Consider the following 63,943-nt stretch of genomic DNA (forward strand, 5'->3'; position numbering starts at 1 on the left):
TGAAGCTGAAAACTGAATTTATACCAGGCCTCCTCCTCCTCCCTACTTCGTCGTACAAGAGTGTCGTGCAAAAGTCATTTCCTGGAGAGTAACGGTTTTGGACATACAAGGTTTCCACCCGACAGTGACTATATACCTGTGTATACTGTACCGATGGTGCATACCAGGCACTGGGGTTCCTAGATCCGTATACGAGTCCATTTTTACAATCAGAGTCAAATGGACACTCAGGATTTTGCAGTGTGCTCAAAGCAGTGGTTCTCAAATGGTTTTGTTCCAAGGACCCCCCATCTGAAACTATTTTGTGCCAGGGACCCCCAGAAGAAAAGAGTTATGTTAAATCTTTTTCCAATCATTTCAAATATTTGTTTAATGTTTTAAAAAATAGATGTACAAGCTCGGAGCGTGGCGCGAATTATTGCCATGCTGGGAGCTTGTATATCTACTATTTTTGAATAGCCAACGCATAAAGTGGTTAAAATGATTGTGATGCTGTACTAACTATTTTTGCTGGGGACCCCCTGGAACCCCCCCAAGGACCCCCGATGGTCTTTGAGAACCACTGGCTAAAGAAAACTGGCTGTATGTCATCACGGAACCGGACCCATTATTTTGACTACTGGCCTTATTAAAATGTTTCACTAATTCATACTGTACAACATAATATGTTTGGCCACCGATGAACTTTTACAAAAGCCGCAAGTATTTTTCATTAAAATATCAGTGTCCGTTTGCTGAAAGAAAAGGCGGTGACATTTTGATAAAATAGTTTAATTTTCTCGACGGTTTCAACTTTGTGTCTGGAGTTGATCTGGTTTAGCAGATAAGGACCGCTTATCTGAAACCGCTCCCAGATGTTCCTTTTATTAAACAGACGTTCGTTGAATAAAACCCCTGAAATGGAGAAGAGAGTTATCAACATTTATACAATCATCATTCATCATGTAGTATAATTGATCCCTCAGAAGGAGAGCCATTCATTGCAGTGCATTGTACTGTGTCTATTTACCCCAGAGTCCCTCTCCTGGGGTGTTCATTCGGCCAAAATAGACTATCGTCTCTGTCGGGGTGGAAACCTCATTATGTCCAATTGTCCATACTTTTCAGGATCAGAATCGCGCCGCGTTTCAAGCTTATAGATCTGCTACTTTTGATGCTTTTGTGTGACGCTGTAGTATCAAGTAGGGGGGTTAATAGGCTCTATGCACAGCAACCATATTGGACGGAAATTGGGCCTTCCTTCCTTACTTCCTTCACAGGTGTTACCAATGATTCTAATGAAGGCTCTGTTCCATTTGGTGTAGCACAGTGGTTCTCAAACCTTTTAATTTCTAGGACCCCCATAACTCTGAGAGTGTACAAATGGAACCAAATGGACCCTTACGGGTCAATTTGGTTCCATTTGTACACTCTCAGAGTTACACACCCGCAAGGGGCCATTTGGAACCCCCTCAAGTGTTTCCAGTGAGCCAACATGCAACAATATCAGCACCCTGACTCTGTTTGACCAGAATGGAACAGAGCCTTAATTAGTATCATTGGCAACACCTGTGAAGGAAGTAAGAAGAGGCCCAATTTCTTTCCAATTATGGCTGCTGTGCATGGAGCCTGTTTACGAAAAAAACACAAAATGTTAGAATGTGGAGATAAGAGGTTTCTGCCCGACAGCAACGATATCTGCAAGCTTGAGATTGTAGATATTTTCAGCAAAGGGTTGACTGGAGCTCCCCAGGGGGCCCTATGCTAGACCCACCTCCCGTTTTCGCTCTATACACTTAAAGGGATAGTTCACCCAAAAGATGTATTTTAGTTCATATCCTCCTATTGCTCCTATATTGAGGGGAAAAAAAGGGGTCCGTTTTCCGTTCCAGGAAGGACACCTCTGACCCCAGTGAAGCATTTTTTAGTAGTTTGTCCCCCCAATATTTGAGGACCGTCCTGCGATGGGGCCTGTCTGTCCTCAACGGACAGCCAGGCCCACTCTTGGGTCTATTGTTATCACAGGCCACTTATAAACAGGCTGAAGAATAGACGCCTTTTTAACCACTTAAAGGGATAGTTCACCCCCCAAATGACTTTTTTTCTATCGAGTAGTCACCCCAGGGAGACTTGAATTCATGGATATTTGTTTGTTTTTGTCGCATTCCTAAGCCAATAATTTGATGACCAGCGGACCGGTTGGCAGCGGTTCCGGTAGGAGACACAAAGGAGACTATTTGTGTCTCCTACCGGAACCGCTGCCGGTCATCAAATTATTGGCTTAGGAATGCGACAAAAACAAAAAAATATCCATGAATTCAAGTCTCCATGGGGTGACTAATCGATAGAAAAAAATGTCATACCCTAGGTGGGGTTGGCGAAAGGGCCTACTCTGTGTGGAGTTTGCATGTTCTCCCCGTGTCTCCTAGGGTAGTTAATACCCTCACAAAAACATGTAGTAATCCTGGTCACTATACTGCCTCCCCCTGGTCAGCCGGGGCGCCTGATGGAGGGGAAGGGAACTGGTTGGAATAACGTGTTCCTTCCACCACTACGTCCAACCAGGGAAACTCTCCCCTGTCAGATGACAAGAAGGTCAGTTGGCTCTCATGCATTGAAGGAGGCATGAGCTCGGCCCTGGCCTCCCTAGGCTGGTGGGGGGAGTGTAGTGCCCAGGATCACTTAGCGAATTGGCACCGGGTGAAAAAAGGGTTACAAAATCGAGGGATACAAATAAAAAAAATAAAAAAATGTCATTTTGGGGGTGAACTATCCCTTTAACCGAAAATATCCGATCTAATAACGCTCACAATGCATCATAGGTACGAAGCTTTGTGAGCTTGTTGATCGGCTATTATTTGCGCCGAATGTTTGCCCCAGAATATGGACGGACGCTACGGCTCAAGTGGTTAAAGAGATATCTTCATAGAGAGATATCTTCTTAGCATTTGGACGTTTTGACTAATGGACAGATAAAACCTCTTCATTTTTGTGATGGCTTCTTCTCAACAGAAAGCTGAGCTCATTGCCAAGGGAGGCTGGCATGGTTTCCTCCTCTTCACAGTCCCAGCTGTCTGTGAAACACTGGTGGAAAGTAGCTAAGTACGATTTACTCAAGTACTTGAGTAAAGTACAATTTGGAGGTAGGCCTACTTCAGTGGTGGAAAAAGTACTCAAATTCTTTACTTAAGTAAAAGTACCAATACTGCAATATAAAAATACTCTGTTACGTAAAAGTCCAGAATAAAAAATGTACTTGAGTAAAAGTAAGGTTAAAGTGGTTAATGTATGTTTTATAATATCATAGTTTATATCTGAAAAGTAAACTAAAAGTTACTAAAGTTACTTGTTACTTTGTAGATTTTGATTATTATTCCAACACACAAATCCACTTCAGCCCTATATATATATATTCCGGCCATTTGAAAATAGCCGATCTACAAGCTGACAATGCGTCACGATGCGTCGCATTGTGAGCTTGTAGATCGGCTATTTTCAAAAGATTTTGTATACATTTTTGAACTGGTGAAATGGGACATTCTGCACAATGAGTCCTTTTACTTTTGGTACTTTAAGTACATTTTGATGCCAATACTTTTGTACTTTTACTCAAGTACATTTTGAAATCCGGGGCTTTTATTTGTAGCAGATCCTTTCCCAGATGACCTGAGAGGATCTGGATGGCTCATGATTTTGCGCAAGATCAGAAATGTATTTTGGCCCTATAAACCATTCAAAGCTTTATAGACCAACAGTGGTATTTTGAAATAAATTCTTTGACACACAAAGCCAGTGTAAGGATTTTGACCTGGAACGCATCTGTGTCACTTTAGATTTATTTGGCTATTAAAAAACAGCAGATATACAAGCTCATAGCACGGCACCGAGTGCCGTGCTATGAGCTTGTAGATCTGCTATTTTTGAAAAATCTTGAAAACAAACATTTTTTGATTTTTTTCCCCCCAAAACAGGTTTCGATTTTTTTATTTTAAATCGCCTCATTTCTTAATGGGTTAAGAACTGGAGCCTACTATTGTACTTCAATTGTACTATTTGTACTTATGTACCCTTGAATCGAGGGCCTTTTACTTGTAACAGAGTATTTCTACTCTGGAAAAAAAAATGGAACACGTCTTCCAGCACTGCTGACGGGGATTCAGAAAACGGTTTCCTCTCCTTGCAGCTGTCTGAGTCGGTGACAGTTCCTTGGGATGGCAGGATGAATCTCCGCTCCGGGGCCAGCAGGCCGGGCCAGGCAGCACGCTACGTACACTAAGTGCTTCAGCAGCCACGTACACCTTGGATCTCTGGACCCGCGCGGCCATCCATACGAGGCGCTAAATCATGACTTCTAAAAAAAGAGGGGACAAAAAAAACGGGATTCCCAAGATATCAAACGAGGGTAAACAAGGATTCCCACAAATAATGATATAAGCACCATATCAAATGAAGATTTAAGATTCGGAGGAGGACAAAAGGAATGCTTTTTGGTGGCGTTTAATAATTTTGTCAAACATAACTCACGCTCGCTTTGATAGATTTACCATCCCGAGTGCATTTGAGGCTTGCGGCGAGGGAAGCTCTTTTTTTGGCTAGGGAACGTTCTTGGGATGTCTTCCACTCATGTGGTGGGTGTGTGTGTGTGTGTGTGTGTGTGTGTGTGTGTGTGTGTGTGTGTGTGTGTGTGTGTGTCTCCTAGCATAGTGAGCCGTGTTTACACTACAATACCACTATTTATTTACATCAAAAGCCAACATACAGTAGGCAAGGGGAGACTCTTCTAGTAGTAATTCACACAACACGCTCCTTACCACCATTCCACTGTTCTCACAATCAGAATCAGAATCAGAATCAGTTTTATTGTCACATCACAGGTTTACAAGGTAAAAAAGTGGGTGAAATTCGTTTTTGTACATCGTTCCCATCGCAACGTTAATTTCCATAGAAAGAAGAGGGGGGGGGGGGGGGAGAAGAAGAGGGGTGGGGGGCAAGTGGGAAGGAGATCAAAACAAGAGAGCAACAGAAGGCCAGACAAGTTATCTACATATTTACAAAGTACCTGAGATAATAAAAAACTAAGGTGCCTGAGCATAGCAGCAATGTATGTATACTGTGCATGTTATACTTATACTGTGCATGATATACATATGGACGTTAAGGTGCTTAGAGAAAAAAAAAGAGCACAATAAAAAAAAGTCAGTGCGTTATACATGGGATTAAGGTGCAAAAGGTCAGTGCGTGTCCACCTAGGGTGGACTGACCCTAGTATAATCCGCAAGTAGCTCCATGAGGGAGTGCAACAAAAAAGTCATTTGTACCTGGTGTAGTCCACAGGTGTGTCCGAGGGGGAGCTAAGTCCAAGTCACTGTCCCTGGTATAATCACAAGAGATCGATGTTGCCGATACGGTACATCAGCGGTTCTTGAGGGGGTTCCTTGGGGGTCCCCAGCTAAATGTGTTAATAGCATCACAATAATTGTAATCCCCAGCATTGTGCGCTTGTAGATCTGCTATTTTCAAAAGAGTTTGAATTATTTAATTTTTTTGAAAGATTTTGAATATACTTTTTAAAACACAAATCTTGTGTGGGGGTCCCCCCTGGCACAGAATATTTTCAGATGGGGGTCCGCAGCCAAATAGAAACATTTTGGGGGTCCTTCACGAAGACATTTGAGAACCTCTGCTGTACAGCATGTCATACTTGCGCAAGAGATGACTACTACAGTCACGGATGACTAGGCGTTTTTCTGTGGAGGAAACGGATCTGCCCTTTTGGCATGAATTGAAAGCAGCGCGTGGCCATTTACAGGAGCAGATCTAATAATGTGATGTGATTATCATCATTCATTATTATGGCGCCGCAGGGGAACAAACAGGTGGATCAGGTGACTGTGCTGCTGGTCAGAATTCATATCTTGTGCCTGTAGCCTAATAATATCGAAGACAAAAAAAATAAGAAATACATCTCCAGTTTACTTCCCGTATCTGTGTGACGTAGGTTAGCCTGGAAACCAGACGAATCTGCCAATAATAATTGCCCTCGGCAGATTTGGTCTGGCGGCCCCGGCTCAATTGTGATTACATTTCACTCCCTCCGAATTAGTGAGGAACCAATCAGGGCCCAGTATGCAAATATGGGGTGGGTCTATCACCTGAGGGATTTTTTTAATTCGCCAATTGTGATATTAATCTGGCCATGTCCGGCTAGACGTATAGGTGGCCGCCTTTTTAGGAGACCGGAATTAGGTGGGAGACTGGGAAGTCTATTTATTCCTTTAAGACCTGGAACGCATCTGTGTCACTTTTAGATTTTAGCTAAAAAGCATTCTTTTACACTTTGGCTATTCAAAAATAGCAGATATACAAGCTCATAGCGCGGCACCGAGTGCCGCGCTATGAGCTTGTAGATCTGCTATTTTTGAAAAATCTAGAAAATGTGTGCAAATCTTTGAATATATATATTTTAAAGCGAACATTTGTTACTCAAATCTTTGCTTCTGGGGGTCCCTGGGACAAAATATTTTGAGATGGGAGTCCGCGGCCAAATTCATATCATTTTGGGGTCCTTGACATGAAAAAGTTTGAGAACCACTGACATACAGTAGCAAAGTTTAAAAAAAAAAAAAACTGTAAAGGATTTAGAAGACATTTTGTAGAATCGGAACCTCAGGCCTTATTATGGGTTATTCCAATGGAAGAAGTGAACGTGAACACAGCTTCTGAACGTGTCTTTACCCCCGTGGTCACTGAACTAAATATCGGACCCAATCGCCACAAGCCACATAATCTTCCGAACATTTTGACACTTAAAAATGCTTTTTTCAGAAAGGCAAATCAGGAGAAAATCAACTTTATTAGGCCTATCGACCTTTCTTTGTCCCATGCAGCAACACACTCTCGCGAGATCTAGCACCTAGACATAGGAAGTTTGCGAGATCTGAAGTAATCACACGCGCTTTCTGTTCTTAAACAACCAACTTATTAAAGCATGATGCACAGCTGCATGCTCCTACTGTAGGGCTTGGGGTCCGGAAGCGGAGGAACCGGAATCATTTCCATCACACTTGGAACCGTTTCCAATTACAATATCGGTGGTTCTCAAACTTATTAATTTCAAGGACCATGCACCATTTGCGGGTCCAATTGGAACCGCCTTAAATAACACAGAAGGGTCCCTGGACTTCAATTGGAGAACCACTACAACAATATGTACTGTATGCAATACTGTATGATTGATTGATTTATCAAAATTATACAGATAAACATAAGAATTGTGAAGAGTTGAACCGTTAAGGAATCGCGCCGTTAAGGAATCGTTGAGGAACCAGAATAGTTAAAATCCTAAAGCATCCCAACCCTACAGATGTGACGGTGACCTTGTCACTGGTAAGAGCAGAGAGACAGATAGAGAAAGTCCTTCGTGGCAGGCCATAGATCGCCCATTCACGGCATTCTTTTACACGACGAGAGGTATTTGAAAAGACATTATTTACCAGGCCCGTGTGTGTTTTTCTTTCACAATGGCCCGTTAATGAAGCACAAACAGAGACGGGTCAGACGGGTGCGCGGTCAGCACTGTGGTGAGAAAGGACATCCCATAGACCTGTCCAAACAAAGAGGACAATTCAAGACACCCGTCTCTGCCCCCCCCCCCCCTCAGGGTGGCTTTCCTGGAAGTAACAAACACGGCCGTGGAGGGTGATTTATACTAATGGGTCTCAAAGTAGGGTCCACTCCACAGACCCCCAGGGGTCCTTCAGCTGAATTATGGGGGTGGCAGTGGCTCAGGACTGGAGGTTAGGGCAGCCCGGTTGGGAATTGTAAGGTTCCTGGTTCGATCCCTGAAGACTCCCCCTTCTGAGTTGGTGTCGTAGTGCATTGGTTCTCAAAGTGGGGTCCGGGGACCCCCAGGGGTCCTTGAGGGAGTTCCAGGGGGTCCCCAGCAAAATGATGCATAGTTAGGAACCAATTGGACCCTTATGGGTCTGTAACTCTGAGAGTGTACAAATGGAACCAAATGGACCCTAACGGGTCCATTTGGTTCCATTTGTACACTCTCAGAGTTAAATGAACATTGATTTTACAATATGAATTGGGGTCCCAGAGATAGAAATGCCATATGTATGCCAAACTGCCATGCATAATGCCAAAATGCCATTATGCATGCCAAACTGGGGTCCTTCAATTAAAATGGTTGAGAATTGACTGCTAGAGCTATAAAAATCATCTCTTATGGGGGGTTCCATGGCATATCTTATAAATGGGGGTCCGCGGGCTAATAAGTGTCAATTTGGGGGTCCTTGACATGAAAAAGTTTGAGAACCACTGTCGTAGTGTCCTTGAGCAAGACACTGAACCCCCGGGCCCTAACTGCTCCCGATGAGTATCCGGCATAGTGTCCTACACTGTCAGTGTGGGAATGGGTGAATGTACAAGTAATGCTCATTGTAAAAATGCTTTGGGGGAAAAAAACGCTATGCACCATGTATTTACCATTGACCACCGAGATTTAAAAAAAAAAAAGTGTTTTAAAAAGGTGCGTTGCGTCGCATTGTGAGCTTGTCGATCGGCTATTTTCAGCTAAAGCTTTCCCCACAATAACAGAAAACAGAAAATACACTGAGGGAGGGACTCCGGTTTTCCATATGGGGTTTAAGTGGTTAATCAATGGTCAGGCCATCCCACATTTCAGTGGCAGAGCAGTAGAATGACAACTTGACATGTCTGGCTCTAATACCATAATGCTACAGGGGGTGGACACACACACACCGTGCATTTGACAATTTCAGGGGCAACTGGCAACAGTTATGAATTGGTGAAATTAATGTGTGCTGAGATGTGGTGGGGGGGGGCTTGGAATTCTAACGAGTAGGTGGTCCATTGTGTGCTGACCTGCGGTGTCTAGCTCTGAGCCCGGCCACAATGGCAGCTGTCACTAGGCGGAAAGAAGTAACATTTCGTTGTTGTCAGGGCAGAAACCTCCTATCTCCACATTCTAACTTTTTGTGTTTTTTTTTGTAAATTAACGTACTTTGATCCAGTGGTGGAAAAAGTACTCAAATTCTTTACTTAAGTAAAAGTACTAATGCTGAAATATAGATATACTCTGTTACAAGTAAAAGTCCGGAATTCAAAATTTACTTGAGTAAAAGTACAAAAGTATTGGTATCAAAATGTACTTAAAGTACCAAAAGTAAAAGCACTAAAATGTTTGAAAATAGCAGATCTACAAGCTCACAACGCGTCGCATCGCGAGCTTGTAGATCTGCTATTTTCAAATAGCCTATGTATAAAATAGGGCTTCATAATATCATAATCTATATCTGGAAAGTAACTAGTAACTAAAGTTTTCAAATAATTGTTAGTTTAGGAGTTTTTTAGGAGTAAAAGTACAATATTTGCCTCTGAGATGTAGTGGAGTAGAAGTTAAAAGTATTGGAAATTGGAAATACTCAAGTAAAGTACAAATACCCCAAAATTGCACTTAAGTACATTACTTGAGTAAATGTACTTAGTTACTTTACACCACTGCTTTGATCATACTACAGCGTCACACAAAAAGCATCAAAAGCAATTTCAGCTTGTAGATCTGCTGCTTCTAATGCTTTTGAATTTGAATCCTGAAAAGTGAACAGTTTTGGACATATGAGGTTTCCACCCGACAGAGACGGTTTACTCATCATGTACGGTTCTCAAGTACAACTTTGAGGCGCTTTACTTTATTTGAGGATTTGACATTTTCGGTTTATAATTCTACTCCACTGCAAACTCGGAAAACTCTACTTATTAGTTACTACTTATAGGCGTGCATGTTCATTTACGTGCAAATGTACCATTGGTGTTGTATTATACAGGAAATGACTGATTGACACACATCAGCGTTGGATTCAGACACGCAATGCATTGTTTTATGTATTCTGAATGGTTATACGTGTGAGCATGAACAGAACATGGTAATTAAAGGAGTAGTTCATCCAAAAAAGTACTTATTTTCTATCAATTACACAAATCTTTTTAGTTTTTGTCGCATTCCTAAGACAATAATTTGATGTCTGGCTCTTTGAGTCTCCTATCGGAGACTCTGTCTGTCATCAAATTATTGGCTTAGGAATGCGACAAAAAGAATCCCATCTGTGTGAGGAGGATTCAAAACAGGAAAAATTAATTCTCAGATAGATCCGGGAGAAAGAAAGGGAAAAGAGAAAAGTGTGATGTGGGGATAGAGGGAGAAGTTGCAGAACGCCCGGGGAGAAGCCTGCTGCCAGGGCCTCGCTGAAAGAGGAAGGGGGGGGGGGTCACACGGGCAGAGGGTGTGGGTCGTCTCTCTCGCCGCGTTTTCTTCTTTTTAATCCGATTTTGAGAGACCGAGAGAGAGACCGAGAGAGAGAGAGAGGGTGTGTCAGTGTGGCTGTGACAAGAGGGAGGAAGCCAGAGAAAAGAAGAGAGAAAAGAAAAGGAAAATTGAGAGAGAGAGAGAGAGAGAGAGAGAGAGAGAGAGAGAGAGAGAGAGAGAGAGATATTGGTTTGGGGTGGGATATGCAAATATATGCCTGCCCCTTCAGAGGCAGCTAGTGGGTTGCAGACACGCACACACACACGCACGCCAACACACACACACACACACACACACACACACACACACACACACACACACACACACACACACACACACACACACACACACACACAGCCTTTCACTTTCTCTCCCCTATTCCCCTTTCTTGCCCTCCCTCCCTCCCTCCCTCCTCCAGCACACCTTAGTGTTGTTTTTCCTCCCCTCTCTCCTCCCCTCCCTCCCTCCCTCCCTCCCTCCCTGGGCTACTTCTCCTCTCCTCTCTGTGCCTGCGTTCAGTCAGTCAGTCAGTGTGTGGCGTGCGTACGAGAGAGAACGGCTGTGTGTGTGTGTGTGTGTGTGTGAGAGCAGTGAGCTCTGAGCAGTGAGCTGAAAGGCACAGTCTGGATGGAGATGCTGTTGGTGCTGCTACAGCTGTTTGGAGAGTTCTCCTTCGGGGCCGACTGACTGAGAGCCTTATAGCGCTCACGTGCCAAAGCCAAAACCAAACCCAGGGAATTTCGTCTTCTTCTCTTTGCAAGGAATTCTTTTTTTGCAGGAATCTCTCATAAAAAAAAAAACAAGAACCAGACCCCAGCAGCAGCAACAGCAGTTTGCATTTTCTCCAAAACTTCTTCTGGAACTTTTTATCTCCACAGCTCCATCTAATCCATCCAGGACTTTTTGGGCAAAAAAAAGAAAAAAACGACGACAAAAAAAATGAGAAGTGAGGAGTTGTGTCAAGTGGCTTGGCAGATTGTGCTCCTCCTGGGAGGGGTCCTGCAGTCCGTGGTGGTGGACGGCAAAGGGACCTACTACGGGGGCCACCACGTTGGCCACCACGGGGTTCACCATCCCGTGATGAACCCCTTCTACCATGGGAACAGATACAACCTGTACAAGGCGGGAGCCAACCCCCACTACACCCCCAACAAGCCCATGACGCGTCACAAGTAAGTAAACCATCTCCAGCTCTCCATCACTATAGAAGGATGCTATGATGATGACAAGCTTTATTATTATGATGTCTATCCAACTTGGAAATAGGCTATTAGATCTACAAGCTCAGTGAGCTGGTTAGATTATAGGTTGTTTTCGGGGAAGGGATTTTTTTAGGTGTTGGAGCATGTGGGTTGTCAAAGTGCCGGGGGGGTACAGTAAAGAGACCCTCAGGGTTTTCCTTGATGGGAACCGGTTCTGTAACTCTGTGAGTGTAACAGGTCAATAACTCTGTGAGTGTAACAGGTCAATAACTCTGTGAGTGTAACAGGTCTGTAACTCTGCGAGTGTACAGATGGAACCAAATGGACCCGTAAGGGTCCATTTGGTTCCATCTGTACACTCGCAGAGTTATGCGGGTCCTTGACATACATTCCAAGATGTACGTTTTAGAGAACCATTGGTGTGTAGATGGAGAAGAAAAGAGTGGACCAAGAGCAAGAGCTCAACTCAGGTCAAGTTGATTGAAGTACAGTAGAGGGTTTAGGGTGCGTACTATGCTACTGCTCAAATCTTTAACCATTATGTTATACTTTGGATATTTAAAAAATAGCAGATATACAAGCTATAGAATGGTTAAACCATTGGTGGCGTTGTAGATGGAAAAGAAAAGAGTGGACCAAGTGCATGAGCTCAACTCGGGTCAAGTTGACTGAAGTGCAGAGAGGGTTTAGGGTGCATACTATGCTTGCTGCTCTGCGCAGTGTTAGGATCTGCGTTTGCATTCCAAGCAGCGCAGAGAGAGAGAGAGAGAGAGAGAGAGAGAGAGAGAGAGAGAGAGTTTGGTATTCCAAGCAGGACCCAACCTCATAACTGTATTTCCCCCGGGCAGAGCATGTCACCGGCGAGCCTGCTGCAAGGAGAGAAAAAATATGGTTCTGGTTATAGGGAAGTATATATCGGAGCTCATTGCTTAACGGAGGGAGCCTGAATTCTTCTTGAATTGACTCTCTGTGTCTCTCTTGTTGTGTTTCTCTCTCTCTCTCTTTCTCTCTCTCTTTGCTCTCTCCGGCAGCTCCTTTTGCTTTTTGCGGTTCACACTTCAGCCCATCTGTGGGGGGCTCGGGGATATAAACACCACGGAGCAACAATGACATGCTGCATTTATACGAAAACAAAGCTCTCATTATTGTCTCTCTATGCGTCGCAGCGGAGGGGAGCTGAGCCGATGACAGCTTAGAGGGTATATGGATCTGATATGCGAGTGAGCGTGTGAGCGTGTGTGCGTGTGCGTGTGTGCGTGTGTGTGTGTGTGCGTGTGTGTGTGTGTGTGTGTGTGTGTGTGTGTGTGTGTACTTGTGTTACTATACTTGTGAGGAGCCAAATGTCCCCACAAGTATTTTATACTTTTGAGAAATAGACAATTTTACTGGTGCTCCTCACAAGAAAGTTGTTTTTATATGCATTACACTCACTTTTGTTTTACTTAGTTTATGCGCTGCTATCGCGCACCCAAAATAGCCAATCTACAAGCTCACACAAACTTGTAGATCGGCTATTTTGGGTGCGTGCCCCAAAAAAAAACAGGCTTTGGGGTTATAGTGTCAGAAATGGCAAAACATTAAAAGAAAATAGCATTTATAAAATTACTGGTGTCCTCACAAGTGCAGCAATACAAACGTGTGTGTGTGTGTGTGTGTGTGTGTGTGTGTGTGTGTGTGTGTGTGTGTGTGTGTGTGTGTGTGTGTGTGTGTGTGTGTGTGTGTGCGCGGTGGTGGGGAGAGGGGAGGGAGGGGGTCTCAATTAGAAGCAGACTTACAGTACAGCTGGGCAGCCAAAAGGGAGTGGTACAGTTCAACATAATCTACTATAGTCAATATTACGACAACAATCCGGCGGCTCTGGGCTCTACTGTGCTGAGAGATCGTTATCGAAGGCTCGCGTATGAGCTGCTTAATTCAGGACCCCTGGTCCAGCAATAACAACGTGCGGTGGAGTGTATCCACCGCACGTATCAGTCAAGCAGGCGCTGGGTAAACATAACGGACAGATATTTGTCGCGGCGGTCATAAACCTGCATGAGCAGGAGGAGTATTCCAACCCCCGTGCTGGGCATATGCAAGTCATGAACCTTCAAAAAACTTTTTTTGGGTGGACGTATATTGTGCCTGAATCGATCTTGTTGATGTTTTGGCCTTTTCCCTGCATATATGGGGGTTTTTCTTTTCCCTTTCGGTCAATGTTTCTCAAAGTTTGAGGGGTTCCAGGGACCCTCAGGTGGTCATTTCAGAGCATTGGTTCTCAAAGTGGGGTCCAGGCAGCAAAATGTGTTAATACAGCATCACATTTTAACCACTTAATCCATGTATACGTTGGCTGTTCAAAAACAGCAGATATGGAAGCTCGTATGAGCTTGTACATGTACTATTTTGGAACGTTTTTGAAAAATTATCGAAAATGGCCCAAAACCTATTCAGATGGGGGTCCGGGATCCTCAGAGTTATGGGGGCGGGGGGAGGGGGGGGGGGTGTCCGTGCCGTGGCCTATAATAATAATACCAACCAAACTGGGGGATCCTTGAAACCGCTTTTTTAGTCTTCTTTTTTTTTCCTTTCTCTCCTCTCTTGCTTGGCTTCCCCTGAGAGCTCTATATCTTTAGACAGGCTGCCAGCTACCTGCTGCTAGACTCACACTGCCTTCAGGCAGACAGCCCGCCCGTGGTGACCTGCAGGCCCCCCCGCTCCGCTCCGGCCCCGGCCTTCATGCACTCTCACCCCCCCCGACCATACCCCCCCCCACCTCTCAGCCCTGCCGTGCCCTCACGCGTCCCCTCCACCTTCCCCTGAACCCCGAACCACATCCGTGACAGACAGACACCCTGCACACCGTGGCACAATCCTCAGTGGTAAAAAAAAAAAGATGCTGAGTGATATTTTTGGGGTTAACCACTTACATGTAAACCCCATATGGGTAAACGGAGTCCCTCAGGGCTCAATACTAGTGTCTTTTCTGTTTTCTGCTGAAAATAGCCGATCGACAAGCTCACAACGCGACGCAACGTGTCGCGTTGTGAGCTTGTCGATCTGCTCTTTTCAGCAGAAAGCTTTCCCCACAATACCGATGCTGGGGTTTAAGTGGTTACATTAAAATAAGCTCTTTATTCTGACGGTAATCACTATAGAGCGTTTGTTCAGTAACAGAGGTCTTGATCCCCGCATCTCTCCAGCTCTTTAAGACGCAGAAAATGCAATTTTCATATCAGGTGGGTCACTAATTTAATCGAATCAGGAGAGAGAATCCATTTATCCGGTTACATCTTATAGTGTTCCAATTCTTTTTTGTTTAACCACTTGAAAATGCATCCCCCCCCCCCTTTTCTGAGCTGGAGGGATGAGATGAGACTTCTGTTACTTAACAAGAATCCTTATAGCAACGATTGCTATGGAAATATAGAGATATGTTAACAAGAAAACATCATTGACACCCCCTTTTTATTGAACTCAGAGAGTGTGTAAACGGTGCCATTTAACTGCGTCGTACTTGAACTCCACCCAAATGGACACCGGCTCATAATCTTTTATCTCACTGGGCCTGTAGTGTTTCCCCTCCGGCTCTCACCTTTTGCCCCTCCTATAGCTGCCCCTGTCTCATTTACTTGGTGACACACCTGTTGTGCGTAATGAACAACACACACACACACACACACACACACACACACACACACACACACACACACACACACACACACACACACACACACACACACACACACACACAGACACACACACACACACACACAGACAGACAGAAGGAGAGCCTCATTAGAGATGGTTAGAGAGGCCACCTGGGAAACAGGAGGTTTGATTCCTGGCCCTGGCAATCATGTGTCGAAGTGTCCCTGAGCAAGACACTTAACACACACCCCCCCCCCACCCCCACCCCCTCTGCGCTCAGTAAGACCATTTGGGCAGCAATCAGCTGGGTGAAGCTGAAAACAGGACCCCCCCCCTCTCGCAGAGTGAAATGCATTATTAATATAACAGCTATTCTGAGCTTGTAGCTACGCTATTTTCGGCAAAGAAATTCGGTGTAGACTCTGTAGAGGGAAGAAACTAGCGGAGCCAGTATAGACTCCAGTTAGACCTTAACATGTTTTAAAGTGAAATACCCCTTTAAGTTCTCTAACAAAAATCTCCTGCGCTGCCACTGACCGTGCGAGATCTATTGATGTCGAGGAAAAAGAGAGACATTCTTGACCCCCAGCATGCCATGCCGTGCACCGTGCACGGCATGGCATGCTGGCTCCAACCGTCGGGGGGTTTCACATCAACTTTTATACGTTTAGATCTGTGTCGTTTATTGTTATCGTCTGGCGGGTCGTGTCACAGTCCGGTTCCTGGAGGGCCGGCGCACGTTCCCCTCACACCAGGAAGTGTCTGCTGCCGAATGACTAGAGATGAATGTCAAATCACATGCCTCACTGCCAAAACACAGAAAATAAACCACCGCACAGGAAGGGGAAAGTAGAAGCTGCCCCTCCCCCACCCCCTCCCCCACCTCCCCAAACAGCTGAGAATCTCTTGGACAATATCCCACCGGAGGACGGAGGATGTGTTTTTTTTTTGTTGTTCCGACTACATGCGTCAGTTTAAAAACGGCGGCACGTACGGTTATAGGATTTACATTCTGCTAGAGATCACGAGTATAATCTTGGAACGAGAGAAGCTCAGAAATAAACACTAAAAACACATAACGACCGCAATGACCACAGGGTCACTGTCGGGGCAGAAACCTCTTATCTCCATATTTTAAACTTTTTGTGTTTTTTCATAAATTAACATCCTACTTTTTTTCTTTGATTTGTTTTTATCCCGCTATTTTTGTAACCCATTTTTTCACCCAGTTGCCTAGGCTGTAATCCTCTGCGCTACTCTCCCTCTGCCAGCCTGGGGAGAGCCCCCGAACTGAGCTCATGCTTCCTTCAACGCATGAGGAGTGAGCAGGGCGCTTCTTATCACCTGACAGGGGGGGGAGTTCCCCCGGTAGGACGTAGCGCGTGTCGTGGAAGGAACACGTTATTCCAAACAGTTCCTTTCCCCTCCATCAGGCGGCCCCGGCTGACCAGGGGGAGGCAGTATATAGAGACCAGGATTACTGCATGTTTTTTTTTGTGAGGGTACCTACCCTAACCTAGGGGACACGGGGAGAACATGCAAACTCCACACAGAAACGCCCTACTTGATCATACTACAACGTCACACCAAAGCAACACAAGTAGCAGATCCACAAGTGAAGCAACGCGTTTTGAGCTTGTAGATCTGCTACTTTTGCTGTTTTTGAAGTTGAATCCTGAAAAGTAACAGTTTTTGGACATATGAGGTTTCCACCCGACAGAGACGATTATGCAGAGGGCAAGAGTACTCGTAAACACGCTCCCACACACACACACCGTGGCACGTGTTATTTTTAAGTCTCTGTTTCCACTGAGGCAAGGAAAGGCTGACAATAACCTCTAGCTCATATATCTGTGACGGTGGTCTGAGGTCTGACATGACACATCTCCCCCGGGGGTCCTCTGCGGTCAAGGTCAATAGATGCTGCTAGATAGATGCTGGCTTATACAATGCAGATTGGTTTACTTGTTCAACAATGTTTTGGGTTATTTTAGATTAGCTCCTCCTTCTTGACCACTTAACCCATTGAGGCCTGAGCGGTTCCGATTCTGCAAAATGTCTTCTAAATCCTAACGGTTTTCTGAAAAAAACGTATGTTTCTATATCAGAGGTTTTCAAACTTTTTCATGTCAAGGACCCCCAAAATGATATGAATTTGGCCGCGGACCCCCATCTCAAAATATTTTGTTCCAGCGACCCCCCAGAAGCAAAGATTTGAGTTAATATTCGCTTTAAAAGAATATATATGGTCAAAGATTTGCACACATTTTCACGATTTTTCAAAAATAGCAGATCTACAAGCTCGTAGCGCGGCACTCGGTGCCGCGCTACGAGCTTGTATATCTGCTATTTTTGAATTGCCAAAGTGTAAAATAATGCTTTTTAGCTCAAATGAAAAAGCGACACAGATGCGTTCCAGGTCTGGGTTAATGGGTTAAGAATGTTATTTACATAGCGTGTTGTTTTAGAGACTGATGCCATATTAGGTTTGATGTTTGCCTGCCATCTATAGGCACTAATTTGTTCTCTTTGCGTGCTACTTATACGGTACGTGACTGTTTACCCTGTTTGTTTGTTGACTGGAGTTCATGCTTACTCATGCTTTTGGCCGTCTGGTAATCGTAAGGTCACCGGTTCGCCTCCCGGTCCGCCCGTCATGTCCATGTGTCAAAAGTGTCCCTCAGCACTTGTCCCTTTTAGGCTATTACTCTGATGATCTCACACACGTGTAACTCACTCTGGATAACAGTGTTCTGCTAAATGTCTAGAAAAAATCACACCAGTGTGAAGAGAGTGGTGCCTTTCATGAGTTCATTTCGTTAGTTACTTTTTACAGACTTTGATGACTTCAAAGTATTTTTACTAATTTTAAGTACTTTAAAATGTTTTTATTGATTTTTACGTGTTTTTACTCATTTTAACATCTTTTAAGTATTTTTACTCATTTAAAGTATTTTTACTCATTTAAAGTATTTTTACTCAGTTTAGGAACTTTTAAGTATCTTTACTAATATTTAAGTATTTTTACTCATTTTAAGTATTTTTACTCATTAAGTATTTTTACTCAAAAGTGTGTGTTGTGTGTGAGTGTGTGTGTGTGTGTGCGTGTGTGTGTGTGTGTATAATTAGTGTAACTGGTTGCATCTTTGTGTTGCAATCAGCCGCAGCTGTTGAGGCTGTGCTCAAACATACAGAGAGGCCGTGCTCATACACACAGACAGACAGACAGACACACACACACACACAGACAAAGTCACTCCTTGGAGTGGCTAGCACCACTCAAAAAGGTGAGTGAGCCAACTTCACATCAACGCTAGAGCTGGACTATTAGAGATTATGTCTCGGGTAATATTAAGCCTGATGTTATACTTGGCACAGAAAATAGCCAATCTACAAGCTCACACGAAGTATAACGAGCAATATACTGCCGTAGCTACAGCAGGGGTCTTCAACGCCAAAGACCCCTTAGCTGAGAGAAAGATGAAGCACTGACCCCCCACTACATACTGAATACAATTGTGTTGCAGATTAAACTTTGTCGTAGATTACTGTCATAGATACGTTCATACACTTGTTTGACAGCGCTATCATCAGTGTTGTGTACATTTCAGATTAGCTTCTCTATTAATTCATGTTAATGTGTATTTTCAGTATTTAACCACTAAAAGCCTAAATACTTAGTAAACTTTACCATTTGTTGGCAAACTTATTTGCCAACAATGCCTCACGCTTGCTTTTGTTGGCTAATGTTCCCCTTAGAGTAGCGATGGTTAATGTAAAAACAAAAAAAGTCCTATTCCCCCTGTAGTAACTGAGGACCCCCTAGGGGTCCCCTGTTGAAGACCCCCTAACCTACAGTATCTCCCTGGGTTTTGCGTCTGAGGATAATGCCAGCCCCCAACGAGCGGCGAGTGGATATAAATAAAACGTAATTGGCGCCACTGTCTGTCACAAAGTGAACACACTCACGCCAGATGCCACTGGTGACGAGTGGCACTAAAACATGGCTGGTGGTGGAGGAGTAGTGGCATGTAAACATCATGACAAGCTGTGTTCACAGCCGCCACATCTGAGCAGAGATGACATGTGTGACACATGCAGCGTGACAGCCAGTGGTGGAAAAAGTACTTAAATTCTTTACTTAACACATTGACTGCCAAGATATTAAACATAGTTTTCTATCCCCGTGCCGGCGTATAATTACCTCAATCCGATGATATTTGAAACGCCGTGGAACCGACATTGTGTAAAAAAAACACACGGAAAAAGTTTCCTGTGAGTAGACGGAAGGATCTGTGTATCCATGGGAACAACAAGTTTCCAACCGTGATCCGCCATTTTGGAGCTTTGGTCCGCTGAAAACGGGTGGTTTTCAATGGAAAAAAAAGAAACTGAGTTACAGCCGTTTTTCTGAAAATCCCATCATTGGGGCGGATGGAAGTGACGTTTTTTGGAATGACGTCACATCCACATTGTTCTTCTCTGAGAGACGATCGATCATTCCAAAGCTGTGTTAGGTCGCCCCTTGTGGAATTTTCCCCCAAAAATGTAAAAACGAGTTAACTCGATCTAGGCAATCAAGCGATGGATTCTAAAAACGAGTTGACTCGATCTAGGCAATCAATGTGTTAAGTAAAAGTACCAATACTGCTATAAAAAAATACTTGAGTAAAAGTACAAAAGTATTGGTATCAAAGTGTACTTAAAGTACCAAAAGTAAAAGTACTAAATATTTGAAAATAGCAGATCTACAAGCTCACAACGCGTCGCGATGCGACGCGTTGTGAGCTTGTAGATCGGCTATTTTCAAATAGCCTAGGTATAAAATAGGGCTAAAGTGGTTAATGTATGTTTCATTGTATCATAATTTATATCTGAAAAGTAACTAGTAACTAAGTTTTCAAATAAATGTAGTGGAGTAAAAGTACAATATTTGCCGGAGTAGAAGTGGAGTAGAAGTAAAAGTATTGGAAATTGGAAATACTCAAGTAAAGTACAAATACCTCGAAATTGTACTTAAGTACAGTACTTAAGTAAATGTACTTAGTTACTTTCCACCACTGGTGACAGCACAACACAACATGGAAGGGAAGAACATTCATTGGAGTGCGGCGGGGGAAATAATATGATATGAGATATAAGGAGAATGAGAGTGTTGAGAAAGTAGATGGATAGATAATTGACTGATTGAATATTTTATTAGACAGAAATGTAAAAACAGCACAAGTACGGTCAAACACTTTTCCTTGCGGTCTTGTTTCCATTGGGGTCCTATACAGTAGGTATCCATTTCATCAACAATTCAGGTGCCAGAGACAGCACAGCAGTTTAAGTTACAGATACAGGGGGGGCATAGACGTGCAGTAAGATACATTCATAGGAAGAGTAACATCACAATAAAGACACCGTCAATTATTGTACAAATATATATACACCCTATACAATCATCCTGCCTGATACAAAACAAGAAAGAGAGCAGCATTGTTAAGCTTAGTTAAAGGAGTAGTTCACTCAAAACATTACTTATTTTCTATCAATTAGATAGCATTCCTAAGCCAATAATTTGATGACCGGCTGTGTTTCCGATGCAAAATCAAAGCAAATCCCATGAATTCAAGGCTTATGGGGTGTGTAATTGATAGAAAATATATTGTTTTGGGTGAACTATTCCTTTAAGACATCAGCACAAAGTGATGGAAGATGTTCAGTGGCTTTCATTCAACTTTTCTGTGACTTAACCACCTGAAACCTATTATAGTGTCCCTATTATTGTTGGGTGAACAATTTGGCAAAAAAATAGCAGATCTATAGGCTCGTTGTAAGCTTTTACACAGGCATTTATTTCAGATTGATTTGAAGTAGACTAGAGGGGCAAAAGTATAGGGTGCCTATTGTATACCCTAAGGGGATTCCAGAGAGTGTGGTTTAAGTGGTAAATTTTCCAAAGACCAAAAACAAACAGCTGTTGTCAGAGCTGCTTCCGTGGGCGTGGCCCTGTGATGGTTCTGTGCTCAAGGTCAACTCACAAGAACATCTTTCATACACGGATATTTGTTCAACCACTTAAACCAGGGGTCTTCAACGTTTTCAGGCCAAGGACCCCCTAGCTGAGAGAGAGATGAAGCAGGGACCCCCTCTATATTGTATAAAATTGTGTTTCAGATAAACTTTTGCTGCTCTTTTTGGGCGGTGAAACCGCCCCTATAAGTGAGATTTGGAAAAATGTACAAATATCTTGGGCAGTGAAACCGGCCCTAAAAGTGAGGTTTGGAAATTTGTACAATTATCCTGCGCTGTGATTGGCCAATCACAATCTATTAAGGACTGTGATTGGCCAGTGTCACATGACACATGTGCATAGCCCTATATAAGCAACCATAACTTAAAAAAAACCAAATTATTGTTTTTTTTAAGTTATGGTTTTGTCCATCATAAAGTGTGTTTTACAAAAGATATATGTATTTATCTTTTGTACATGATTGATCGACTACATTCAGTATTGTGATTAGCTAGCAAGACACATGCTGACACTAAGTGGCTCTTTCAGATCAAAGCATATATATTGGTTGACTCCATTCAGTATTGTGGTTAGCTAGGAAGACACCGCCCACTTCACACAGGGTGTGATTTTTTTCCCTCTTAACACCTTTAACTCTTTGCCAAAAATAGCCGATCTACAAGCTCACAACGCCTCGCAGCGCGAGGCGTTGTGAGCTTGTAGATCTGCTATTTTTGGCTAAAGTTCTCCTCAGAAAAGGGATACTAGGGTTCAAGTGGTTAATGTAAAAACAAATAATCATATCACACAAAGATTTGGGGGACCCCCTGTAGTAACTCTGAGGACCCCCTAGGGGTCCCGGACCCCCTGTTGAAGACCCCTGACTTAAACTCCAGCATCCGTATTGTGGGGAAAGCAGATCGATGCGTTTTTTTCGATGCTATCTCTTTCCGGGGCCCCTAGGGGGTCCTCAGAGTTACTACAGGGGGTCCGCCAAATCTTTGTGTGATTTTTTACATTAGCCACCTCAACCCAGCATCCCTATTCCGAGGAGAACTTTAGCCAAAAAATAGCAGATCTACAAGCACACAATGTGCGCTTGTAGATCTGCTATTTTCAGGAAAGAGGTTTGGTGTAGCGGGGGAAAAAAGACCAGACCAAGTACAGCGTGAAAGGTCAAGTTTACTAAGTATTGACGGTTTAAGTACTGTAGTTAAATGTCTGAAAACACACGTTCACACGAATCTAACGCAACACTGATGACAGTGCTATCAAACAGGTCTATGAAGCTGCCTATGAAATCTATTAAATATATGATTTTATACAATATAATGGGCGGGGTCCCTCAGATCTACAAGCTCACAATGCGTCACATCGCGACGAATTGTGAGCTTGTAGATCGGCTATTTTCAAATGACCGAAATGTACATGGGGCTGAAGTACATAATGTATGTTTTGTAATAATAGTCAAAATCTACAAAGTAACTAGTAACTACAGTCTTCAAATAATTGGAGTAAAAGTACAATATTTGCCTCTGAGTTGTAGTGGAGTAGAAGTAAAAGTACTTCAAATTGGAAATACTCCAGTACTTTGAGTAAATGTACTTAGTTACTTTACACCACTGTATGAGGGTATTGAGGATATTCATTGATTCTCTCAAATCGCCGTCAGTATAGCCGCGCAAATCCGCTACGAAACGCGAAACAAGACAACACCTGGTTGCACACTGACAAGATTATGAAGATATCTGAGGGGCTTTTTAGTGATCTATTGGACAGGGGTGAAAGGGGAAAGGTCACAGAGTTTGCAGAGGTCACAGGGGTCAATGGAGTCAGCGTTGTAAGTCTGTTCGCAGTACAGCGACCAGCGTTGGACAAGACTGGAGCCAGTCTCCTGCTAAGGGGTCACGCAGGCTGGGGCCGCACTGGTGCAGGACAAGTATTCGGATACTTTTACTTTAAGTAAAAAGTAAGAAATGCCACGATAAAGAAATACTCTATTACAAGTTTTTAAAAAAGGCTTGTGTTGTTGCAGTTGAGTTTAAAGTACAGTATTTTGCCTCTGAACTGTAGTGGAGTATAGAATACTCAAGTAAAGTAAAAGTACCTCAACATTTTTCATGTCAAGGACCCCCTAAATGATATGTATTTGGCCGCGGGCCCCCATCTCAAAATACTTTGTTCCAGGGACCCCCAGAAGCAAAGATTTAGTTGCAAATGTTCGCTTAAATATATATATTTATTCAATGATTTGCAAAGATTTTCATGATTTTTCAAAAATAGCAGATCTACAAGCTCATAGCGCGGCACTCGGTGCCGCGCTATGAGCTTGTATATCTGCTGTTTTTGAATAGCCAAAGAATTAAATAATAGAATACTCAAGTAAAGTAAAAGTACCTCAAAATTGTACTCGAGTACAGTACTTGAGTAAATGTGCTCTCTTTTCATCACACACACCTCTGGCACACTGCTTTCACTTTTCAGCCTTTTTCTCCTGACATGTTTGACATTCTTACAACGTAATGTAAGCCCTTAGTCATGTTGTGAGCTGGACACGAGCGAGAGCGGCCTCAACCTCCCGTCACCAGGTTCTCCACCACGAAGGAGAGCCTGGTATTCATTCTAAAGAGCCGTTCATTCAGAGCCGTGTGATCCCGTTCGAAAAAAAACTGGTGTGGAAGAAGGGTTCTGGTGCATGGTTCCGTCGCATTGTTTTTGTTCCCCACATAATGCGAATCAATTAGTTTAGTCTCGCTAGTGACGCTACGAGTTAGAATTAAAGAACTAGGGCAGTGGTTCCTAACCAGTGGTCCGGGGACCACCAGTGGTCCTTGGGGGGGGTACCAGGGGGTCCCCAGCTAAATTAGACAACATGTAGTAGCGTCACGATAATTTTAACCCCTTAGCTTTGGCTATTCAAAAATAGCAGATATACAAGCTCATAGCGCGGCATCTGCCATTTTTGAAAAATCTTGAAAATTTGTGAAAATGTCTTTGAATATATATTTTTAAAGTACATTTTTTTAACTCAAATCTTTGCCTCCTGGCTCAAAACATTTTCAGGTGGGGGTCCGCGGCCAAATACATATCAATGTAGGGGTCCTTGGCATGAAAAAGGTTCAAAACCACTGAACTAGGGGAATCATTTCGGAGGTGCACACGGCGCGCTTGGTTCCGGTCACGTGTTCCGGCCGCCTGATGGCGTAAAGTTATTTCCACTCCAGACCGGATCAGAAAACCGATAATTAATAGGTATTGATCCCAGGCTATAGAGTGACCTGACAGGCTGGTACTAATCTCTCAAGACACTTTCAGAGCTCCGCGGCTGAATCTGTCGGGAGCTCCTGTTACAACGTGTATAGTTAGGAATGTTAGGAATGTAAACAAAGACACGTGGAGCGGACGTGGAGGGCTGAGGGCGGACCTAACGGCCAACATCCTGTTATCCACATTCTATTGCGAGGTCCCCCCCAGAGTCAAATTCAAAGGGAAAAAAACAGCAGAGGGCGCAGTTTTTTCCCTTTTTTTTTGACAATGGGTTCCCAGATTGGGCTGGACAGCTCAACCCTCACATACAACCAAAGGATGTTTTAAAGCCTTGTAGCGGTGGTGGAAGATAAGTACTCAGATATGTTATTGTGTTGAAGTAAAAGTAGCAGAAAGCGATTCAGCTTGCCCAGTATTGGCCGGGTTATTGCATGGTTGAAATTTGGCACGCTCTCTCTCCCCCTCTCCTATCTCTCCCTCACTCCCCTATCCCTCCTCCCTCGCTCTCATGCTGATCGAGCTCCACCCCCCCCCCCCCCCCCCCCCACCTTGCTGGGTTATAGCATGGATGAATTACGCTCTCTCTCTACTTCTCTCCCACTCCCTCCCTCCCCTCTCTCACTCTCTCTCCCCCTCTCCCTCTCATGGAGTAAAATGTACAATATTTTTTGATTGATTGCTCGATTGAATACTTAATTAGTCAGAAATGTCAACAACACGTGGTACAGTAAGACATAAGGGCTGAAAGGATGACACAAAAAAAGTCCTGGGGACATGTCTCCATTGTTCACTTCTGAGATGTAGTGGAGTAGAAGTACATAAAGTCTCCAACAATGTTTAAATACTTAGGTAAAGTAAAACTTACTTCACAATACTTGAGTAAAATATACTACTTTCCACCGCTGAGCTTTAGGGCTAGTTTTACCCTTGGTGAACTCCATTCATTTGGTTTATTCAACATCCAAAGTGGTTTATCCGAAAACATGACCTGGCATTGATTTCACTCCCAGGGTCTCTACCGGCTGTAAAAAAGTGTAACCGTAGCAGCTCTTTTTGAACATGCGCTTTCACAAACATACAGAGCTTTTCTTACCCCAGAGCAGATTAAGTGCTTGGGGAAATGCCCCCCAGAGCAAGAAAACTGGGTTTAAACGGTTCTGCACTATCGGCATTTTGAGCCCTCTTACACGTTAGCTTCCAAAAGAAAACACTGTGATAGAAGAATGGACGTGACTGTCTCTGGTAACCCGGGAGGAAATTGTGGTGGCTTGTATGAGTTAAAGGTGGCATAAGTCACATTTTGTTGTTAAAATAATGTTAAAGGTATAGGGTAAGTGATTTACTTTGGTTAAAATAAGTGTTAAATAGCTCTATACTCTGATAGTACTCATTGCTATAGAGTGTTTGTTCAGAAAAAAAGGAGTCTCCCATGTCTCTCCAGCTCTCTATTAAACGGAAAATGCATTTTCAGTGCTCTCTCCTGATTGGCTTAAATGTTGTCACCTACCTGAAAATGTACTATATACCATAGACATATAAAGGTAGACGCCTCCTTCAGCTCTGAAGCGTTCGTATCTCGGGCGCGCTTCCTTGTTCCGCAGGGCTAGCCTTCCACTTCCTTCCGCTTCAGCAGGGCATGCTGGAAACTTCCGTGTGTGTCACAGAAGGGGGCGTTCGGTAGGCCAATCAGAGGCAGGTGGGGCGGGTCTTTTCTTAAGAGGCAGCCGTGCAGCAACTAGTCAGTTAGACGCGCTGTGACTGGCCAGTAGTCAACGCGATGTGATTGGCCAGTAGTCAAACAGCCCTGCGGAAGAGCCTTGTATTGAGATACCAGTCGCTCCAATGAACTACAGAGGCCAATGAGGTATCTAGGTTTCTATATCTATACTATATACTGTTTGCTAAAGAGCTGGAGAGACCCCTGTGACCGAACAAACGCTCTGTAGCAATGATTACTATCAGAATATAGTACTTTAACCTTTTTATCAAAAAAAATATATTAAAAAAAATATCACTTACCCTACCTTTAACCCATTAAGACATTTTTAGATTTGAGCTAAAAAGCATTGTTTTACACTTTAGCTATAAAAAAAATAGCAGCAAGCTCGTAGATCTGCTATTTTTGAAAAATCTTGAAAATGTGTGGAAATCTTTGAATATTTATATTTTTAAAGCGAACATTTTTAACTCAAATATTTGCTTCTGGGGGTCCCTGGGACAAATGTGTAAAAATAAAAAATAAAAAGCAAGCAGGGCTTGCTTGTCTTGACAATGAGTGCAATGATCTGGCTGGGAGCTGACCTCATCCTATGAATGACAGATTGATCCCAGTTGGTCCCGGACAGGAGGGGAGTATCGCTACTCCCCTTTTAACCCTAATCAGCAGCCACAAGAGTCACGTCCATCACACCCAGCCACCGTGGTGGGGCCTTCAAGAAGACCTGCTGTTTTGGACAGAAATAGCTTTCGTTAAAAGCGTATCGAGGAGCAGGCGCGATAGGTCCCCCCCTGAGAGATGATTTGTCATCCCTGTTACTGTAGATGTGGCTGTTTAAAGGGTCCCATATTAAACTGACAGTGTAAGTGATATTTTTTGGGTTCAAACAAAAAGGTCAAAGGCATAGTACTGTATGTAATTTTGCCTTGTGTTTACATAACAAAACAGTATATAAATGTTTTTTACTGATGTTGTCCGTCCATGTTTGTTTGTTTGATTGATTGATTGAATACTTTATTAACAGTTTGCAATAAAAAGCACAGTTACATACAAATACAAATACAATGCTAAAAGGATTGAACTCAAGATAGCACTATGGCTTGTTTCCATTGTGGTCCTGTGAAACATTTAGTGACAGACAGCTAGATTCTTTTTACTAGAGCCAGTTCCAAATCACAGCCGCCTGTAAGTGCTCTTTAGAGCGGTTTTGAAGGAGAGTAAGGATTCACACTTTTGTATGACTGTTGGTAGGGTATTCCACATTTTGATTGCATAGCAGTAGAACGAACTTGACCCCTTGTTTGAGCCAAATCTGGGTTGAACTTGATTTGTGGAGCTCCCTCTGGTGTCGTGTTTGTGGAGGTTTTGAAGTAGTTTGACACCTAGTGCCATTCGTAGCATTCTTGTGTAGACTCCATCCAGGTCCTTTTCCTGTTGTGCTGTGAGGGTCCATGTCTCGGCCCCATATAGCAGTACTGACTGCACTGTGAGGGTCCATGTTTCGGCCCCATACAGCAGTATTGACTCCACTGTGAGGGTCCATGTCTCGGCCCCATATAGCAGTACTGACTCCACTGTGAGGGTCCATGTTTCGGCCCCATACAGCAGTACTGACTCCACTGTGAGGGTCCATGTCTCGGCCATACAGCAGTACTGACTCCACTGTGAGGGTCCATGTTTCGGCCCCATACAGCAGTACTGACTCCACTGTGAGGGTCCATGTCTCGGCCATACAGCAGTACTGACTCCACTGTGAGGGTCCATGTCTCGGCCCCATACAGCAGTACTGACTCCACTGTGAGGGTCCATGTCTCGGCCCCATACAGCAGTACTGACTCCACTGTGAGGGTCCATGTCTCGGCCCCATACAGCAGTACTGACTCCACTGTGAGGGTCCATGTCTCGGCCCCATACAGCAGTACTGACTCCACTGTGAGGGTCCATGTCTCAGCTCCATACAGCAGTACTGACTCCACTGTGAGGGTCCATGTCTCAGCTCCATACAGCAGTACTGACTCCACTGTGAGGGTCCATGTCTCAGCTCCATACAGCAGTACTGACTCCACTGTGAGGGTCCATGTCTCAGCTCCATACAGCAGTACTGACTCCACTGTGAGGGTCCATGTCTCAGCTCCATACAGCAGTACTGACTCCTGTGAGGGTCCATGTCTCAGCCCCATACAGTAGTACTGACTGAGTGAATAGCTTGGATCAAAGTTTCACATTTTTATTTATTTAATATATTATATTATTATTAACCTTAAAATTATAGTGGTTAACCCATTAATACCTGGAACGCATCTGTGTCACTTTAGATGTCTTTGGCTATTCAAAAACAGCAGATATACAAGCTCATAGCGCGGCACCGAGTGCCGCGCTATGAACTTGTAGATCTACTATTTTTGAAAAATTGTGGAAAAAAAATGTTTAGATTTTTTTCCCAAAAACTGTTAGGATTTAGATTTTTTTAAAGAATCGCCTCAGGTCTTAATACGACACATAGGCTCCAATTCCGAGCCCGGCGGCCTTTGCTGCGAGTCACTCCCCGTCTCTCTCTCCCTGTTTCCTGTCTCTGTCCACCATATACTATCCAAATAAAGCCAGAAAAGCCCAAAACATATCTTAACGTTATTGCCAATTATTTGGGGGCCGGCTAGCAATCTACTCGTGGTCCACCAGTCTGCCCCCAGCCCACAGGTTGAGAATCATAGAGTTTAGGGGATAAGTGCCTTGCTCATGGGGACACGTCGACACATTATAGCCGAGGGGCCGGCCGGTATAGGTGAACCGGTGACCATCTGTTTTCCCAGACGGCCTCTCTCTCTCTCTCTCTCTCTCTCTCTCTCTCTCTCTCTCTCTCTCTCTCTCTTACCCATGCAGCTGTGGGCGTCTGAATCAACATGCCCAGGTTTGAAGCGAGCAGTGAGAATTCCTCCCGTGATGTTTTTAATCACGCAGGTATTTTTGCGAGAGTTGTTGTGCTTCTCTCCATTACGTGGTTAATTTAACGCAGAGTTAATTTAAGTCAGACTGATTTTTAATTTGCGGTTGTTTTGACACCGTACCCGGAATGGACGGGCGGTTCTTATTCCCTCCTCATTACTAACCACAAGTATCTACACCTGCGGGGTTCGCTGACCGTGTGAACCCAAGCGGGGGGAGATATGTAACAAAAATATAGACTCAGTTGTTCACTTCCGTGTGAAACATTTTTGTCAGGCAGAAACCTCTTATCTCCATATTCTAACTTTCTGTATTTTTTCATGAATTGACGGCCTACTTGATCATACTGCAGCGCCGCACAAAAGTAGCAGATCCACAAGCTCAAAACGAGGCGTGAAGCGACGCGTTTTGAGCTTGTAGATCTGCTACGTATTGATACTTTTGAATTTGAATCCTGAAAAGTATACAGTTTTGGACGGGTTTACACCCGACAGAGAGAATATGGATTCTTGATTCCCTGATTTCCAATGTTGCGGATCCAAGCACTTTTCCCGAGGGATCCGGTCGAAAAATGTGAATTAAAGATGGCCGCCAATGTTATTAGTTCATTAGGATTCTTATTCCAATCTTTGACACACCTCATCACTTTGGAATGTGAAACAAGTTTTAATCTGTTTTAGTGAAATCCAAATTCTAATGCAGCAAGTAAGTAAGTACGTTTCTGTAGATGCATTTGCCAGATTACGGCCTGTTTTTATGGTCAATTTGATTAAAACCAGTGTTTACTCCAAATTGCTTAATCTGAGCCTCATGATGTTGATGTTGGTGTCTTTACCTTACCGAGACCGTCCAGCTCTGCCAAATTGGGTCAAGGTTTATCCCGGTTCACCGGCAATTTTCTAGGGGTCACCAGAGATCCCAGCGAGGGACTCAACAGCAACACAGAGCGAGGCTTTTAGAAACTTGCGGAGACTTCCCCGGTATCGTCTTTTGTCAGGCTATAGCTAGTCCAACAAAGTCCTGGACAGTGTTTGACAAGAAAGACGCCAATAATCCCAAATTCCCTCTACATGCCTTCATGGGAACTTCACCTTTCTTCACTCAGTGCGCTATGCAAATTCTTCTTTGCTCATGACAAGCAGAAGTATGCCAGACTGATTCCCGTTCTAAATCATAGAAATAAAGGCCCTGCAGACCATAAATCGGGAGACATACAGTACCAAGACCTCATGGATGGAAATTTCAAGGCTCAGATACCAATGGCACATTGGGGCGGATAATGCACTTGATTGCATGATCGATGCGCTCGTATCGTATCGTATCGCATCGATCATTACAATAAACATGCTCTGAAAATGCACTGCGAAACACAAGATTTTCAAGTGGGCCCTGATTCAGAAAAGATTGAGACCACCCCAACCCCCCCACCACCACCCCCCACAAGCGCTCATCATCATAACCATCTGAGCAGCCATCATCTAGGTGAAGCTTATAAAAAAGGTCTCCTTTGTACTATTAAACTTGAGGCGATCTTTGCGAATCCATTTTTTATATCCCCGTATGTTGCTTGTGTGGATGGCCCTATATATATATATACAAGACCCTGTGGAAGGGGGGGGGGAGAAAAAAAGGAAAGCGAAAGAAAGACATTTTATGAGAAAAAGAGGGGTGGAAAGAGGTGAGTTGTTTTGGGCCCAACAGAGGGTGGGGGTCCCGGCAGCAATAATATTTGTCAAAGCGCTCCACATGAGAATGTGCGCTGGGAATTCTCGTTTCCCCCCCTGGGAAGTCCGTGAGGGGATTTGGGAACCGTAACGCTATACTGGAAATATTTACAGTGAGGCCAGACCTGCACTTTAAAAAGAAAAAAAGAGAGGAGAAATTACATGCTTCCAACTGAAAAGGGGAAAAAAAGACAATATTTTGGCGTGAAAGTGTTGTGAGGAGAGAGGGTGGACCGGGTTATATGATAGATTAGTCCATTAAAAAGGGTGGAGGATTCAAAACCCATCATTGATTAGCAACGAAGAATGGAGAGGTCACACGAGGACAATGAGGCGTCGACAATGGGTTTCTTTGAGACAGAAAGTTATGCTGCTATGGGGTCGCGGAGGGTTCGGTAAACCGCTTGACCACATGAAGCCTAGCTAGCATCCCTTTTCTGAGTGCGGAGATTTGCCGAAAAAGACCAATCCACAACGTGTTGTGAGCTTGTAGATGGGCTATTTTCGGCAAAGAGATCTGGTGTTGAACCAAAAAAAGGAGGGCATCTATAGTTATGTAAAAAAATATATATATGTTTTTGAACATGGCCAAATCAGGGATGCCAGCCAGGTTGAAAGTGGTTAATGTATCAAATATTTTTTTTTATCTGTCCCGTTTTCAAACTGTGTGTTCTTGTTTACGACACCGAAAAAGGTGTGAACTTAAGTGGAACACAGAGACAGCCTTGTGTTGTTGGTGTTTTCACACATGAGATGCGGGAATTGTTTTATTTCAGGGTTGCCTAGCAGACACTTAGCATTCTTGGCTCCCACTAGATCCATAACCTAAAAGAGGCTGTCTAGTGGGTCACGAGTGTCTCTACAGAGGCACAAGATAGAGTCAGCGGGCTAATCGTTGCTGTTGGGCAGAAACGTGTTTTAATTTGTGTTTTTCCGTAAATTAGCGCCCTACTTGATCAAAATTAGCTCATCCACGAGCTAGTTTTGAGCTTGTAGATCTGCTGCTTTTGCTGTTGTTGAAAGAGAGAGAGGGAGAAAGAGGGAGAGGGAGGGGATGACATGCAGCAAAGAGCCTGGGGTTGGATATGGAACTAGAGGCCAGCCAGCTGCTGGAAGGATTGTAGTTTTATTTATGTGGTATGCATGCACTCTGACCATGCAGGTGAGCCACCAAACTTTCATTGCTTAACCCTTTTTCGTGTGATTGTCCAAAACCTCTCCGTCTTGTCCTCGTTGCCTCGTTCTCCTATGGAGAAAAAAAAAACTCCATCAATCTGCCACCTCCTTAACACCATCAGAGGCCTCCATCAATATCATGTTGTAACCCATCTGCATGTAACCAGTGGTGGAGGAAGTACTCAGATTATTTTACAAGTAGCAATACCACAATGTAAAAAACAAGTAAAAGTATTTGAGTAAAAGTACATGTTTGCATCAAAATATACTTTTGTAGTTCACTCAAAAAAGTACTTATTTTCTATCAATTATTGGCTCAGGAATGCGACAAAAACAAATACATCTCTACTCCTTTAAAGAACCAAAGGTAAAAGTACTCACTATGCAGAATGTATTTATTTTATTTTTTTATATTTACAATATTTCCCTCTGAGATGTAGTGGAGTGCAAAGAAGTACAAATCATTGCAAAACATTTACATACTCAAGTAAAGGAAAAGTATATATCTCAAAATTGTACTCAAGTACAGTACTTATCTACTTTCCTCCACTGCATTTTTTCAACCCAGCTCTGCTCGTATACGCCCGTCAGTTACAGGGGATGAAAGATGAAACATAAGCTCAGATCTTCTCTCTCTCTCTCTCTCTCTCTCTCTCTCTCTCTCCTCTCTCTCTCTCTCTCTCTCTCTCTCAGAGCTTGTCTCTCTCCTCCACTGATCTCAGATCAGAGTGGATCAGTCCTTCTCATCCCGTAGGTTCTCCCCAGTGGGTGGATTATAGCATAGATCTTTTCTCAGGCCCACTGGAGGGCCTCCAACACGCCACATGCTCCAAAGCCAAATCCACTTTCTCACCTCCACCGCAGCTGCTGAGCTCATGCAACAGTCAAATCCCTCCGTGTTTCAAAGCTGAACTCTGTTAACCCATATAGACCGGGAAAGAATCTGTGTCATTTTTAGATTAGTTTGGCTATATAAAAATAGCAGATCTACAAGCTCATAGCGCTGCACCGAGTGCCACGCTATGAGCTTGTAGATCTGCTATTTTTTTTAAAATCATGTAGAGTTTGTGCAAGTCGTTTGAATATCATTTTTCGGAGCGATTTTTTTTACTCAAATCTTTGCTTCTTGGGGATTCTACTATGTCTTCAAAATCCTATTTTTTTTTTTTTTAAACGTTTCTATATCAGTGATTCTCAAACTTTTTCATGTCAAGGACCCCCAAAATGATATGTATTTGGCCGCGGACCCCCATCTCAAAATGTTTTGTGATATGGACCCCCCCAGAAGCAAAGATATGAGTCACTTTAAAAAAATTATATTCAAAGATTTTCAAGCGCTATGAGCTTGTAGATCTGCTATTTTTGAATAGCCAAAGAAATCTGAAAGATGCCACAGATGCATCCCCGGATTGAATGGGTTAAGTTTCATGTCTTTGCCTGAGATTCGAGGCCCAGGTCCCCCCACGCTAAGAGCTAATAGAGCCTCGCCTGCTTTCTCGGGGGAGAAATTGAATATCAAAAACACAAAGCCGGGCCGGGGGAATCAAACACAGACCTCCAAATCTCAGGGCGGACACTTTGTGTGATACTGTGATGACAACTGTGACTTTGTGTGTCTTTTTTTGTTCTGCATAGTTCAGGCTATTGTATAGGTGTAGCCATGGTGCTTTTTTTTAGCCTTGTAGCAAGACTATCATATATGTATTTTATCGAGTCTGACTTTTGCTTTCGTATCTATGATAGTCTCTATCGCCCTGTAGTCACTGGAAATTTGCGTGCAAAGACGGGATAAAAATACAGACTAATACAGTGCACACAGGTTCCTAATGTCGAGTTAACAGCTGTGGCTACAGGGTCAGGCTCCACTATATGCAACTTCGATATCGATATGACTCTGAAGATTTTTACTGTTTACAAAACAATAGCGCATATGAAGTACACACACACACACACACTTACGCGGCCACTATCTTCCGCATGTGTGTGTGTGTGTGTCTGTCTGTTTCTCACGTGTGACCACTTACGGCCACATGCACACCGCGGACTCGTATTTCTGCCTATAAAGCCTCTCGTAATCCCTGTAGCCCCTAGTTGTGTGGTCTGTCTCCCCCGGGCGTGAGACACAAGGGCCAGGTGCTTCATCTATCTATCTCCTGTGCTGTGTGTGCGTGTGCGTGTGCAGGCGTGCGCGCGCGTTTGCGTGCGCGCTTGCGTGCATCCACGTGTGCCTGCGGATTCACACGGCTCAGAAGGACTCCCACACACACACACACACACACACACACACACACACACACGCACACTCGTATGCATGCACGGACACATACGTTTGTACTACTATACGTGTGAAGACATCAACATTTTATGATTTTGGAATGGCAATTTTGACCCCTAATCCTATAAAGCCGAAAAAAGTGGATCTACAAGCTCACAACAAGCTGGTAGCCTACTGTACATTCACTATTTTCAGTGCACAACACTGGCACACAACTAAGTAAAGAATCAATCAATTTTAATAATACCTTTGGCCCTCACAAGTATAGTATAGAAATACAAGTACGCACACGCACACACACGCACACACACACACACACACACACACACACACACACACACACACACACACACACACACACACACACACACAGCAGCTCCCAGGTTCATTGTAACATGCAACCAGTGAAAAAAATCGTCTTGTCTGTTTCTCATGGAGTCGAAATAAAGGACACCCTCCTCTTTGCCTCCGCTAGGAGGAGGAGGAGGAGTAGTAGGAGGAGGAGGAGGTGAAGGAGGAGGAGGAGGTGAAGGAGGAGGTGGTGACCTGCGGTTGCACCAGACCCTGTCACTGACACAGCAGCAGCTGGGCTGCGTAGCGGGACGGCGGCAGCAGCGTGGGTTAATGCTTTGATTCTCTCTCAGAGCAGAGCAGAGGGCCAGGCCACCGCTATAGCGCTAGGCTGTCTGTGAACAGACACCTGCTAGGATAGAATATCACACACCAGACCCTAACGACATGGACAGACCTGTGGAGAGGAATATACAAGGACTGAGAGAGCGGGGGAGAGAGGGAGAGAGAGGGAGAGAGAGAGAGAGAGGAGGGAGGCAGAAAGAGAAACAGAGAGAGAGGAGAGAGACAGAGAGAGACACAGAGAGAGACAGAGAAAATATCCGATCCATTGTGAGCTTGTAGATCAGATATATCCGGTATAACGGTATACGTATAACTCAGGCTTTAACCCATTAAGACCTGAGAAGATTCTAGAAATGTTTTTTTTAAAAACCCAATTTTTTTTTCCCTCGATTTTTCAAAAATAGCAGATCTACAAGTTCATAGCGCGGCACTCGGTGCCGCGCTATGAGCTTGTATATCTGCTATTTTTGAATAGCCTAAAGAAATCTAAAGTGACACAGATGCGTTCCAGGTATCAATGGGTTGGGATAGTTCACCCCAAAAAATCATTCATTCGTCATTCATTCATTTATTTTTTTAACGATTAGACAACTATTAGATATTTTATTGTTTTCGTCGCATTCCTAAGCCAATAATTTGATAACCAGCGGACCTGTAGGCAGCGGTTTCCGGTCTCCTTCAGGAACCCGCTGCCGGTCATCAAGTTATTGGCTTAGGAATGCGACAAAAACAATAAAATATCCATGAATGAATTCAAGTCTCCATAGCGTGACTAATCGATAGAAAATAAGTCATTTCGGGGGTGAACTGTCCCTTTTAAGGCTTTACCAATAGCTGACTGCCGTCATACAAGTGAGAGGAGTGAGCAGTGCTGAGTGAATAATAATAGTATTGTATTGCATTGTTCTTGGTCGTCGTAATGGTCAACACGGTACATGGGATTCATTTTGTCTCATACTTTGGCAACGTGTGGCGTTTCCCGTGCGTCCAGGAGTTCAATTCAAAGCACCGTTTGATTCGAACTCAATTGACGCTCGGCTAGAGACAAACAGAGAGAGAAAGAGAGAGAGAGATAAAGAGAAACAAGTGAAGCATACATCTGGATTCTATGATAGTATTAGGCACTGTGCGTGTGCGTGTGCGTGTGCGTGTGCACGTGCACGTGCGTGTGTGTTTGAAGGTCATTGGCTCTTCCCAGATGTGCACCTGACAAACAAATTTGGGAGCATGGTGAGTTTTCACTCGCTGATCCAGCCTGTGCGTAATGTGAGAGGGGCTTGGACACACACACACACACACACACACACACACACACACACACACACACACACACACACACACACACACACACACACACACACACACACACACACACACACACACACTCACACACACACAGTCTACCCTCCGTCAGGCATCCTCGTATATGCGTATAGCAGGTTTTTTCCCCCGGCCGGCCCGTCAACTCTTTCACACGGTACAACACAGACAACAAGTCATAAAGTACATTTAATGCCGTCAATAAATCTGCCATTTATGCGGACGGGAAACTCGAACCATTAAAGCCTATTTAAATTTTACAGTATGATTCTTAAAGCAGTCACTCAGTCACCGGTGCTGTTAGCTCACACTGTAAAAAGAGATTGTTTGGATATCGCTTGTCCTCACCTTTGGGTCCTCTCTCTCTCTCTCTCTCTCTCTTTAAATCAGCCTGCACCTGTGTGCACATGTGAACGTGTTTGTGCACTGTGAGGGAAGTGAGAATGCTGAGAGCCGTGTCAGCGAGGTTCTTTTTAAATCCAGCGGTGCAGAAAGTCTTTGGTTTAAGTACTATCAGTGATTCTCAAACTTTCGCTTGAAAATCACTTAAAGGAGAATTCCGGGCTACCTTTTTCTAACCTTTTATATGATATTATATCCTAGGACGAGTGATACAGTGGAACATTTTCTCAACTCCATCCCGAGTCCACCGCAGCTAAAAACGTGAGCGGATGGGCCATGCGCTAAATCGCGTATTTATATCGCTCGAAGAGTTTGTTGTTTTGTTGAATGGGTCGCCGTAGTGTTTACAACAGGACTTGGATGAAATCACGGATGAAATCACGGGTGAAATCTCGTCTTGCGAGACTTCCGGAGGGGCGCATCTAACACAAACATCGTGGAGAGTTTTCATTACATTATTTTTCTTTTTTTTTTATCCCATGATTTTGTAACCCTTTTTCTAAGTGATCCTGGGCGCTTCACTCCCCCCACCAGCCTAGGGAGCCCAGGGCCGAACTCATGCCTCCTTCAATGCATGAGAGCCAACTGACCTTCTTGTCACCTGACAGGGGTGAGTTTCCCCGGTAGGACGTAACGCGTGGAAGGAACACGTTATTCCAACCAGTTCCCTTCCCCTCCATCAGGCTGTCATGGGGGAGGCGGTATAGCGACCAGGATTACTGCATGTTTACTACCCTAGGAGACTCGAACCCAGGACCTTCTAGCTGTGAGGCGACAGCGCTACCGACTGCGCCACCGTGCCCCTCACTGCGGAGAGTTTTCTGTCAATATGAACGTCAGATATCAACGAATTTTTTTTTTTCACCTTTAACGACATGCCCCAAAAATAGGGAGGGACAACCCCGGGTCGAATGCGGTCAAAGTGCTTAAATAAGGACATATCCCATAATGCTGTGCGTCGGCGGGGTTGACAACATGGTAGTAACAGCAGAAACCACACACTTCCTGGTGCTTCCTGCCATGACCTGGCGCTGGCATCAGGTAGTCAGAGCTATGAATGGAGCTCAGTGCTTCTGAAGCCTGTTCACTTCCTTCCTGCTCTATTACCTCGTGTGTCAACACGCACACACACACACACACGCGCGCGCACACACACACACACACACACACACACACACACACACACACACACACACACACACACACACACACACACACACACGCACACACACGTTTGTATTACTATACTTGTGAGGACATCAGCATTTTATAGGATGGTAATTTATATGAATTCCATTTAGATATGTAATGTATATTTTTGGCCATTTTTAGCACTAACCCTAAAGCCAGAAATGGCTGATCTACAAGCTCACAAAGTGTCGCGCTGCGACGAGTTGTGAGTTTGTAGATCTACATTTTTGTGGGGGGTGCGCGACACCGGCGTGTAATTACTCCGACCCCAATCTGGGAACCCATTCGGTAAAAAAATAAAAGGAAAAGAAATGTTTATTTTGTTTTGTTTTACCTCTGGGGGCACCACCTCCTTTTCTGTGTAGAAACAGGAACTTGTTTTGGCTCCTCCCCTTTCTTTGTCCACTTCCTCCCAGGTGCCTCCGTGTTTATTCCTGCTAACAACAACACTACATGTTTATGGCAGTGGTGCTGACAAATTATGCTGTTAGCAGAATCCGTCATGAGAGATCACTCCAGCCTTATCCCCTAAACCTATAACCTCCACAGGCCTACAATAACCCTGACCCCCAAAACCCTGAATCTTCTCCTAATTCTAAGCTTTTTTGCAACCATAAAACAACCATTTCTCTTGTTGGGGGACCAGGGAAATTGTGCTCACAACATCTGTTTCTCAAGTTTTACCGTACTTGTGGGGACATTTTGGCCCTCAACAAGTATAGTACACACACACACACACACACACACACACACACACACACACACACACACACACACACACACACACACACACACACACACACACACACACACACACACACACACACACAGACTATAAACAATCGGCGGTTGCCAAAAGCACTAGTGGCGCAGTGGGTTTCTCACAGTTTGACAGACTGTCCTCTGAACCTGTTAACTTGGCATAAGGAGAGTCCAGTCCTCAAACCCCCGCCTTTTTCTTTCCCGCTCCTCCAAACACTTCTGTTTGCCCCGAAAACAGCTGCGGAGCAACTCTCTCTGAGCATCGCATGTCGTCTCTCTGTTAGGACAGAAACCTTGTATCTCCATATTTACTCCCCTGTTCATTATGCTAGGGTGGGATGGCTCAGGGTCAGTGGTGGCAAAAATACTCAAATTCTCTACTTAAGTAAAAGTACCAATACTGCAATATAAAAATACTCTGTTACAAGTAAAAGTCCAGAATTAAAAATTTACTTGAGTAAAAGTACAAAAGTATTGGCATCAAAATGTACTTAAAGTACCAAAAGTAAAAGTACTAAATATTTGAAAATAGCAGATCTACAAGCTCACAACGCAAATGGCCTAGGTATAAAATCGGGTTAAAGTGGTTAATGTATGTTTCATTATATCATAATTTATATCTGAAAAGTAACTAGTAACTAAAGTTTTCAAATAATTGTAGTGGAGTAAAAGTACAATATTTGCCTCTGAGATGTAGTGGAGTAAAAGTATTGGAAATTGGAAATACTCAAGTAAAGTACAAATACCTCAAAATTGTACTTAAGTACAGTACTTAAGTAAATGTACTTAGTTACTTTCCACCACTGCTCAGGGTAGAGGACATAGTACAGCAACTTGGGCAATGGGCCTGGTCTTCAAGATACTCAAGGGACCAGCTGCCCATTTAACTGTCGAACTTAGTGGTTCTCAAAATGCTATGTATTTGGCCGCGGACCTAACCTCACTCCGTCAAATGGAAGAAGCTTGCGACACACATTTTGTTTCACAGCGTACTTGCATCTGAGACTCCGGGCGCAGAATCGATGACAGACGGAGTTTCATTTTTTCAAGCTACTAGGCAGGTGATTGGATGATCCCGCCCCTAGCAGCCGCTGATTGGTTCGGATGCGCAGCAGTTCGGGCAGCTTTACTCTGTGAGCAATCCCAGACCCTCCTTCCTGAAACCAAATGCAAATGAGATTTCCGGAGGGAGGGGGGGTTTACCAGGCTACCGCGGACCCCCATCTCAAAATATTTTGAGATGGGGGTCTCTCAGAGAGAGAGAGAGAGAGAGAGAGAGAGAGAGAGAGAGAGAGAGAGAGAGAGAGAGAGAGAGAGAGAGAGAGAGAGAGAGAGAGAGAGAGAGAGAGAGAGAGAGAGAGAGAGAGAGAGAGAGAGAGAGAGAGACGCAGATCATCGTTTCCTGTAACGCAGGGGCCAAAAAACATTTAGCAGTTGCTATAGCTGCACTGGCAAAGGAGAGAGAGAGAGAGAGCAAAAGAGAGACAGAGAGAAGAAAGAAAGAGAGAGAGAGGGAGGGTAAGAGAGAGGAAAAAAGAGAGAAGAAATGAGAGAGACAGAGCAGAAAAAAGGAGAAGAAAGAGAGGGAGAGTCTAGTATGATGCAAGCAGTGTTTCTAGTCACTTTATGATGTGTTGCATCTTGAAGACATAATACTTGCAGGACTTCCAGTCCCACGTCCTATTCCCCGGCTCCTTATTATACGTATCAATAAAGTTCAGTGTACATAGGCGGCCCGCTTGTACTGGATAATGTTATAGCGCTGACTGAGAAAAAGACGTGCTCGATCCACCACGGTGCTTAAAGAGTAATAATGGACCGCTGGGCAGGCAAAGCAGGTCGTGAGGGGTCAGGATTAAACCACTTAATCCGAGGGTCTTTCAGGCCACCAAGGACCACTTATAGCTGAGAGGGAGATGAAGCAAAGGACCCTAAATATACAGTATAATGTATAACATTGTGTTGGATATCTTACATTTTATCTTTTCTATTTATATTTTTCGGATTTATGTTAATGAGCGTCAGCGTTTAACCACATTCAATACCTTGAGTGAACTCGACCTTTGGCTATGCACTTGGTCTGCTCTTTAAGACCTGGAACGCATCTGTGTCACTTTATATTTCTTTGGCTATTCAAAAATAGCAGATCTACAAGCTCATAGCGCGGCACCGAGTGCCGTGCTATGAGCTTGTAGATCTGCTATTTTTTAATAATCTTGATTTTTTTTTTTTCCCAAACAAATGTTAGGATTTAGAAAACATTTTTTAAGAATCGCCTCAGGTCTTAATGGGTTAACACTTTACACCAAATCTCTTTGCCGAAAATAGCCCCCCCCCCTCACCCCACCCCCCTGTAGTAACTCTAGTAACTGAGGACCCCCTAGGGGTCCCAGATGCCCTGTTGAAGACCCATGACGGCTGTGATTTCACTTCAAGTCATCTGACCGTCAGCCGTTCACTGTATGACAGAGTGGTTCTCAACCTTCTCTAGATTAGGGGCCCACTTGAAAATCTAAAAAAATATATATAATTTTGAATTCATTTTTAACACAAAGCAGAAAACCTTTTCAGATGGGGGTCTGCGGCCAAATATATTTCAACTTGGGGCTCCTTGAGATTAAAAAGTTTGAGAAACCACTGGTGTTATGACATATCTTTGGGACGGCTCTAGAATCAGGCCGTCCGTCCGGGAATCAGGAGGACCTCCCATCCCGTCTGGTCCACCCAGTCTTAGTGTCCCCATGAGCAAGACACTTAACCACTAACAGTTCCCCCCAGAGCACCACTCACTCATCATGACCATCTGAACAGCCACCATGACTATACATTTGGCCACGGTTTCATTCAGCTCCATTCAGAGCCTCGTTGACTTCCATAAAGTCAATTTCACAAAGTATGAAAAACGTGGGAGAAAAGAAAAGTGCAGTGTTGCACATGGAGGACTCTTTTCTCCGGACACACACACACACATACTTTACTTGAGTATTTCCCATTTCCAATACTTTTACTTCCATTCCGCTACATCTCGGATCCAAATATTGTACTTTTACTCCACTATTTATTTGGAAACGTACTTACTACTTACTTTGTAGATTTTGGCCATTTGAAAATAGCCGATCTACAAGCTCACATCTGCAATTTTCAAAAACACATTTGAAAACTTGAAATGGGACATTTCTTTTGGTACTTTAACTTTAAATACATTTTGATGCCAATACTTTTGTACTTTTAATGAAGTACATCTTGAATTCCGGACCTTTACTTGTAACAGAGTATTTGTATATTGCAGTATTGATACTTTTACTTTAGGTAAAAAAAAAAATAATCCACAGACATACAGGCAAAACAGTTACACAGACTGACCCTCTCATAGACGGCTAGCTAGACCTCAGGCTGACAAGTGTTTTGCACTGTTCCATTGCATTGGATGGATGGACCAGAAAGAGTGAAGAGAAAAAGGCTTCAGACCTCATTTAAATGCTCTTGTGGTCTCTTTGCTGTATAAAATATACAGCCGCTTAGCTGCTTAGCTGACTGACAGCCTGTCAAGTAAAACTCTCCTCCCTTTCAGTACTGTAATGTGCGTGTACCTGCCAAACCTGTGCTGTGCCTCGCATGCAAAACCGCAGGTTTTGGAAGCTTTCTATCTGTCTGCGTTGGAAGCAAATCCAACGGTTACGACGGAAAAATGAATAGTAAAAGCTGCAAATATGGAAAGAGGTGATTTTAGTTGTCTTTTTCTACTACATGAACGCTAGTGTCCCCATTCTAGGGTGAACATTAGGCATGTAACGATTCACTCAACTCGCGATACGATTTTTCACGATTTTTTAAAACACATTTAACACAGAACAATGTTCTAGACAAATCTTTTTTTTTCTCTCTCTCTTACACAAATCCAGTGTTTTGCTCTCTTTTTACCAGCATGCAATGCAGGTCTACAAAGAGACTGAGCACTAGTCATACTCGACATATTCTCGACATGTTTTCGATCATTGGCTGTCCTTTAAGCCAATGGGGAGCCACTAGCAGTGTTGCCAGATTCTGCGAGAGAAATAAGAAACCAGGTCTAAGCCAATGGGGAGCCACTAGCAGTGTTGCCAGATTCTGCGAGAGAAATAAGGAACCCGGTCTATGAAAACAAGCGACACACACACAAAAAGATAAAACATGCTGGTATACATGACTGTGTGTCATGTCTTGTTTCTTTCTTTTACAATACTGTGTTTTCTCTTATCCTCTTTTCAATACAGTAGCAAATAACTCTTGAATTTAACTTTTTTTTTATCAATTCTCTTTTTCTTTTTGTTTTTGGCGTTTTATTTTATTTTATTAAAACGATTTAAATTGTCACCAGTTTGAACTGATTTTAATCAATTTTCGATAAGTCGTTACATTCCTAGTGAACATTCAATAGCTGATCAGCTATTTTCGCTGAATAGATTTTGGTGTTAGAGGGATAAATATTAGGGAGCCTAGTAAAGACCCCTGCGGGATTCCAGTCAATATATTATATAGGGTTTAAGTTGTTGGTTGGTTGAGTGACAGAATTCTGACCTATCAATCAGCTCAGTGGCCTTGTGGGTAGAGTGTCAGACTGGTCATTAAAGACTATAAAAATGGTAGCCAATGCCTCCCTGCTTGGATTGGGGGGTAAGTCCTTGTGACATACTAGTGTCCAGTGGTGGAAAAAATATTCACATGTTTTACTTAGTAAAAGTATCAATACTGCAATGTAGAAATACTCTGTTACAGGTAAAAGTCTGGTTATAAAATTTACTTGAGTAAAAGTACAAAAGTGTTGGCATCAAAATGTACTTAAAGTACCAAAAGTAAAAGTACTCATTATGCAGAATGTCCCATTTCAAGTTTTCGAATTCTTGTAGATCGGCTATTTTCAAATGGCCGAAATGTATACAGGGCTGGAGTGGTTCATGTATGTTTTGTAATAATAATCAAAATCTACAAAGTAATGTTTGCAAATAAATCTAGTGGAGTAAAAGTACTATATTTGGATCAGAGATGTAGTGGTGTAAATACCTCAAAATTGTACTTAAGCACAGTACTTAAGTAAATGTACTTAGTTACTTTCCACCACTGCTAGCGTCATGTCCAGGGGGTGTACTTGTACATCAAGCCACCTCATGGTCCATGTAATGGACCACATGGCTCTGGAAACCACTGGTTCCCTAGGCTATACATACTTTTCTGACCCATCATCACAGTCACAGATTCAAGGGAAATGCTTTTCGGAACATCTTTAAACCTCTTGTTATTTGTCTGCTTGGGTCGTGTTATTGTCCCTCTCTGACACTGTGTCGAGCAACGGGACAGAGAAACTGATCATAACAATGTTTGAAAACAACAAGCGAAAACAGCTCTACTAATAAGACATGTGAGCCCGATAAGCCCCTTCGTGCCTCTGGGAAGGGGAGCAGATTGATCCATTTCAGAATGCTCGCATTCTTTGGCAACGCGACGCTCTTAGACAACATGCTTTTGGATTCTCTACAACAAGTAGGGGCGCAGAAAGCGGTTTGAAAACGATGACACATTCTTTTTTAGGATGAATTTAACCGTTTCTGACAGATAATCCTATGCGTTATTCATTGCCGTTCTGGTCATTGTCACTGTCGCCGCGCTTTTCCATTTCAGCACTGCTGGTCTGGCCCGGTGCCTGTTTGATTGAAAACACCAGGATGCTGTTTGGGGGGGGGGGGGGGGGGGGGGTTGTTGAGTTTTGCTAAACAGATGTTTTTTTCTACAGTAGTTATCATAGCATCTAACCCTGTTTAATTACTAGGGACGACACGCGAATAATCGGTCATCTTATCGGTATCGGTGATATCGGCCTTATAAAATATGCAATATCGGTATCGAAGCGGATATCAACATAATATATCGGTCCTAGCTGATATATGATTTTATAATATTCATGATGAAGGCTTCAGATTCAATCACTGTTTTCTGGGTAAGCTTTCAAAAGGGTCTTTTTAAAGGGATATTTCACCCCCGAAATGTCATTTTTGTTTGTTTTTGTCGCATTCCAAAGCCAATCATTTGATGACCGGCAGCGGTTCCGGTATAGGAGACACAAAGAGTCTCCTTTCTGTGTCTCCTACCGGAACCGCTGCCTGCCGGTCCACTGGTCATCAAATTATTGGCTTAGGAATGGAATATTTTGGGTGAACTATCCCTTGAAGTCCTTTTTATGTGAATTGCTTAGATTTTTTAGAAGTCTTCATCTGCACCCAAAATCACAGGTGCACAGTAAACCCACAGTAAACCCTGCTGGAAACATGTGTTGCAATATGGCCTCCGACAGAGACGGTATGTCTTTCATTGCCGACAAAGTGTGTTAACCTCTCTCTCCCATCTTTCCTCTCTCTCTCTCTCTCTCTCTCCTCAGAAACCACTGTGCGTACGTGGTGCAGAAGAACATCACGTGCACGCTGCAGGACGGCGTGCACACGTACGTGAAGGCGGAGTACACCACCAAGTGCATCTGGGGACAGAAGTGTCCCGTTGTCATGTGAGTCTCTCGGATATATCGTTGTTGTCGGGCAGAAACCATATTTTTACTTGATCATACTACAGCGTCACACAAAAGCATCAAAAGTAGCAGATCTACAAGCTCAGTTTATATAAGCTGAATGGTTTATGGCACGTACCACCACTATGGGCTCTAATGCTGGACAGCGAGTCCCCGGTTTGATTCCCGGACCGGCTGGACCACTTGCTCCATTTCACACCCCCTTGCTAGTCTCTCCATGACTGTATTTACCCGTTCTCAAACTTTCTAATTTGAAGGACGCCCCCATTAACTCTGAGAGTGTACAAATGGAACCAAATGGACCCGTAAGGGTCCATTTGGTTTTTTGTACGCTCTCAGAGTTACAGACCTTTATGGGTCCATCATCTGGTTCCATTTGTATGCTTTCAGACGTACAGACCATGTAAGGGTCCATTTGAACCCCCTCGAGGAACCCTGAGGGTCCCTGGAACCCACTTTGAGAACAACTGCCGTATACAGCTCCCGTCATATATAGGCAAAAAAGGCACACAAAAAAACATACTATCTCTGCTTCACAAATGCATATCTCAACCTAGTACTTGTTGAGGTACTGAATTGACTATTATTACTACACAGTAAAATCCTCAGTGTTAATATAACTCTGAGAGCATACAAAATGTAACCAGAATGGTCCATTCGTCTTACATTCGTACACTCTCAGAATAATAAAAAGGCAAAATAATGGATAACAACATGTTTTATGTTTTCATACTGCAGCACAAATTGGCCATCTTGGGACAAGTAACTTGAACTTGTCTTGAACTTGATAACACTGAGGATTGTACTGTGTATCGTCTTCAATGTTTAACTCTATACTGTGGAGTACATTGGAAATGGACTGGAGATGACAGTAAAAGTGTGAGCTGATGCTGCCCCCTAGTGGCTGTATTTTGTGCTGCACAGGCCGCCCACTTGCAGGCAGATCATGCATGCAGTGGTGGAAGTAGACTACTTTACTGTACTTTCCTCTTTTACCACGGATTTGAACCCGGTTTCCTGCGCAAGTGCTGACATTTTTACCATTGATCTAATAGCACTGGTGGAAGAAGTACTCAGATAATTTACTTGAGTAAAAGTAGCAATACCACGATGTAGAAATACTCTGTTACAAGTAAAAGGCCTGTGTTCAAGATGTTACTTGGGTAAAAGTGCAAAAGTATTGGCATCAAAATATAGTTAAAGTACCAAAAGTACTAATGAAACTTTTGAAAATAGCAGATCTACAAGCCCACAACACGTAGCTTGTAGATCGTCTATTTTTAAATAGCCGACAGTAGGTATAAAATAGGGATATATTTAAAATGTATATCTGAAAAAGTAACTAGTTTTCAAATAATTGTAGGGGAGTAAAAGTAGAAGTACGGAAAATTGGAAATTCTTCAGTAAAGTCAAAATACCTCAAAATTTGACTTAGTACAGTACTTGAGTAAATGTACTTAGTTACTTTACACCACTGTCTAATAGTGCCTGCCTGCTTGCTCAGGGGATAAAGTGAATCTTGACCAGCAGGTCAAACATTTTGTCAGATCCTGTGTCTAGGCGAGACATGACCTTTTTTAGGCTATTTGAAAATAGCCGATCTACAAGCTCACAACGTGTTGCTTTGTGAGCTTGTAGATCTGCTATTTTCAAAGCATTTTTATACTTTTGGAAACTTGTGAAATGGGACATTCAGCAAAATGAGTACTTTTACTTTCAGTACTTTAGCATATTTTGATGCGAATCACTTTGTACTTTTACTCAAGTAGATTTTGAATACCGGACTTTCATTTGTAACAGAGTATTTCTACATTGTGGTATTGATACTTAAGTACAGAATGTGAGTACTTCTTCCACCACTGGTAGGCACTAAACTAAAAATGTACTTTATAGCTACCTTCCACCACATCTGTGTTAGTTGGATAGCGTGCAGAGTACGGGCCACATGGGGGAAGAAAGAAGAATGGTGCTAATGTAACAAAGTTTCAGCAATAATTGGGCCGGGGCTTGTTTTCTATTTATTTATTCTTATGTTTTTTCATACTGAATAATGCCAATATGGGGAAAAGATGTCAGCTGCTGTTTAAGCGGTTCCTCCTGCCTGTGGAATGTGACCTCGTTTAGCGCCAGAGTCACGCTTTTACTGTACTTTGTTGACATGTGTGTAAATTATGCCAGCATGTCCCTAGTTGCTGTCGAATGGAAACCTTGTATGTCATACTACAGCGTTACACAAAAGCATCAAAAGCAGCAGATCTACAAGCTCGAAACGCGGCACAAAGCGACGCGTTTTGAGCTTGAGCTAGATCTGATACTTTTGCTGTTTTTGAATTTGAATCCTGAAAAGTAACAGTTTTGGACATGTGAGGTTTCCACCCGACAGGTGAACATGTTCCAATAGATCCAATGTAAATGAGTTATTATTTAGTCACAAGCTCTAAGTTCATAGGTTTCATAGGTTTAGTATTTACACACTTAACCACTTTCACCATGTTTCAAAAATAGCAGATCTCCAAGCTCACAACGCGTCACGATGCGACGTGTCGTGAGCTTGTAGATCTGCTATTTACACAACTCTGGTTACGACACTGTCATAATGACGAAGTGGGGCATGAATTTACAAAAACGGTTTAATTCAAAGTTGAAATGTGGAGATACAAGGTTTCTGCCTGACAGTGACGAAAAGTACACGTGTGTACACGTGCACTGGGCGTGGGAGTACTGTGTGTGTGTGTGTGTGTGTGTGTGTGTGTGTGTGTGTGTGTGTGTGTGTGTGTGTGTGTGTGTGTGTGTGTGTGTGTGTGTGTGTGTGTGTGTGTGTGTGTGTGTGTGTGTGTGTGTGTGTGTGTGTGTGTGTGCACATGCACGTGTTAGAATAGAATGAACTCATATATTGCATTTTTTCTTCTTCTAATCAAGTACAGTATAGTGTTACCTCCCTTAAGTGTGTTCTGTTGACAGGCAGAGATAGAGAGATGATTAATGAGAGAGAGAGAGAGAGAGAGAGAGACAGACAGACAGACAGACAGACAGACAGGAGGGAGGGATTTTAGAAGAGTTATCACTCTGATAACCCGTGGTGGAAGAAGTACTCCGATATTTTTACTTAAGTAAGACTAGCAATACCGCAATATAAAAATAATCTGTTACAAGTAAAAGGCCTGTGTTCAAAATGTTATTTGAGGAAAAGTGCAAAAGTATTGGCACGTACGAAAGTACGAAAAGTAAAAGTACTAAAATGTTTGAAAACAGACGATCCCACAAGCTTGTAGATCTGCTATTTTCAAATATCCTATGTATAAAATAGGGCTAATGTGGTTAATGCATGTTTTGTAATAATGATTTATATCTACAAAGTAACTAAGTTTTCAAATAATTGTAGAGGAGTAGAAGTAAAAGTATTGAAAATTGGAAATACTCCACTAAAGCAAAAAAGACCTCAAAATTGTACTTAAGTACAGTACTTAAGTGAATGTACTTTTCACCACTGCTGATAACTCTTCTAAAATCAATGGTACAGATAACAGTAGGGTGTGATGCTGACCTCATCCAATCCTCTGACACATTATTTACACCCCTAATCTCCCTCTAATCCACACACTATCCCACAGAAACCCACCTATGTCAGCCTTTACAGCTCATACAATCTTGAGCACTTCAATTTAAGTAAAGATTTGATGAAGGGAGCAGAGCTGATAGGGAGGGAGGGGCATGCTGTTCCACAGTCTATAAGGCTGTGACAGCAAAGGCGTGGTCACCCCTGAGCAGCAAGTATCCCCAAGTCAGTTGAACTTTATAAAGGATCAGGAGGATCTTAAAATTAATACTGGCAGCCAGTGGTGAGGGGCCAGGATTTGGGCAATCTGGGAACCCATCGCCAAATAAAAAGGAAAAACAGCGCCCTCTGCTGTTTTTTACTCTTTCACTTGGCTCTGGGGGGAGCTAAATGAAGCACCCGTGCGCAAGGAAACCGGGTTTTTTGGTCTGCCCTCAGCGCTCCACTTCCGGTGGTGCGCTTATTTTCTCATTCCCACTAACAATATTTCTACACGGAACACTAACACCACTTCTCCCAGAGAACATGGATCGTTTTGGTTATACGCCCACTTGTTTCTATGATGAAAGAGCAAGTTAAAATGTCTGCTAAAATGTCTGCTCCGAGGACGCTATTGTTAAATGAGTTTCGGTTTGTTTTCAGTGGGAAGCGAGAGCAGACAGTAAATCCCGCCCACTACATTTGATTGGGTAAAGCGCGGCCTGCTTCCTGATCTGAAGGCACGCCCACTTGTAGGCCAGTGCGTACACGTTATGACGAACCCCCCCGACAGATTCAAGCGGAGAGCAGAATCTGTTCTTGAGAGATTATGATTTGGGTAATATGGTCTCTCTTTCTGGTACCAGTCAAGGAAGCTGATGAAAGGAAGGGACGCGCTGGTCGCCGGGGATGCGCCATGACACTCATGGGTGGCAAACCTCGCACCGGAAGTTCGATGAAATACATTGCAGTGAATGGAGCCGTCTGGACCAGCTCATGAACAAACATTATTTCTGAACGATTGCAACCTTTGTCATAATCATCGGTTCAGGAATATAAAAGAAGACAAGTTGTTTTCTAATCACTTGCAACAGCGGCAGGTATCGTTTCTGTCTCGGCGGTAGCGCGAGATTTGGTTGCCAAACAGGAAATGGTGGACAGTCTCGCGATACTTTGGCCGTTCAGAAACATACTTTGTACTCTTTAGATACCTCTATAAAATGAGTTTGTTCATAAACTGTGCGACCAATCTGCCGGCTGGAATTGCATGATAGAAAAAATGACTTTGACTTCCCTTCCTTAAAAAGAGATTCCTTGGTACCAGTCAGGAGCCTGCAGCTGCCGCATGTTAGACCAGTTGCAGGCGGGATACGTACGCCAGGCTAATCCCAGTGTACAGGTGAATTGCAATAATCCTAAAACTAACAAACCCTTTCACTGTCTGCAGGTACCGTTCCTTCTACAAACCCAAGTACAAGGTGGGCTACAAGACGGTGACGGAGCTGGAGTGGAGGTGTTGTCCCGGGTTCTCAGGGGAGCAGTGCATCGACGGGCCCACCTCCCTGCCTGACATCATGGTGCCCCCCTTCAGGGGCGGCGGCGTGCCGCACCGGCCCGCCGTGAAGGGCTTCCCCCACGGCCCCAAGCCCCCGCTGCCGGGGGACCACAGGCCCGGCGGGGGAACCCTGGACGCGGGCCGGCTGTTCCCCGGCGTGCCCGACAGCAGACCCATTCCTCCTGGCACTGGAAAACCAAACTATGGTGAGAACAAAATGCATGTCATCCAGTGGCGGACAGTAATAAAGTACATTTACTTGAGTATTCTGTACTTTACTTGGTAACCGGAACACTCGCCCCAAAACACACTCGCCCCCATGTTTTCCGCGGACCGCTCGTCCCCAGCAGTTCTTGTATTCTTGTATCCGTTTTACGGAAGTTAAGGTTAGGAATACGTTTAGGGCAGGCATATTTTTATTGAGGTTAAGTTTAGGAATAAGGTTAGGTTTTGGCATAGTTTTACCAAGGTGACGTTTATGAACACCTGGTGGCGATCGTTCCGAGGTCGCCGGATTTGACCCGGGGCGACTGTGTTTCGACTGTGACCGTTCTTGTATAACTTTACTTGAGTAGTTTGGGGGTTTTTTTTTGGCGGGGGGGGGGGGGGGTGTCATCATGACTTTAATTCTACGCACAGATTATGATTCATCAAGATATTCTGTCCGTGGCTTGTTACAGTATGTACACTTGAATCTCACGTCAGCTGTTGGGCAGTTGTAAGTGCCACACATCTTGCGTAGCTGTTATTAGAATACCATGTAATTCTTCATGTAAAATCAATTACAACACTGACAAACCTCAAATAAAATGTCTATGTATGCACCAAAATTTGTCATAATAGGTGAAGTAGACCCCAGGGTTCCCCAGACCCCAATTTGAGTTCTAGGACTAAAAAAAAATCTTTGGCATCGGTTCAAATTATTTATTTCCAACTCCTCTGCTGTTTCTCTGTTCAGGTAATAAGTTTGTTCCCGGCGGGGTGAGCGGCGAGCGTCTGGACCGACTGGAGGAGGACCTGCGGCGGCTGACCCAGGGCCTGGACACCCTGAACGGGGTGGTGAGCGGCCTGGAGGAGCGCCTGCGCACCTCGCTCCGCGACGACTCCAACAAGTTCCTGGCCTCGCTGCTGGTCAACCCGCCCCGCCCCGGCGCCGCCGCGGTGGGCTTCGGGACCATCCCGGACGGCGCCCTCCCCGACGGGGGGCTGGAGGGAGGGGTCCTCGGGTTCGGGTTCGGAGACCTGGCGGGACGCGTGACGGAGGTGAAGGACGAGCTGACGGCCAAGACGCACATCCTGGAGGAGATCCAGGTACTGTAGTGCTGGTGTTGTTTGTTTGATTGATTGAATGTAAACAGCACGAGGTACAGTCAGACATTAAGGATACAAGGATAACACAAAAAAGTCCTGGGGGCTTGTTTCCATTGTGGCCCTATGTATTCAATTCATCAACAAAGCATAAAAAATGCACATAATAATACATGTCATCAATAAATACAAAACGCTATATGTACAAAGGAGAAAAAGGAAAAACGGCAGCAGTGAATGACACCTCCTTTCTATTTCACTAATGCAAAATTATCCACTCGGTCTGTGTCTCATAGGGCTGTGGACACTTCATCATCATTAGGCAGATTTATTTTTTTCAAACAAAATGTGAGAACAATGGCTTCCATTATAGCATGCTAACTTTCCAGTAATAGAAAGCCTGCCGTTTCTATTAGCTTGGATTCCCCATCGATGATGTCACTGGTAGGCTGTCCACAGCCCCCTCTGAGACACAGAGTGAGTAGACAATGATCATTAGTGAGGACCAATTATATGAAGATACAGTACGTTGAAAATGGGTGAAGTCATACAGTACTTTAAGTAGATAAGCAGACTGATTGATTTAGTCTGTTCTGAAAAATCTATTAAAACTTGTTTGCATTGATTTGTTGATAAAAAAAAGATTATTAAAAGAAAATGTGCCTCTCGATTAATTGAAAAAGTAATCAGTGAAATAATCGCTAAGACAATAGGCTGCTCTATATAGCATGTGCAACAGAACACAGGATGGCGCTACCCCTCCATTGCAATCCACCTGAAAACGTTCTGTTTACTAAAGAGAGCTGAAGAGACAGGGAGACTGAACAAACACTCTATAGCAATGAGTACTATCAAAATAATATTTATATACATGTTATATTTAATATAGTAATATTTGACACTTATTTTAACAACAAAATATCACTTGTTTCACCTTTAAGTATACCCCCTTCACCTGATTACAACATTTTGATTTGAAAATATTGACATCAAAAGGCCTTATGTTCAAAATAAGACAGCATAACGGCAAATTACTATTGCTTTCTAGTCTGTAACAGTTGTGCTAATCAAGTTTTTGATATACAAAACACAAAGGTTCTTAGTGTTTTATCGAGTAAAATATATATATTTTTTTCCATTTCCCACTTTTTCTCACATACGTTTGACCGTATGAAAACGCTCCATATCTGAGTACTTCTTCCACCACTGCAAATTGCAGACAGGTGCTCTTTCATGGCGGTTTAGAAGGAGGGTAAGGAGTCGCACTTTTTGACGGCCGTCTCTCTCTCTCTCTCTCTCTCTCTCTCTCTCTCTCTCTCTCTCTCTCTCTCTCTCTCTCTCTCTCTCTCTCTCTCTCCACAGGGCATGGTCATGGGTCATGACGGCCAGCTGAAGAGGCTGATGGAGTCGACCGGGGCCGGCGGCCGGCCCATACCCGCCACGCCCGCCCTCTTCGAGCAGCTGGTGGACGCCAAGCTGGCCGGCGTGCGGGCCGAGATCCTGGACGGCTTCGAGCGGCGCCTGACGGGCATGGAGACGCACTGCGACCAGCGCATCGGCGAGGTGCGGCGGGAGTGCCAGCGGGAGCACGTGGACGGCGCCGAGCAGATGCAGCAGTCCCTGGACGGCAGGGAGACGGGCATCAGGGAGGAGCTGGGCTCACTGCAGGCCCAGATCCAGGGGCTGACACTGACCGAGAGCTGCTGTGGACAGGTGAGACCTTAGAGGCCCTGCATGCACTCTACCCTCCTCCTATCCTGAGCTACAGTAATACATAGTGGTGTAAAGTAACTACGCACATACTCTAGTACTGTACTTACGTATAATTTTGAGGTATTTTTACTTTACTGGAGTATTTCCATTTTTCAGTACTTTTACTTCTACTCCACTACATCTTAGAGGCCCACACTACCCTCACAGCCCTATATACATTTCGGCCATTCGAAAATAGCAGATCTACAAGCTCACGTGAACTTGTAGATCTGCAATTTTCTAAAGATTTTTATACATTTTATACATTTGAAAACTAATGGGACATTCTGCATAAAGAGCACTATATACTTTTGGTACATTTTGATACCAATACTTTTATACTTTTACTCAAGTAAATTTTGAATTCTGGACTTACTTACTTACTTGTAACAGTAAGTAATTGATACTATTGATACTTTTACTTAGGTAAAACAATTTAGTACTTTTTCCACCACTGCACTCTACTCTCCTCCTATCCTTATCTACAGTAATACAATCCACACATAGTTGTAAGAATTACAACAATACACCCACTAATACATACATTAGTTTAGAGGACCATACTCAATACTTGTCTGGAATTACATTATGGCAAGGTAACTAACTACACAACTCAAATCTCAACCAGAGTGTCCTGTTGCTTTAATTTTAGACTTTTAGTTTATTCATATTTACCAGGGTTCAATAGTTGAGACAGCTACATCACTTCCATGGTGAATGACTGCAGTACTAAACACCACAACAGACTAGACATTTTACTTTGAATAATGACTGTCGTGAGGATACTTTTTATAACCGAAACATCTGTGTGTTTCCACACCAGGTGAACAGTCTGTCCCATCGCGTCCTCCTCCTGGAGGACTCGGTCAAAGGTCTGACCGAGTCCCAGCGCCAGCTCCAGACGGCGCTCAGCGACCAGTCGCTCCACGTGGAGACCCTGATCGAGACGCGCCTGGTGGACATGGAGGGACGCCTCAACGCCACCGAGGGGGGTCTGCTGGACGGAGGGGGGGTCCTCCCTGGAGGTCTGGATGGCTTCAAGGTATAAGGCAACAGATCATTTCAAATGGTGGATATTCAAATAGTGTAAAATAGTTTCTGTTTTAACTATTTCACTGCCAGACTTATTTCTGGCTGCGTTTGCCCACTGCCAGCAATTTTAGTTTTTTTAATCCTTTCAACTGGTCACAGAAAATGTATGTTCATTCGTTCATCCGGTTGCCTCGCCCAGAGAAAACACATTACAACCGCGATGGCCCCTTGCCTTCTAACAGCATGTGAATATACCATTTCTCGCCAAAAATGCACGCTTTTCTTACCTTTTCAACTGGCCACAGAAAATGTATATCCCTTATGATCGCTTGTCCGACTGTTTGTAATCACACACGGTACGTGTGTGCATTGCCCAGAGAAAAATATTCCATACGGGGCATCCCCTGGCCTTCTCCTGCAGCAGCACTTTGAAAATAGGAAGTCTCACGAAATACAGAGGGAAAAAAGTCAACTCACGATAGAGACATTTTAATGAAAAAGTTAAACAGGAAGTGGACGGAGGCGGAAATCTATTATTTCCGGATCCGGGTGAGTGGAAAGTGAACCTGATCACTCGGGTGACAGGGAACAACGCGATCTTTTATAAAACGATAAAAAAACAATAAGTCTTCATAAGTTGTCCTTGGCAGTAAGAGAGTTAACCAAAAAATATCACTTACCCATACCTTTAATATTAATATATATGTTTTTTTTATTTATTAAGACCCTCCTGGAGGACAAGCTGAAGACGCTGGAGGAGCGGGTGTTCGTGGCGGTGGAGGAGCTCAGCAACGCCACGGCGCCGGCGCTCCTGGAGGGCCACGTGGTCCCGGCGCTGGAGACGGAGATCGAGTCGGTGCGGCGGCGGGTGGAGGGCGACCTGGACGGCATCCGCAAGCAGCTCACCGACCTGGAGCTGCTCTGCACGTCGTCCTGCTCGCCCGCCGGCACGGGCACCTCCCTCCTCCCGCCCCCCGCGACGGGGGGAGGGGGCGGGGGCGGGGGCGGGGCGGGGGAGGAGTGCGAGAAGACGACGGACCGCCTGGACTCGCACGCCGACCGGCTGGAGCGTCTGAACGGCACGCTGCAGGGTCTGCTGTACCGCATCGCCCGGGAGGAGCAGGAGGGCTCCGTAAGCGGAGAGATCACCCTGCTTAAGGTCAGTTCACTTCAAACAGGTGGCTGTCTTTGATGCATTCATTGATTAGAGAGAGCACTAACGAGCACATAACACGTTTGACACTTTTATGGTCCCGACCATAAAATCATGACGGGTTGTGATCTTTGCACATCTTCTATTTTCAAACATCTGAAGTATAATTTAGGGCAGAGGTATTCAACAGGGGGTCCGCGACCCCTAGGGGGTCCGCGGAGGTACTGCAGGGGGTCCGCAAAATTGTTGTTTGATTAAACAATATTTTTGTTTGAAAAAAAAAAAAGAAACGTTTTTTTTCCTTTTTTCCCCCCAAAATGTCAAATTGTCTTTAAACATAACATGAATCCATAGCAAACAGATACTGGAGGCACAATGCACAATAAAATGGTATGTTTATACATATTTTGTAGAGATTTTTTATTTTGCACACTACTGGGGCAGGTGCGTATAGGAGCAGGCAATATAAAACACAATTGTATACATAAATATACAATATATGTGGTAGCCCCCCCTACCCTACGAGGTAGGGGGTCCCTGCTCCATCTCCCCATCAGTATGGGGGTCCCTGGCCTGAAAAGGTTCAAGACCCCTGATTTAGGGCTTAAGTGGTTAATGATCAAAAATGATCGTCCAACTTTCTGCAGAAGTACTTTTACTGCTTTAAGTATACTTTGTTAATACTTTTGTATATTGACTTAAACATAGTGTAAGTGATGTATTATGGTTAAAACAAAACGAAAAAACATGGGGAAAAGATGAATAAGTTAAAAGCTCTATATTCTGATAGTAATCATTGCTATAGAGTCTTCCTGTGTCTCTGGATAATGGACAATGTTGTCTGCTCAATCCGTCTGTGTCATCAGTACCAATATTCTGTTTATTCTGCATCCTGTAGGAATTCTCTCTCCTGATTGGATGAAATTGGTATCCCAACCTGAAACGATATTTTCTGTTTACTAAAAGACCTGGGGGAAAAAAACAAGGAGGCCATAGCCATGATTACTATGAGAATATAGAGCTATTTAACACTTATTTTAACGAGAGAAATATCCCACCACTTTAACCCATTAAGACCTGGAACTGTGTCAATTTTAGATTTGAGATAAAAAGCATTATTTTACACTTTGGGCTATTCAAAAACAGCAGATACACAAGCTCATAGCGCGGCACCGAGTGCCGCGCTATGAGCTTGTAGATCTGCTATTTTTGAAAAATCGTGAAAATGTGTGCAAATCTTTGAATATATATATTCTTTAAGCACATTTTTTTTTACTCAAATCTTTGCTTCTGGGGGGTTCCTGGAACAAAAAAATGTATGGGGGTCTGCGGCCAAAACATTTTTTTGGGGGTCCTTGACATGAAAAAGATTGAGCACCACTGATACAGAAACATACGTTTTTCAGAAAACTGTTGAGATTTAGGAGACACGTGGAATCGGCTTCAGGTCTCAATGGGTTAAGTACAAAGTCTGAACACTTCTTCCACCGCTGTCTCCAGGTCAACATCAACTCGGTGAACCGCACCCTGAAGGGCCTGAGGGACTCGGTCAGCTTCATCTCGCGGGAGGTGGGCCACGTCAACAGCACCTGGGAGCGGCGCGAGGACCAGCTCGCCGGCCAGCTGCAAGGGATCACCCGCCTGGTGGGACACCAGGCCTCGCTCCTGGGCGCCGGCGAGCGGCGGCTGGCCCAGCTCAAGGGCGAGCTGTCCTCCCTGAAGCGCCGGCTGACGGGCGAGATGCAGGGCTGCCGCGCGACGGCGCTGGGCGTCCGGCGCGAGGTCGAGGAGGTGGACGGCCGGGTGAGCCGGGTGGAGGGCCAGTGCGGCGGCCTGTCGGAGCTGGCCGACCACCTGGAGAGGATCCGCGCGGAGCTGGAGAGGCACTCGGACTCGTACCTGGCGCGGGTGAACGGCACGCTGGCCCGGCACTCGGAGCAGCTCGCCGAGCTGAAGGGGGAGGTGAAGGACTGCGCCAAGAGGTCGGACCAGTAGCGTCTGTCATAATAAGCTTACGGAAATAGGACGAAACGAAAAACTGTGTGGTGCGCGTGCTTCTCGCACGCCCCCGAATGACTTGTGATTGATTTACTGTAACCACTTAAAGGTGTCATGACATTCATTTTCACTTTTTTTATTTTCAATGTTTTATTTGGGGTTTTATGACTTCAATTACACCCAAAAAAACCTGAACTTAGAACATTCAGTGGATTTTCTGTGGTCTGGGGTTTTCTGAATAATTAGGCTGAAAAGTAATCTGAGCTTGGCCCTTCGACAGTGAGGTCACAGTCGATTAATCCCGCCCACTCTCCTCCTCGCCCCTCCCCTCCCCTATCCTTTCCTTTGGGGGGGGCGGAGCAGAGGCGATGATTGACAGGCAAAATCCCTCACCAGCGACACCCGCAGGCAAAGATTTATTTTTTCATTGCAGTTGAAAAGGCTTTAGAAATGTGAGAGAAAAACACCTGCCATTGATCACTGGAATGGAATTTTCACTTAAAACTTTTTGTACACTTTTGAAGGACCAGGACAAAGACTTTGAATGTGGTGTAAAAGTGAATGTCATTAAACCTTTAAAGGAATAGTTCACCTAAGAAATTACTTATTTTCTATCAATTACACACCCCATGAAGCCTTGAATTCATGGATATTTTTTTGTTTTTGTCGCATTCCTAAGTCAATAATTTGATGACCATGTGTATTTCGGTTAGGAGACACAAAGAGTCTCCTTTACGTCTCCTACCAGATGCATTAGCCGGTAGGAGACGGTAATCAAATTATTGTCTCAGGAATGCGACAAAAACTTAAAAATGTCCATGAATTCAGGCTTCATGGGGTGTGTTATTGATAGAAAATAAGACTTTTTTTGGGTGAACTACTCCTTTAAACCCCATTATGGTTGACCAGAGTCCATCAGGGCTCTATGCCTAGTGTCTTTTCTGTTTTCTATTATTGTGGGGAAAGCTTTTGCTGAAATTAGCCGCTGCGGCGTGTTGTGAGCTTGTCGATCTGCTATTTTCTGCAAAAGCTTATCCCACAATACAGATGCTGGGGTTTGAGTGGTTAAGCTCCTTCCCGTGGTGGTGGAAATAGCTCTGATCCGCAACCTCGCGACAACATTGCGAAACGCGACCCTGTCGCGAGTTTGTGGTATTGCGCTATTTTCGGCGCACACAGCAACACCACCGCGTGATGGAGTATAAATCGGGGCTTTATTTCTTCTCATATAGCTACAGACCGGTTAGCGTCCGTAGCTACGGATCGAAACATCTAAACTGTGCGTGTGCTTCTTCTTCTCGCCTGGCTCGTGCGTTCACACCAAATGCGTTTCTAGACGCACCACACTGCCCCCTATATGCTCCGACCAGAGGGTGTAGTAAGCTGTATCACAGTTATTGTACGTATGGCTCGTGGGGGGGCGGTGTTAGTTTTTGTTTTTCCGGACTATCTATCTAATTTTATAGCTAAAATACAGTTTTAGTGTACATGTGTTTATAATTCATCTGAGAACATTTGAGGTGAGAAATAGGTCCATTTTGATCGTTTCGTCGGATGGAACTTTTTATACGGTAACAGGTCGGAAACCTGGCCGCGTTGTGCCACATCATGGCATGTTCTCCATTGAAAACCAATCGGATCCGTTGACTTGACGAACGTCAACGCATTTGGTGTGAATGTAGCATTCTGCTTTATTTATACTCCGTTGTCATGGCGGTGCGGCACTGCGGAAATAGCCGCTCCGCAAGCTCATGGCGTCACGGAACGTCACCGGGTGACGTTCCGTGACGCCGTGAGCTTGCGGAACGTCTATTTCCGTCACACAAACGCCACCCATGTGACGGACTATAAATCAGACTTTCCTCTCTTCCGTCCCGTCACCTGTGTGCCAGACACGAATGGACTGAACTGGAGCGTGTGAGTCATTTCCCATCACCCTCTTCTCGGCATAGCGCCCCCCTGGTGTACAGGGGGTTTCAGCTCAGTGGAGGAGGGAGATGAGGATAGAGACAGAGACAAACATGAGAGTTCTGAGACACACCTATTGGTTGTATAGCTGGGCAATATTTTCCCTTTTTTTTCTCTATAGGGCATTTGTTTTTGTTTCCCCCTGTCTCTCTTTTTGACCGTGATTGTTTTGTTCTCACAACAATAACACCGTTTTTGTTTAACTTATATGAAGTGACTGCATTGTTATGTTATATTGTTTGTATTAGAGATGCTTGTGTAAAAAAAAAAAAAACAATAACAAAGGAAATGGTATTGGACTAATATGCTGCTACGGGTTTCTCTACTGGCCAGCACATTGTTGACGCCCTGTCTGTGTGTGTGTGTGTGTGTGTGTGTGTGTGTGTGTGTGTGTGTGTGTGTGTGTGTGTGTGCGTGTGCGTGTGTGTGTGGACTCTTTTGTCTGATCCTTTATGAATACTGTGTGTCATTATGGTGCTATTCTTTTGTAAACAAATGTTTAAAAAAAAAAGAAAAGAAATATATGTATTTCTCCTTTGACTATTGTTTAAATTTCCTGATGTATTCCCCTTCACATAAAAAAGCCCTTCGCCCTTTTCCAACCTTATCTTGGTCCTCACTAATGCTCATTATTAAGATGGAACCATTTATCTCACTCTCACTCGGCTGAGCTTTTAAACGTGGTCGTTTAAAACAAGATTTAAACCTTATCTATATTGTATTAATGCAAGAACAATGGCTTCTAATTTTAAGAAAAATTGTGCCGTTTCCATTAGCTCGGAATCCCGATCGATCGACGATGTCATTGGTGGATCTGAACTCTGAACTGTCCTAAAAGCCACCAATGAGAACACTAGAGTGAGTAGACAGAAATGATATCATCTTATAATGAACATTAATTATTATTTTAGTGAAGACTAATTATATGAAGACTATTAGTCTATACACGTAATTTCCACCTGCCGTCTGTCCAGGCTATGGCACTGTAACCACGACTACAGAGGAGCGTTCCCAAAAAAACGGTAATAAACAGCTTAAACGTAGGAAAAGTGAAACAATTGGCTTAGTCACTCTCTTCATACCCCAATGGTCAATACCCGTGTGCAAGTTCAGAACAACTCGTCAACCCACTGAGAAGAAAACGCGCTTCCAGACACTTTATAGTAGGATATTGTTGTTGTCGGGCAGAAACCTCTCATCTCCATATTTGAACTTTTTGTGTTTTTCCGTAAATTAACGCCCTACTTGATCATTCTACAGCGTCACAGAAAAGCATCAAAAGTAGCGCTTCGAGCTTGTGGATCTGCTACTTTTGGTATTTTTGAATTTGAATCCTGAAAAGTAACAGTTTGGACATAATGAGGTTTCCACCTAGCCTGGTAAACCCTCCCTCCAGAAATCTCATTTGTATTTTATTGGAATCAAATGGAAATGAGATTTCCGGAGGGAGGGTTTACCAGGCTAGTTTCCACCCGACAGAGACCATATAGTATAGGATGGTAACCGGAACAGTGGGCACCGGGTATTTCTGGGCACCATTTGAAAAATATATGTATTTATTTTGTATTTTACATATTAGATTTGACTATACATATACATTTATTTTATAAATGAGGGGCCAAATACATAATATGTATTTGGCCCCTCATTTATAAAATAAATGCATATATTATATTATAATATATTTTAATACAATTACAGTAATTAATTTTAATTACATTTAAGGCCCAAGTCTTCTACAATTGCTACAAATTGCTGCAAAACCTGTGATTGTCCAGTCAATTTGGGGATAAACAAGTAATTGAAGGGTATACGTTTAGGTCTGACAATGATGTACCGTGCATTGAGTGATTGAATACTTTATTAGTCAGAAATGTAAACAGCGCGAGGTACAGTAAGAGAGTAAAGCTAAAAGGATCAAACAAAAAAAGTCCTGCATGGGACTTGTTTCCGTTGTGGTCCTATAAAGCATGTTCAAATCATACATACTTTACATTATATGCAACCATTTTCGAAAGCATACATTTATCTTTAGTTTTTTCTACATTTTGGAGGAGGGGGGGGGATGCGCTGGTAAATACCTGGTGCCCACCCACTTACTGGACCTGCATCCGGATAGGATAGGATAGGATAGGAGGATAAGGTTTAAAAGTGGGTGTTAGTGTTCCTTTACGTTCCTAACTTCACCAGCAGGGGGCAGTAACAACATCTTAAACAGCACAAAACAGAAGGTAACTGCAGAAAGGAGTGACACTATGTTTGTGTGCCTCAGGGGGAGAGAAAAAAATGACAGACTTTCAGGCCCTGGATTACATAATACTGCCCTTCCTTATCCACAACACACACACACACACACACATAGCAGTCATAACATAAAAGAAGGAAAATTAGAGGTGTTCCTTTTTTGGAAGTCCGTGCAAAACATCTGGCAGAGATTCTGACCAAACGCACAATGACGCTGGTTTACCTCAAAATGATGAAACGGATCATTTGAAGAAGTTAATGGCCCGCTATGGCTCTTGTTTTTCTCTCCGTGTGTGTTATCATCATCATCATCATCATCATCATCATCATCATCATCAGGGCTGCTTCATCAACCACAGTGAAAGGCAGTAAACAGGAGACAGTGAGTCAGCCAGTCCATAGTTAGGGCCAGTGTCTGTCCAGCAGAAAGCCCTTATCTCAATTTTTTACTTTTTGTCGTCAATTAACGCCCTACTTGATCTATACTACAGAATCACACAAAAGCAGCAAAAGTAGCAGATCCACAAGCTCGAAACGTGGGGTGAAGCGGCGCGTTTTGAGCTTGTAGATCTGCTGCTTTTGGATTTGAATCCTGAAAAGTAACAGCTTTGGACACTTGAGGTTTCGACCCGACAGAGACGATACTCACAAATACCATGTAGAAATACTCAAAAATTACAAGTAAAAGTCTGCAGCATTCAAAATTTTACTTACAAAAGTACAAAAGTATTTGCATAAAAGAAATTGTACTTAAAGTACCAAAAGTAGGCTACTTGTCATCCAGAATGTCCCACTCGAAATGTATAAATACAAAATAGCCAATGTATAGTATTGGACTTCAGTGGTTCATGTCTTTTGTAATAATCTAAATCTACAAAGTAACTAGTATAAGTTTTCAAATAATTGTTGTGGAGTAAAAAAGTACTGTAGGCTACAATATTTGCCCCTACTTCTACTCCACTACATCTCAGGGCCTGAGATGTAGTGGAGTAGAAGTATTAAGTACTGAAAAAATAGAAATACTCAAGTAAACTAAAATGTACCTCAAAATTGTACTTAAGTACAGTACTTGAGTAAATCGTCGCTGTCGGATGAAAACCTCATACTGTATGTCCAAAACTGTTACTTTTCAGGATTCAAATTCAAAAACAGCAAAAGTAGCAGATCTACAAGCTCAAAACGCACCACTTCGCGCCGCGTTTTGAGCTTGTGGATCTACTTTTGATGCTTTTGTGTGACGCTGTAGTATGATCAAGTAATAGGTCAAGTAATAGTAGGGTGTTAATTTACGAAAAAACTGAAAATAAACTGAAAATATGGAGATAAGAGGTTTGGTTATGTACTTCGTTACTTCCCACCACTGGCCCGGCCTATAGTTAGTGCTGCACTTGTGTGTCTGCAGGACAGGTTTCTCCGAGCATCAGCAAATCTTTGGACCGGCTAACATCCCTCATTGATTAAAACTGGCTGACACTTTATAATGGAGTCCAGGAATCTAGGCTATCATTAGGCTACAGTACTCTCTGCTGCACAGTGGGCTGTGACAAAGGCTTCAAAGAACTCTCTGCTGCACAGACAGCATGTACAGTAGTCTGTGGCAAAGGCTTCAAAGAACTCTCTGCTGCACAGACAGCATGTAGTCTGTGGCAAAGGCTTCGTAGAACTCTCTGCTGCACAGACAACATGTAGTCTGTGGCAAAGGCTTCAAAAACTCTGCTGCACAGACAACATGTAGTCTGTGGCAAAGGCTTCAAAAACTGCTGCACAGACAACATGTAGTCTGTGGCAAAGGCTTCAAAAACTGCTGCACAGACAACATGTAGTCTGTGGCAAAGGCTTCAAAAAACTCTCTGCTGCACAGACAGTGTAGGCTGTGGCAAAGGCTTCGAAAAAGTAGTCTGCTACTAGGGCTGGCAGCGATAGGACTTCTAATCAATATTATTTCAAACATCTGCCTTGAGTATGATTAATGAATGATTATAAAGATCATTTGTGAAAATAGAAGATCTACAAGCTCACAACGATGCGTTGTGAGCTTGTCGGCTATTTTGGCAATTTATTGCACACCACCTTTGTCCTACGAAGTATGATACAGGTTTAAGTGGTTAATCAAACTAATCGATTAGTCGATTATAAAAAAAATCTATTAGCACTTTTATGTGTTGATTCGTTGATACAGTATATGAGGAGAAGGAAAATGTTCTTCTCGATAATTCAATTAACCTACATGAGCAAGATTAAGTAGTTTTTTGGTTCAAATTTTCGGTTTCTATATATTTTCGGCTAATTA

At 43.6% G+C, this 63,943-nt stretch overlaps 1 protein-coding gene across 1 annotated transcript; it reads left to right on the forward strand.

Annotated features, from left to right (window-relative positions):
* Positions 1–10,878: 10,878 nt before the first annotated feature.
* Positions 10,879–60,324, forward strand: emilin3b (elastin microfibril interfacer 3b). The gene is made up of 8 exons (XM_080445679.1): positions 10,879–11,484; positions 44,965–45,087; positions 50,091–50,404; positions 51,157–51,509; positions 52,869–53,219; positions 54,082–54,300; positions 55,015–55,449; positions 56,944–60,324. The coding sequence occupies exons 1-8, from the start codon at positions 11,252–11,254 to the stop codon at positions 57,436–57,438; spliced, it is 2,523 nt and encodes an 840-aa protein (XP_080301805.1). The 5' UTR covers positions 10,879–11,251; the 3' UTR covers positions 57,439–60,324.
* The last annotated feature ends 3,619 nt before the right edge of the window (positions 60,325–63,943 follow it).

This window comes from Gymnoscopelus braueri, assembly GCF_963280865.1.
Source record: "Gymnoscopelus braueri genome assembly, chromosome: 12".
NCBI lineage: Eukaryota > Metazoa > Chordata > Actinopteri > Myctophiformes > Myctophidae > Gymnoscopelus > Gymnoscopelus braueri.

Excerpts from the sequence above, each read along its gene's own strand:
- emilin3b (XM_080445679.1), top strand. The coding sequence starts at position 11,252 with ATGAGAAGTGAGGAGTTGTGTCAAGTGGCTTGGCAGATTGTGCTCCTC. Across the intron at positions 45,088-50,090 it reads CAGAAGTGTCCCGTTGTCAT|GTACCGTTCCTTCTACAAAC; the intron begins GTGAGTCTCTCG and ends CACTGTCTGCAG. Across the intron at positions 51,510-52,868 it reads ACATCCTGGAGGAGATCCAG|GGCATGGTCATGGGTCATGA; the intron begins GTACTGTAGTGC and ends CTCTCTCCACAG.